Source organism: Hibiscus syriacus, unplaced genomic scaffold (genome assembly GCF_006381635.1).
Source record: "Hibiscus syriacus cultivar Baekdansim isolate YM2019G1 unplaced genomic scaffold, ASM638163v2 tig00112921_pilon, whole genome shotgun sequence".
Lineage (NCBI taxonomy): Eukaryota > Viridiplantae > Streptophyta > Magnoliopsida > Malvales > Malvaceae > Hibiscus > Hibiscus syriacus.
In genome coordinates, this window is record NW_024063419.1 from 167,582 (window position 1) to 239,670 (window position 72,089).

At 33.7% G+C, this 72,089-nt stretch overlaps 2 protein-coding genes and 2 pseudogenes across 2 annotated transcripts; 3 read left to right on the forward strand and 1 right to left on the reverse strand.

The window, feature by feature from the left end:
• Nucleotides 1-1,150: 1,150 nt before the first annotated feature.
• Nucleotides 1,151-2,943, forward strand: LOC120184508 (annotated as a pseudogene).
• An 8,540-nt stretch (nt 2,944-11,483) lies between these two features.
• On the forward strand, nt 11,484-13,275 carry LOC120184510 (annotated as a pseudogene).
• A 9,498-nt stretch (nt 13,276-22,773) lies between these two features.
• Nucleotides 22,774-27,924, forward strand: LOC120184511 (sugar carrier protein C-like; the record flags this gene model as incomplete). Its single annotated transcript, XM_039188949.1, has 5 exons — nt 22,774-22,906; nt 22,990-23,315; nt 23,397-24,026; nt 24,111-24,518; nt 27,871-27,924. Coding segments are annotated over exons 1-5 (1,551 nt in total), but the record flags the coding sequence as incomplete, so codon positions are not given.
• On the reverse strand, nt 27,391-28,444 carry LOC120184530. Its single transcript, XM_039188964.1, has 3 exons — nt 27,932-28,444; nt 27,543-27,667; nt 27,391-27,406 (listed from the first exon to the last, which is right to left on the reverse strand). Exon 1 carries the CDS (start codon nt 28,421-28,423, stop codon nt 27,932-27,934), a length of 492 nt encoding a protein of 163 aa, XP_039044895.1. The 5' UTR covers nt 28,424-28,444; the 3' UTR covers nt 27,391-27,406; nt 27,543-27,667.
• Nucleotides 28,445-72,089: the final 43,645 nt, after the last annotated feature.

Here is a 72,089-nt window from a genome sequence, read left to right on the forward strand (position 1 = left end):
GTGTCGGATAATACACAGTTTAGACACACTTTCGGTTCTAGTGTCTCATCACTAGGGATGGGCGTGGGACCCCGACGGGTTTCGACCCGACCCGATCTGGTCGGATTTTTTTAATAAAAATATGGGTTTGGGTTGTTTGAATTTTTTTAAAGGTTATATTCGAGACGGTTTAGGTTTGATTTTAAGGTGAAAAATATCCGACGCGAGAGAAACATATAATTTTACCTTTATATTCAGGGATAATTGAAATAACGCCCCTTTATATATTATTATTTTTCAATTAAATCCTTTTTTGTATTGAATAAAAATAATATTTTTAATAAATATATTATTCTGGTTCGGGTCGGATGGAGGGTGTATATTTTCGGGTCAGATCAGGTTCAGGTGGAGAATGTATAATTTTCGGATCGAGTCGGGTAAGGTTGACCAGAAATCCGATTCAACCCCTCATATGCTCGTCGCTACTCATCACATAATTTTATAACTTTAAAATTTTTTTTAATTGGTTCGAAAGTAAAATATTAAATCAATGCATCATGATTTGCTCCTACTAATAATGATCACATAAATTTAGAATAATTTATTATATTATTAAAGATTTTGTTATATAATAAACATACCAAACATGATAATAATAGTTAAATAATCAAAATACTATATCTATACGATAGGAAAAAAATTAATTTTATAACTTTAAAAAATCATTTAATTCTGATAAAGTGAAATATTAAATTAAATTAACAAATTATTATTGAATTAATGAAATTAAAATATTAAAAGAGAAAATTAATTAAACTTTACCTAAATTCTAAGACAGTAAGAATGTCTTCATCCTGCAATATTTTTAAATGAAATATATTATTGAGGGAAATAGTAATAATAATTAATATAGCTAACGTGAATAGTTGGAGTAAAATATAGGTACAAAGAAAATCAAAGTCCTAACGTCAATATAATCATGTTTTAGAAGTTAATATTGACATGAATGGATAGAGTTTTTGTTGTAGTATTATTAGGAGTAAGCGTTGAAATAGGATTACATATACGTTATATATACAGATTAAACAGAACCAAAGTTTTTATCATAATCTTTCTACTTACCTCACGCCTTTGGTGCCAGTGCGATTTCCTTTTCTTCTCAGCTATTAGAATGGCCGTCGGTGGAGGCATCTCTTCCGGTGCGGGAAAACGCTACGATGGAAATTTTACTTCAAAGGTCTTTTTCGCTTGCTCTGTTGCGGCTTCGGGTGGATTAATCTTTGGTTATGATCTTGGGATTTCTGGTAAACAAACATTCTCTCTTTGCTTTTTCTTTTATCATTAAAGATTGTTTGGAATATTAATGGCGAACTGATAAATTTTGCAGGTGGAGTTACATCCATGGATCCTTTTCTAGAAAAGTTCTTCCCGAATGTTTATAGGAAAGAAGTATCTGTCCAACCTTCGGACGATCAATACTGTAAGTTTGACAGCCAAATATTAACGTTGTTTACATCTTCGTTATATTTGGCTGCTCTTCTCTCATCCATGACAGCATCTCGGATAACCCGAGGACTTGGGAGGAAGAAGACGATGATGTTCGGAGGTTTACTTTTCACCATCGGCGCCATTCTCAACGGCTTTGCTAGAAACGTACCCATGCTTATTATTGGCCGTGTGTTGCTGGGTTTGGCATTGGATTTGCCAATCAGGTACTTATCACCATAGTTTTTGTTTTGTTTTGTTTCTGGGTATCGTATATGTTTTTGTTTATATCTGAATTTTACTTGCAGTCTGTTCCGATCTACTTATCTGAGATAGCTCCCTTCAAATACCGAGGAGCTTTGAACATTATGTTCCAATTGTCAATCACCATTGGTATATTAGTTGCCAACTTGTTGAACTACTTCACTGCTAAGATCGAAGGTGGATGGGGTTGGCGAGTAAGCTTGGGTGGAGCCGTCGTCCTGGTTTGATATTTTCCATTGGTTGTCTCTTCCTCTCGGACTCGCCCAACTCGTTGCTCGAACGCAACAAATTGGTGGAGGCTAAAGATCTTCTGAGAAAGATCCGTGGCATCGAAAATGTTGATGAAGAGTTCAAAGATTTGGCAAAGGCCAGTGAGGCAGCCAAGTTGGTTCAAAGCCCTTGGAGAGATATTGTAAGCAGAAAGTACAGGCCTCAGCTCACCTTTGCAATCTTGATTCCCTTGTTCCAACAATTAACCGGGATGAACGTGTTCGTGTTTTACGCTCCTGTTTTGTTCAAGAGCATGGGGTTTGGCAACAACGCTTCCCTTATGTCCGCACTCATCACTAGCATCGTTAACTTTTGTGCAACACTTGTTTCCATTGCCACCGTCGACAAGTACGGAAGGAGGACTCTTTTCCTCTCCGGTGGCCTTCAAATGTTTCTTTGCCAGGTAATAATCACTATTTCCATTCACCAACACTTAAGCATTTTGATTTTGCTTGCTAAATTCATTCTTTTCTCTTCTCTGCCTAGCTTGTGATGACTATTTCAATCGCTTCCAAATTCGGTACAAATGGGAATCCGGGTCAACTTCCACTTTGGTTCTCCGTTGTCGTTGTGGTAGCAATGTGTTTCTACATAGCTGGTTTTGCATATTCATGGGGTCCTTTGGGCTGGTTGGTTCCTAGTGAGATATTCCCACTTGAAATCCGTCCCGCTGCTCAAAGTATTACGGTGGCAGTCAACATGATCTTCACATTCGCCATTGCTCAAGTCTTTACGGCTATGCTTTGCAACTTGAAGTTCGGACTGTTTATATTCTTTGCATTCTGTGTGGTGGGTATGAGCATTTTCATCTATAAGTTATTGCCCGAGACAAAGGGAGTCCCCATTGAAGAAATGTTCATTGTTTGGAAGAACCACCCTTATTGGGGCAAGTATGTAGACGACGACAATGCTATCCCAAGCCATGAAATGGACGAAAAAGTTTGATCTTCGTTTAGAATACCTAGATTAGATTATTGATCAACTTCTTTCGGTTAATTGTTGCTTTTTATTTGATATTAGTTATAACAATTCCTTTTTTTCCCTTTCAATAAGATATTCTCATTAATCGTATTTATTACAAATAATGTATTTATATCTAACGCATTCAAAACTTAAGAGAAATTCAATAAAAATTTATAAAGAAATGTTAAAATATCTAGCACATTAATCTTGTAACTTGATTTAAAATCAATTAGTTACCACGTGCATCTTATCTTAAAATAGTTCAAACTCAATAGTATATCGTAACATATAATTACTATTATAATTATTAAATTTAATTATTCACAGTTTTATTTAGATAAATAAAATAAAATATAGTTACAATTCCAATAACAAATGAATAATTCATATGATAACAATTGAACTTTGGCAGGTCCAGGTGATTTGTTAAACCAAAATCAATCGACATCTGACTACGATAATCAAGTCTATTCATCTTACCAACCTACAAATAATCATCGTGTCTCTAGGTCTAACACTAGCATTGAGGGTCACTACAAATCTCTAGGCCAAAATTGAGAAAATGACCGAACACCCTAGCCTACACTCATTTCCCTTATGAATACAAAAGATGTTGATACCAACTAATTGTCGTTCAATCATCGATTGTAACTCTCCGCTCAAACTAAAAGGTGTGAACCATTAGCGGCCTACATAACCAAATTGTTCCCATCAAGAATTAGGATTAAATTAATTTAATGAGAATCTGAACCAAACCAAATTTTAGTTAATGAGCAAAACAATAAATTCTCACACTGCTGCATATAAGTTTCATCTGGAAGGAATTTAACACATTCAACTTTCAGACTTTTGAGTCAACCAAATAATCATATATGTATCTACCGATATATTATATTGATGATATCTACAGAAAAATCAAAATGTTATCCTAATAAATCACATCTATTATTCTAATGAAAGTTAACAATAATATATGTTTTAAGTTGTAATCGAGCTGAAACGAGCATATATAGTGATAAACTCGAATTTGAGCTTAATTCAAAACTCCATAAAGATGGTTATCCAATCCATAAATCAAGAAGGAGAAACATGATCTCAGCAACATCAAACAAATGTTTAGCCTCAACAGATCCGCACGCGCCAGCCTAGCGGATACATGAGCGTTCTTATAATCCGAAGCCTCCATCTTCGTCAATCCATCATAAGGCATTCTCGAGGCCAAAAACATCCTGTCTTTACACATCTTTGTGAATTTCATTAATCAAACGCTATGTTCATCGTTAAGGTCTCGAGTCGAGCTCGAATTCAAGTCGAATTAACCCAAATCGAGTATTCACTAAATCAAATTCGAACAACTCATAAAACTCATTAAAAACCCCATACGGTACTAGTGCCAACAATTGAGTCCAAGCTTTTTCTAGGCTTGGATTTAGTCTTCACATCGACATGGTTATCATAAGTGCCAACTTTGCTCACAAATGTTTCACCATGAGCAATATCATGTATGGCACGATCTCGATCATCAATGATAGTTATATCTTCAAATTCATTATGTTCACAAAATTGAACTTTTTTTCTGGTTCACATAACCGTTCTAACCATTATTATTTTGTTCAACAACATTATTTGACACGGTGAATGAAACACCCATTGTATTATCTAAAACTGTTGAACCCTATAGATCATAAAACTTGGCAGCCTTTCTCTGGCCTTTTAACAAAACAAGAGAGTCTATGCAAATTTTCATAGCTCCACCTTCACTGGAGAACTTGTAACCTTTTGAATCTAGAGAACCTAAAGAAATTAGATTTATACTCAAATCTGGAACATGTCTCACATTACCAAGTGTTCGAACAATCCTATCAATCATCTTAATATTGATTGTGCCAATACCTGCGACTTTACAAGAGACATTATTTCCCAAAAATATATCACCTGTAGATACAACTTTATACTTCAAAAACCAGTCATGATTAGGATACATATGAAAACTATTACTAGAGTCAAGTATCCTTTCATCACTTGTTATAAAGTTTTCGACAGCCGCAACTAGGAGTTCTCCATCATCGTACTTCTCTACTATACCGACCTCACCAGATTTCCCAGAGTTATGCTCTTCAGCTTCTCTTTTGATTTTACTTTGCAACTTGTAACAATCTGATTTAACATGACCTTTCTTTTTACAATAATGAAAAGTTTTACCTTGGTTGGAAAATTTTGATATTCCCCTTCCAATATGATCAGTAGAACGCTCGCTTTTTCTCCCACTGTCTGAGCTAGTCGATTCATGCATCACGAGACAATCTGCCCGAAGATCAAAACCATATACAAGATGTTTCTTCTTGTCAAACGAGTGCAAGTCATTGGAAACTTCTTCAAGAGAGAGTGTTTTGTGATTGTACAAGATTTTATCTCTAGAAGATTAGTAGGAAGAAGATATCGAACATAGGAAGATCAGTCCTAAGTCTTCTTGATCATACTTCACTTCTAAAGTCTCTATATCAAATATTGTTTCCTTAAAGGTGGCCGGTTACTCTTCAAGAGACGAATATTCCGCCAACTTAAGTAAATAAAGATGCTACTTTTGCATGCAAACCCAGACCGAATACTCATATGAGGTGTCACATTGACTTTTCACATCTTTGACACTTTGAAAATATAATTAAAATTTAACTTTTATTGGAAAATGAAAACATATTTACAAAATATATAAGAGCATCTACAATTTAAACATTTTTAGTACATGCCAATAACATTTCAAATACAAAACACATACAATTCAAAATCTCTCTGATCTGATAATCTTCTCAGTGATGTTGTCATGCCCTTACTTACTCGGGTTACTCATCGAATCTCTATATGCGAAAACAATCACACGCTAATTCTATGACTTAGCGAGGCATTATGAGTAAAATAAAACAATAAAACATTTATTTAAACATTTCAGATAAAAATACTTACTATGAAAATCAATTTATGTTTCGTATAAATACATTAGACTTTTATTCACTGTTCAACTTATAATCAATTTACATTTCATATAACTACATATACTCTTATACATTTTTCACTTCATATCAAGTTGTTTAATTTCTATCCATTTATTTAATTAGCCCAACGTATATCATTGAGAACTTAAGGTATGCGAGTACACTGAGTGCACTAATGCAGTCACCACTGCTCACATAATTTGTACCGAAGTGCCACGTAGAATATGTCCAGAAGGATAGCATAGATTTTGTCCCGAAAGACCACGTAGAATTGTTCTGAAGGACCATGTACCCTCAACTCTTGGCATGCCAAATATACCTCTAATTCTCATACATATACTTTGGGCTTTTTCCATATCGTTATTTAGAATATCATTATTTAAAATTGTCTTTTATTTACATAGATCACATTTGCGTAGAATAATTCCACATAGACTAAGGTCTCTTAATACATATTCACATAGAGCTTATTCTCATAGTATTTCATTTTACATAGCATTTATTCGCATCACACATATTCATATAATATATATATATATATATATAGTATACCCATATCATTATTTTAAACATTTATTTATTCATATAAACCAGATACTCATATAATGGTGTAATTCAAAATCATATAAAATAGTTGGGTAATTCATACCCAAAATCATTCAAAGAAATCATTTAACACAACAGTGAAAACATATATAATATAAAACAATTTCTTTCCAAATCATCCGAGGTTGACTATTCACAAGTCTTCCTCATTCTATACTTTAAAAGCATAAATAAGAATACACTCACCTTTTCCACACTTAAGTCCTAAGAACCTCTTTTTCACTTTAACTCCCCAACTTTATACTTCACTTTGTTCAACAGTTGCTTTCAATCGAATCTACACATTAACATGATCAATATAAATATCAGAACTCAAATAACATCTAACCAAATAACCTTTACTTAAGCGAAATGAAACGCCTAATTAACATTTTGACTGAATAGTATCGGTACTCCACCCATAGTACCGATACTTCTCTTCTATGATATCGATACCCACTTCAGTACCGATACCATTTTGACATTGTGAAAATCATATTTCAATTACAGTGTCGATACCTTACTCTTGGTATCGATACCTTCACATCAGTATCGATACTACTTCAATCAATATCGATAATGTTCATCGTATTCATATTCTTTCCTTAAATTTTAACCTTATAGTATTAGTATTGTTCTTCCAGTACCGATACCCTTACCTATAATTCATCTATTTCACTTTGAAAATTACCCAACTTCACTTAAATCTCCTACTTTAAACTCCATTCATGCCTTTAAACTCATTTACACTTATTACTATTAACTTATATCCATTAAAACCCCTTTAACACCTTAATTTCTCTATAAACCTCTTGAAACTAAAAATCTTACCAATTTTTAAAACATGTTCCGAAGCCTTTTTAACACTTCAAATTTCTTATTTACACCTATGAAAAATCAAATATTCCTTTAGAATCCAATTATTCATCATTTTCTAACAATTCCCTTAAAATCACATTTTACTAATTCACCATTAATTCATCCATCTCTTAGTTTCAACTCATCTTTAAGATTTATTAAGCTTCTATATTACCCAAAGAACAAAACCAAATCAAAAATAAAAGAATTAACCGACTTCAATTAACTTACCTTAGCCATGGAAGAATACGGTGGGAGAATAAGAGAAAGCCAAGTTTCAAGACTTTTCTTTTTCTTTTCCTCTATTTCCCCACATGTTATATATAACCCTTTTAAAATAAATTTTAAATTATTTTCTTGCTAAAAGACCATAATGACCTTCCAGCTTTCCATCTTTGATAATAAATCATAGACAATAATTTCCCAAATCAGTCCTTGAATTTTTCAATTTCTTCAAATTAAACCACCAAATTTTTAATCTTTACATTTCAGTCACTGACCCGAAGTTTGGGGTATTACAAAGTTGCTCCAATTTCACCCACCAAGATGCATCTTTTTTTTCAACACATCCTGAAAAATTTGATTTGACAATTGTAAACAAGCCTGAGAAAGAACTTTATGATCCTTACGCTTTTCCTCATTCATCCATTGGTTACCGGCTTCTCATCAAATCCTTCTATTGCATCATCGAGATCTAAATGTGCAATAACATCCCTAATCTTCACCTTCCATAGCAAGAACCTGATGTTTCGATCCAACAGCGGAATATCATACTTCATTGTTACAATAATCTTGAACTTGAAGCTCTAATACCATTTTTTTTATAATATTGGAATGATGATTATCGGCAACCAAATAAACACGATCGAAAAGGAAAAAAGAACACCAGGATTTACGTGAAAAACCCAAAATGGAAAAACCATGGGCAGAGGAGAAGAATTTTACTAATATGAAAGAAGAAAATAAGAGGATTTTGGTGAAAGAAAAGAACTTGATATCTAACCCTGACACTTAGTATCTATTTATAGGTATAAATACTTGATTACAAAGGAAAACTAAATAAAGTATAAATCCACTTTAATAAAGTTTTTTACTTTTAATCAAATTGGGTTTCTTATTTTCCCAATATTTATATATTAATTAATTTGTGCCACTTTAAATTCGAGTCAAACTCTAACATAGCTCAATCTCTTCAAGGGCCATAAAGATTCTCGATTTATGGGCCTTCTTTTAGAATTTTTTTTTGAATGAAGGCCTAGAGAAGAATAATCAAGGGAAGTTTTTTTTGTAACAAGAACGAATTTCAAGCTTTTTTCCCAGAATTTGTGCGGCTAACATAAGCTAAGAGGTACGAGTCTCTTCTAAAATTTCAAGATCATATTTTATCAGTTACAAGTAAAAGGAGAAGGGATTCAATCTCTCAAGAAATATAAGCAGAAGAAAGAAGATTTGGAGTCTATGGATCTTTTATGATGATCACTTTTCGATTTATATATAAAAAAAAGTGGTCAATGACATATAAAGAGGTTGAGATGACTCTATCCTTAGGAAAAAATTAAGGATTCAAATAATAGGTGATGAGTCAGAGGTAATGAAGGAATTAGCATTGTTGGATATGGTTTGCATTTGATCTTTAAAGTTTTGGTGTTAACATGCTTTAAAGAATAGTTTTGAAATTATATTCTATCTTGGATGGGCAGATGTAAAATCCTTAGGGTTTAGGATACTTTTGAAGAAACTTAAGGTTGAGAGGGTGTTGTTGCAAGTGTCAAAGAAGGAAGTTATAGATATTTTAGGATATTTACTACTTAATCTAAGAAAAATGATTTCTTCAATGTGGCTCTTAGTTAATTTCTAGATTTGAGGTTCATTCTATTTACGTGTTTTGAAGCTTTTTTTTTTGGCTTTGGAGATTTTGTTATTTTCATTGAATAGCCTCTAGCCATAGCGTTCAGGCCTTTAGCATTTGCAAATCTGGAATTGCAATCAATAACTTCTTTGGTGCAATTCTGATTAGGGTCAGATTTATTATGAGGAAGATGATGTTTTTCCAAGTTTTTCTATAAGTCTTATTGTTAGCATGTTGTGTTGCTTCGAGAGTCCAAAGAGTTGATTTGCTTTCTTGTTGTCCACTTAGTTCGTCCTCTAATTTGGTGGGTTGATCTGGGTACTGGATGGAGTTTTTGGATTAGCTAGTGGCATATTTTTTCCTATGGTTACAGAATGTATGGTTTGTGACATTTATGATTTGATTGGTAGGCTAATGATGGTATTTCGAGGCTTGATATTTTCAAGGCATGGTGGTAGTTTTGTTCGTTCTTGTTAGTCTCATTTCTTTTGTGTTGTTTTGTCTGGTTGTTTGCGTAATTTTATTCAAGGTCAAAGTTGTGCCCAATTGTTAGGCGTGTTTTATCCATCATTGGAAGTTTTTTGGTCCAGTTTTGGTCCCTTGGCTTCATGGACCCTTGGCTTCATGGACCATTTGTTGGAGTTTGTATGTTGTGGGCTGTGGCTACCTGTTTTGTTCTTTTGAGAATATGTCTGATTTGGTTGTTGAGTTCTTCTATCGAATGTAAACCACTTTTTTTTGTTGTTGGCGGTTTGATAGATCGTACTTAGGTAGTTGAGTAAAAGAGTTAGTAATTGGCTTAGTCGTAGTTTAATTTTCTTGTATTTGTGTTTGGCATTTCAGGAGTTCTTCTCGATTTGTTCTTTCTTTGGTCTGTGTTAGGTGATTGTTGTGTTGTTGGTGTAAGGGATTTTTGGTGTTTCCTTCTTTGCATGGTTATATGTACTATTTTCGTCTACTAGGGATTAGATAATTTTTTAACGAGGCATATAACCAAGTTCGTTGTATTTTGTTTTCTAATAAAATTGCTTTGCCAATAAAAAATACATGCAAAACATGATCGAATGTGTCATGTCTGAAACATTACTGGTATCGGATAATACACAGTTGAGACACACTTCCGGCTCTAGTGTCTCGTCACTAGGGATGAGCATGGGACCCCGACAGGTTCTGACCCGACCCGATCTGATCGGATTTTTTTAATAAAAATATGGGTTTGGGTTGGTTTGAATTTTTTAAAAGGTTATATTCGAGACGGTTTAGGTTTGAGTTTAGGGTGAAAAATATCCGACGCGAGAGAAACATATAATTTTACCTTTATATTTAGGGATAATTGAAATACGGCCCCTCTATATATTATTATTTTTCAATTAAATCCCTATTTGTATTGAATAAAAATAATATTTTTAATAAATATATTATTTCGGTTCGGGTCGAGTGGAGGGTGTATATTTTCGGGTCAGGTCAAATTCCGGTGGAGGATGTATAATTTTCAGATCGAGTCGGGACGGGTTGACCAGAAATCCGGTTCTACCCCTCCTATGCCCGTCGCTACTCATCACATAATTTTATAACTTTAAAAAATTATTTAATTGGTTCGAAAGTAAAATATTAAATTAATGCATCATGATTTTCTCCTACTAATAATGATCACATAAATTTAGAATAATTTATAATATTATTAAAGATTTTGTTATATAATAAACATACCAAACATGATAATAATAGTTAAATAATCAAAATACTATATCTATACGATAGGAAAAAAATTAATTTTATAACTTTAAAAAATCATTTAATTCTGATAAAGTGAAATATTAAATTAAATTAACAAATTATTATTGAATTAATGAAATTAAAATATTAAAAGAGAAAATTAATTAAACTTTACCTAAATTCTAAGACAGTAAGAATGTCTTCATCCTGCAATATTTTTAAATGAAATATATTATTGAGGGAAATAGTAATAATAATTAATATAGCTAACGTGAATAGTTGGAGTAAAATATAGGTACAAAGAAAATCAAAGTCCTAACGTCAATATAATCATGTTTTAGAAGTTAATATTGACATGAATGGATAGAGTTTTTGTTGTAGTATTATTAGGAGTAAGCGTTGAAATAGGATTACATATACGTTATATATACAGATTAAACAGAACCAAAGTTTTTATCATAATCTTTCTACTTACCTCACGCCTTTGGTGCCAGTGCGATTTCCTTTTCTTCTCAGCTATTAGAATGGCCGTCGGTGGAGGCATCTCTTCCGGTGCGGGAAAACGCTACGATGGAAATTTTACTTCAAAGGTCTTTTTCGCTTGCTCTGTTGCGGCTTCGGGTGGATTAATCTTTGGTTATGATCTTGGGATTTCTGGTAAACAAACATTCTCTCTTTGCTTTTTCTTTTATCATTAAAGATTGTTTGGAATATTAATGGCGAACTGATAAATTTTGCAGGTGGAGTTACATCCATGGATCCTTTTCTAGAAAAGTTCTTCCCGAATGTTTATAGGAAAGAAGTATCTGTCCAACCTTCGGACGATCAATACTGTAAGTTTGACAGCCAAATATTAACGTTGTTTACATCTTCGTTATATTTGGCTGCTCTTCTCTCATCCATGACAGCATCTCGGATAACCCGAGGACTTGGGAGGAAGAAGACGATGATGTTCGGAGGTTTACTTTTCACCATCGGCGCCATTCTCAACGGCTTTGCTAGAAACGTACCCATGCTTATTGGCCGTGTGTTGCTGGGTTTTGGCATTGGATTTGCCAATCAGGTACTTATCACCATAGTTTTTGTTTTGTTTTGTTTCTGGGTATCGTATATGTTTTTGTTTATATCTGAATTTTACTTGCAGTCTGTTCCGATCTACTTATCTGAGATAGCTCCCTTCAAATACCGAGGAGCTTTGAACATTATGTTCCAATTGTCAATCACCATTGGTATATTAGTTGCCAACTTGTTGAACTACTTCACTGCTAAGATCGAAGGTGGATGGGGTTGGCGAGTAAGCTTGGGTGGAGCCGTCGTCCCTGGTTTGATATTTTCCATTGGTTGTCTCTTCCTCTCGGACTCGCCCAACTCGTTGCTCGAACGCAACAAATTGGTGGAGGCTAAAGATCTTCTGAGAAAGATCCGTGGCATCGAAAATGTTGATGAAGAGTTCAAAGATTTGGCAAAGGCCAGTGAGGCAGCCAAGTTGGTTCAAAGCCCTTGGAGAGATATTGTAAGCAGAAAGTACAGGCCTCAGCTCACCTTTGCAATCTTGATTCCCTTGTTCCAACAATTAACCGGGATGAACGTGTTCGTGTTTTACGCTCCTGTTTTGTTCAAGAGCATGGGGTTTGGCAACAACGCTTCCCTTATGTCCGCACTCATCACTAGCATCGTTAACTTTTGTGCAACACTTGTTTCCATTGCCACCGTCGACAAGTACGGAAGGAGGACTCTTTCCTCTCCGGTGGCCTTCAAATGTTTCTTTGCCAGGTAATAATCACTATTTCCATTCACCAACACTTAAGCATTTTGATTTTGCTTGCTAAATTCATTCTTTTTCTCTTCTCTGCCTAGCTTGTGATGACTATTTCAATCGCTTCCAAATTCGGTACAAATGGGAATCCGGGTCAACTTCCACTTTCGTTCTCCGTTGTCGTTGTGGTAGCAATGTGTTTCTACATAGCCGGTTTTGCATATTCATGGGGTCCTTTGGGCTGGTTGGTTCCTAGTGAGATATTCCCACTTGAAATCCGTCCCGCTGCTCAAAGTATTACGGTGGCAGTCAACATGATCTTCACATTCGCCATTGCTCAAGTCTTTACGGCTATGCTTTGCAACTTGAAGTTCGGACTTTTTATATTCTTTGCATTCTGTGTGGTGGGTATGAGCATTTTCATCTATAAGTTATTGCCCGAGACAAAGGGAGTCCCCATTGAAGAAATGTTCATTGTTTGGAAGAACCACCCTTATTGGGGCAAGTATGTAGACGACGACAATGCTATCCCAAGCCATGAAATGAACGAAAAAGTTTGATCTTCGTTTAGAATACCTAGATTAGATTATTGATCAACTTCTTTCGGTTAATTGTTGCTTTTTATTTGATATTAGTTATAACAATTCCTTTTTTTTCCCTTTCAATAAGATATTCTCATAAATCGTATTTATTACAAATAATGTATTTATATCTAGCGCATTCAAAACTTAATAGAAACTCAATAAAAATTTATAAAGAAATGTTAAAATATCTAGCACATTAATCTTGTAACTTGATTTAAAATCAATTAGTTACCACGTGCATCTTATCTTAAAATAGTTCAAACTCAATAGTATATCGTAACATACAATTACTATTATAATTATTAAATTTGATTATTCACAGTTTTATTTAGATAAATAAAATAAAATATAGTTACAATTCCAATAACAAATGAATAATTCATATGATAACAATTGAACTTTGGCAGGTCCAGGTGATTTGTTAAACCCAAAATCAATCGACATCTGACTACAATAATCAAGTCTATTCATCTTACCAACCTACAAATAATCATCATGTCTCTAGGTCTAACACTAGCATTGAGGGTCATTACAAATCTCTAGGCCAAAATTGAGAAAATGACCGAACACCCTAGCCTACACTCATTTTCCTCATGAATACAAAAGATGTTGATACCAACCAATTGTCGTTCAATCATCGATTGTAGCTCTCCGCTCAAACTAAAAGGTGTGAACCATTAGCGGCCTACAAAACCAAATTGTTCCCATCAAGAATTAGGATTAAATTAATTTAATGAGAATCTGAACCAAACCAAATTTTAGTTAATGAGCAAAACAATAAATTCTCACACTGATGCATATAAGTTTCATTTGGAAGGAATTTAACATATTCGACTTTCAGACTTTTGAGTCAACCAAATAATCATATATGTATCTACCGATATATTATATTGATGATATCTACAGAAAAATCAAATGTTATCCCAATAAATCACATCTATTATTCTAATGAAAGTTAACAATAATATCTGTTTTAAGTTGTAATCGAGCTAAAACGAGTATATATAGTGATAAACTCGAATTTGAGCTTAATTCAAAACTCCATAAAGATGGTTATCCAATCCATAAATCAAGAAGGAGAAACATGATCTCAGCAACATCAAACAAACGTTTAGCCTCAATAGATCCGCACGCGCCAGCCTGGCGGATACATGAGCCTTCTTATAATCCGAAGCCTCCATCTTCGTCAATCCATCCTAAGGCATTCTCGAGGCCGAAAACATCCTGTCTTTACACATCTTTGTGATTTTCATTAATCAAACGCTATGTTCATCGTTAAGGTCTCGAGTCGAGCTCGAATTCAAGTCGAATTAACCCGAATCGAGTATTCACTGAATCAAATTCGAACAACTCATAAAACTCATTAAAAACCCCATACGATACTAGTGCCAACGACTAAGTCCAAGCTTTTTCTAGGCTTGGATTTAGTCTTCACATCGACATGGTTATCTTAAGTGCCAACTTTGCTCACAAATGTTTCACCACGAGCAATATCATATACGGCACAATCTCGGTCATCAATGATAGTTATATATTCAAATTCATTATGTTCACAAAATTGAACTTTTTTCTGGTTCACATAACCGTTCTAACCATTATTATTTTGTTCAACAACATTATTTGACACGGTGAATGAAACACCCATTGCATTATCTAAAACTATTGAACCCTATAGATCATAAAACTTGGCAGCCTTTCTCTGCTCTTTTAACAAAACAAGAGAGTCTATGCAAATTTTCATAGCTCCACCTTCAGTGGAGAACTTGTACCCTTTTGAATCTAGAGCACCCAAAGAAATTAGATTTCTAATCAAATCTAGAACATGTCTCATATTACCAAGTGTTCGAACAATCCTATCAATCATCTTAATATTGATTGTGCCAATACTTGTGACTTTACAAGAGACATTATTTCCAAAAAATATATCACCTGTAGATACAACTTTATACGTCAAAAACCAGTCACGATTAGGATACATATGAAAACTACTACTAGAGTCAAGTATCCTTTCATCACTGGTTATAAAGTTTTCGATAGCCGCAACTAGGAGTTCTCCGTCATCGTACTTCTCTACTATTCCGACCTCACCAGATTTCCCATAGTTATGCTCTTCAGCTTCTCTTTTGATTTTATTTTGCAACTTGTAACACTTTGATTTAACATGACCTTTCTTTTTACAATAATGAAAAGTTTTACCTTGGTTGGAAGATTTTGATATTCCCCTTCCAATATTATCAGTAGAAGGCTTGCTTTTTCTCCCACTGTCTGAGCTAGTCGATTCATGTATCACGAGACAATCTGTCCAAGGCTCAAAACCAGATACAAGATGTTTCTTCTTGTCAAACGAGTGCAAGCCATTGTAAACTTCTTCAAGAGATAGTGTTTTGTGATTGTACAAGATTTTATCTCTAGAAGAATAGTAGGAAGAAGATATCGAACATTGGAAGATCAGTCCTAAGTCTTCTTGATCATACTTCACTTCTAAAGTCTCTATATCAGATATTGTTTCCTTGAAGGTGGCCAGCTACTCTTCAAGAGACGAATATTCCGCCAACTTAAACGAATAAAGATGCTACTTTAGGTGCAACTTGTTGGTCAATGATTTGTGCATGCAAAGTTTGTAACACCCCAGACCGAATATTCATATGAGGTGTCACGTTGACTTTTCACCTCTTTGACTCTTTGAAAATCTAATTAAAATTTAACTTTTATTGGAAAATGAAAACATATTTACAAAACATATAAGAGCATCTACAATTTAAATATTTTTAGTACATGCCAATAACATTTCAAATACAAAACACATACAATTCAAAATCTCTCTTATCTGATAATCTTCTCAGTGATGTTATCTTGCCCTTACTTACTCGGGTTACTCATCGGATCTCTATGAACGTATATGTGAAAACAATCAAACGCTAATTCTATGACTTAGTGAGGCATTTTGAGCAAAATAAAATAATAAAACATTTATTTAAACATTTCAGATAAAAATACTTACTATGAAAATCAATTTATGTTTCGTATAAATACATTAGACTTTTATTCACTGTTCAACTTATAATCAATTTACATTTCATATAACTACATATACTCTTATACACTTTTCACTTCATATCAAGTTGTTTAATTTCTATCCATTTATTTAATTAGCTCAATGTATATCACTGAGAACTTAAGGTATGCGAGTAAATTGAGTGCACTAATGCAGTCACCACTGCTCACATAATTTGTACCGAAGTGCCACGTAGAATATGTCCCGAAGGACCGCGTAGAATTTGTCCCGAAGGACCACGTAGAATTGTCCTGAAGGACCGCATACCCTCAACTCTTGGCATGCCAAATATACCTCTAATTCTCATACATATACTTTGGGCTTTTTCCATATCGTTATTTAGCATATCATTATTTAAAATTGTCTTTTATTTACATAGATCACATTTGCGTAGAATAATTCCACATAGACTAAGGTCTCTTAATACATATTCACATAGAGCTTATTCTTATAGTATTTCATTTTACATAGCATTTATTCACATCACACATATTCATATAATATATATATAAATATATATATAGTATTCCCATATCATTATTTCAAACATTTTGTTAGGATTTTTGGAAGCTCGAATCGACAACCGGAACGGATTGCAAAGAGGGGTCAGAACAGTTTTGTGTTTAGGGAAAAAAGAGATTGAAAGATAGAGAATTGCACAGCGATTTATAGTGGTTCAACTTTCTCAACAAAGTCTACGTCCACTACCTTAGCTCCTCACCAAGAATTTTCCAACAAATTCACTCATTTGTTCTTTCTTTTGAGGATAAAGAGTAACCTTACAAACTCCCTAGTTTTTTTGGGCTAAACTAGAACCTTTCCCTAGATTTTACATGGGATTAGCTAGAACCTTTCCCCTTTACAAAAGGATAAGAAATGTAAACAAGAAAACCTCAAGAACAAAATATTTACAAGAGAAAGATGAAATAAGATTGAAAAACTCTTCTCTTGTGTTTGATTGCTTGGATAGTTGTTCTCTTACATCTTCAAGTGTCCTTAGGTTGTATTTATAGCTTGGAATGTGTTTGAAGTCGTATATAGCCGTTGGGGATGTTTTGGAGCCGTTTGGAGATGAGAAACAATTAATAAAATAGCTTGGAGCGTGGGGGGAATTGGTACCCCCTCATGGGGAATCGGTTCCCTAAGTGCAATTTGTTTTCGACCGTTAGACAGGGGGGAATCGGTACCCCCTGGGGGGGAATATGTACCCCCTAGACAATCTAATTTTTCTTGAAACCCTTTAAAAAGAAAATATTTTTGTCTTAATTAAGGCTCGAAATACTTTGTAAAATTGTTTTAAAATAGTTTAAGTATAAAACACAATTTTACACTTTAGTAAGGATTAAAATGAACTTTGAAAGACTTGGAGTAATATTTTGATATTCGAATAATTACATCGAATATACTTAGAAAATCTTTTGTAAAATCTTAAAATTCATTTAACTTAATTTGTTATATCAAAACATCAAAATGTTTTCAACACATTTATTTATTCATATAAACCAGATACTCATATAATGGTGTAATTGAAAATCATACCCAAAATCATTCAAAGAAATCATTTAACACAACAGTGAAAACATATATAATATAAAACTATTTTTAAAAAATTTATTTCCAAATCATCTGAGGTTGACTATTCACAAGTCTTCCTCATTCTATACTTTAAAAGCATAAATAAGAATACACTCACCTTTCCTCACTTAAGTCATAAGAACCTCTTTTTCACTTTAACCTCCCCAACTTTATACTTCACTTCGTTCAACAGTTGCTTTCAATCGAATCAACACATTAACATGATCAATATAAATATCAGAACTCAAATAACATCTAACCAAATAACCTTTACTTAAGCGAAATGAAATGCCTAATTAACATTTTGACTTAATAGTATCGGTCTCTACCCATAGTACCGATACTTCTCTTCTATGATACCGATACCCACTTCAGTACCGATACCATTTTGACATTCTGGAAATCATATTTCAATTACAGTGTCGATACCTTACTCTTGGTATCGATACCTTTAGATCAGTATCGATACTACTTCAATCAATATCGATAATGTTCATCGTATTCATATTCTTTCCTTAAATTTTAACCTTATAGTATCAGTATTGTTTTTCCAGTACCGATACCCTTACCTATAATTCATCTATTTCACTTCGAAAAATACCCGACTTCACTTAAATCTCCTACTTTAAACTTCATTCATGCCTTTAAACTCATTTACACTTATTACCATTAACTTATATCCATTAAAACCCCTTTAACACCTTAATTTCTCCATAAACCTCTTGAAACTAAAAATCATACCAATTTTTCAAACATGTTCTCAAGCCTTTTTAACACTTCAAATTTCTTATTTACACCTATGACAAATCAAATATTCCTTTAGAATCCAATTATTCATCATTTTCTAACAATTCCCTTAAAATCACATTTTACTAATTCACCATTAATTCATCCATCTCTTAGTTTCAACTCATCTTTAAGATTTATTAAGCTTCTATATTACCCAAAGAACAAAAACCAAATCAAAAATAAAAGAATTAACCGACTTCAATTAACTTACCTTAGCCATGGAAGAATACGGTGGGAGAATAAGAGAAAGCCAAGTTTCAAGACTTTTCTTTTTCTTTTCCTCTATTTCCCCACATCTTATATATAACCCTTTTAAAATGAATTTTAAATTATTTTCTTGCTAAAAGACCATAATGCCCTTCCAGCTTTCTATCTTTGATAATAAATCCTAGACAATAATTTCCCAAATCAGTCCTTGAATTTTTCTTTTTCTTCAAATTAAACCACCAAATTTTTAATCTTTACATTTTAGTCACTGACCTGAAGTTTGGGGTATTACAAAGTTGCTCCAATTTCACCCACCAAGATGCATCTTTTTTTTTCAACACATCTTGAAAATTTTGATTTGATAAGTGTAAACAAGCCTGAGAAAGAGCTTTATGATCCTTACGCTTTTCCTCATTCATCTATTGGTTACCGGCTTCTCATCAAATCCTTCTATTGTATCGTCGAGATCTAACTATGCAATAGCATCCCTAATCTTCACCTGCCATAGCAAGAATCTAGTGTTTCGATCCAACAGCGGAATATCATACTTCATTGTTGTAATAATCTTGAACTCGAAGCTCTAATACCAATTTTTATAATATTGGAATGATGATTATCGGCAACCAAATAAACACAATTGAAAAGGAAAAAAGAACACCAGGATTTACGTGGAAAACCCAAAATGGAAAAACCACGGGTAGAGGAGAAGAATTTTACTAATATGAAAGAAGAAAATATAAGAGGATTTTGGTGAAAGAAAAGAACTTGATATCTAACCCTGACACTTAGTATCTATTTTTAGGTATAGATACTTGATTACAAAGGAAAACTAAATAAATTATAAATCCACTTTAATAAAGTTTTATACTTTTAATCAAACTGGGTTTCTTATTTTCCCAATATTTATATATTAATTAATTTGTGCCACTTAAAATTCGAGTCAAACTCTAACATAGCTCAATCTCTTCAAGGGCCATAAAAGATTCTCGATTTATGGGCCTTCTTTTAGAACAAAATTGTTTTTTTAATGAAGGCCTAGAGAAGAATAATCAAGGGAAGTTTTTTTTTTGTAAGAGGAACGAGTTTCAAGCTTTTTTCCCAGAATTAGTGCGGCCAACATAAGGTAAGAGGTACGAGTCTCTTCTAAAATTTCAAGATCATATTTTATCGGTTACAAGTAAAAGGAGAAGGGATTTAATCTCTCAAGAAATATAAGCAGAAGAAAGAAGATTGGAAGTCTATGGAACTTTTAGGATGATCGCTTTCTGATTTATATATTAAAAAAAAGTGGTCGCCGACATATAAAGAGGTTGAGATGACTCTATCCTTAGGAAAAAATTAAGGATTCAAATAATAGGTGATGAGTCAGAGGTAATAAAGGAATTAGCATTGTTGGATATGGTTTGCATTTGATCTTTAAAGTTTTGGTATTAACATGCTTTAAAGAATATTTTTGAAATTTTATTTTTTCTTGGATGGGCAGATGTAAAATCCTTAGGGTTTAGGATACTTTTGAAGAAACTTAAGGTTGAGAGGGTGTTGTTACAAGTGTCAAAGAAGGAAGCTATAGATATTTTAGGATATTTACTACTTAATCTAAGAAAAATGATTTCTTCATTTGTGGCTTTTAGTTAATTTCTAGATTTGAGGTTTATTCCATTGGCGTGTTTTGAAGTTTTTTTGGGGTTTTGGAGATTTTGTTAGTTTCATTAAATAGCATCTAGCCGTAGCGTTCAGGCCTTTAGCATCTGCAAATCTGGAATTGGCAATCAATCTCTTCTTTGGTGCGATTCTGATTAGGGTCAGATTTTTTATGAGGAAGATTATGTTTTTCCAAGTTTTTCTATAAGTCTTATTGTTATCATGTTGTGTTGCTTCAAGAGTCCAAAGAGTTGATTTGCCTTCTTGTTGTCCACTTAGTTCGTCCTCTAATTTGGTGGGTTGATCTGGGTACTGAATGGAGTTTTGGATTAGCTAGTGGCATATTTTTTCCTATGGTTATAGAATGTGTGGTTTGCGACATTTATGATTTGATTGGTAGGCTAATGATGGTATTTCGAGGCTTGAAATTTTCAAGGCATGGTGGTAGTTTTGTTCGTTCTTGTTAGTCTCCTTTCTTTTGTGTTGGTTGTCTGGTTGTTTGCGTAATTTTATTCAAGGTCAAAGTTGTGTCCAATTGTTAGGCGTGTTTTATCCATCATTGGAAGTTGTTTGGTCTAGTTTGGTCCCTTGGCTTCATGGACCCTTTGTTGGAGTTTGTATGTTGTGGGTTGTGGCTACATGTTTTGTTCTTTTGAGGATATGTCTGATTTGGTTGTTGAGTGGGTCTATCGAATATAAACCACTTTTTTTTGTTGGTGGTTTGATAGATCGTACTTAGGTAGTTGAGTAAAAGAGTTAGTAATTGGCTTAGTCGTAGTTTCATTTTCTTGTATTTGTGTTTGGCATTTCAGGAGTTCTTCTCGATTGGTTCTTTCTTTGGTCTGTGTTAGGTGATTGTTGTGTTGTTGGTGTAAGGGATTTTTGGTGTTTCCTTCTTTGCATGGTTATATGTACTCTTTTCGTCTACTAGGGATTAGAGAATTTTTTAACGAGGCATATAACCAAGTTCGTTGTATTTTGTTTTCTAATAAAATTGCTTTGCCAATAAAAAATACATGCAAAACATGATCGAATGTGTCATGTCGGAAACATTACTAGTATCAGATAATACACAGTTGAGACACACTTCCGGCTCTAGTGTCTCGTCAGTAGGGATGAGCATGGGACCCCGACAGGTTCCGACCCAACCCGATCTGGTCGGATTTTTTTTAATAAAAATATGGGTTTGGGTTGGTTTGAATTTTTTTAAAGGTTATATTCGAGACGGTTTAGGTTCGAGTTTAGGGTAAAAATATCCGACGCGAGAGAAACATATAATTTTACCTTTATATTTAGGGATAATTGAAATACCGCCCCTCTATATATTATTATTTTTCATTTAAATCCCTATTTGTATTGAATAAAAATAATATTTTTAATAAATATATTATTTCGGTTCGGGTCGAGTGGAGGGTGTATATTTTCGGGTCAGGTCAAATTCCGGTGGAGGATGTATAATTTTCAGATCGAGTCGGGTCGGGTTGACCAGAAATCCGGTTCTACCCCTCCTATGCCCGTCGCTACTCATCACATAATTTTATAACTTTAAAAAATTATTTAATTGGTTCGAAAGTAAAATATTAAATTAATGCATCATGATTTTCTCCTACTAATAATGATCAAATAAATTTAGAATAATTTATAATATTATTAAAGATTTTATTATATAATAAACATACCAAACATGATAATAATAGTTAAATAATCAAAATACTATATCTATACGATAGGAAAAAAAATTAATTTTATAACTTTAAAAAATCATTTAATTCTGATAAAGTGAAATATTAAATTAAATTAACAAATTATTATTGAATTAATGAAATTAAAATATTAAAAGAGAAAATTAATTAAACTTTACCTAAATTCTAAGACAGTAAGAATGTCTTCATCCTGCAATATTTTTAAATGAAATATATTATTGAGGGAAATAGTAATAATAATTAATATAGCTAACGTGAATAGTTAGAGTAAAATATAGGTACAAAGAAAATCAAAGTCCTAACGTCAATATAATCATGTTTTAGAAGTTAATATTGACATGAATGGATAGAGTTTTGTTGTAGTATTATTAGGAGTAAGCGTTGAAATAGGATTACATATACGTTATATACAGATTAAACAGAACCAAAGTTTTTATCATAATCTTTCTACTTACCTCACGCCTTTGGTGCCAGTGCGATTTCCTTTTCTTCTCAGCTATTAGAATGGCCGTCGGTGGAGGCATCTCTTCCGGTGCGGGAAAACGCTACGATGGAAATTTTACTTCAAAGGTCTTTTTCGCTTGCTCTGTTGCGGCTTCGGGTGGATTAATCTTTGGTTATGATCTTGGGATTTCTGGTAAACAAACATTCTCTCTTTGCTTTTTCTTTTATCATTAAAGATTGTTTGGAATATTAATGGCGAACTGATAAATTTTGCAGGTGGAGTTACATCCATGGATCCTTTTCTAGAAAAGTTCTTCCCGAATGTTTATAGGAAAGAAGTATCTGTCCAACCTTCGGACGATCAATACTGTAAGTTTGACAGCCAAATATTAACGTTGTTTACATCTTCGTTATATTTGGCTGCTCTTCTCTCATCCATGACAGCATCTCGGATAACCCGAGGACTTGGGAGGAAGAAGACGATGATGTTCGGAGGTTTACTTTTCACCATCGGCGCCATTCTCAACGGCTTTGCTAGAAACGTACCCATGCTTATTATTGGCCGTGTGTTGCTGGGTTTTGGCATTGGATTTGCCAATCAGGTACTTATCACCATAGTTTTTGTTTTGTTTTGTTTCTGGGTATCGTATATGTTTTTGTTTATATCTGAATTTTACTTGCAGTCTGTTCCGATCTACTTATCTGAGATAGCTCCCTTCAAATACCGAGGAGCTTTGAACATTATGTTCCAATTGTCAATCACCATTGGTATATTAGTTGCCAACTTGTTGAACTACTTCACTGCTAAGATCGAAGGTGGATGGGGTTGGCGAGTAAGCTTGGGTGGAGCCGTCGTCCCTGGTTTGATATTTTCCATTGGTTGTCTCTTCCTCTCGGACTCGCCCAACTCGTTGCTCGAACGCAACAAATTGGTGGAGGCTAAAGATCTTCTGAGAAAGATCCGTGGCATCGAAAATGTTGACGAAGAGTTCAAAGATTTGGCAAAGGCCAGTGAGGCAGCCAAGTTGGTTCAAAGCCCTTGGAGAGATATTGTAAGCAGAAAGTACAGGCCTCAGCTCACCTTTGCAATCTTGATTCCCTTGTTCCAACAATTAACCGGGATGAACGTGTTCGTGTTTTACGCTCCTGTTTTGTTCAAGAGCATGGGGTTTGGCAACAACGCTTCCCTTATGTCCGCACTCATCACTAGCATCGTTAACTTTTGTGCAACACTTGTTTCCATTGCCACCGTCGACAAGTACGGAAGGAGGACTCTTTTCCTCTCCGGTGGCCTTCAAATGTTTCTTTGCCAGGTAATAATCACTATTTCCATTCACCAACACTTAAGCATTTTGATTTTGCTTGCTAAATTCATTCTTTTTCTCTTCTCTGCCTAGCTTGTGATGACTATTTCAATCGCTTCCAAATTCGGTACGAGTGGGAATCCGGGTCAACTTCCACTTTGGTTCTCCGTTGTCGTTGTGGTAGCAATGTGTTTCTACATAGCTGGTTTTGCATATTCATGGGGTCCTTTGGGCTGGTTGGTTCCTAGTGAGATATTCCCACTTGAAATCCGTCCCGCTGCTCAAAGTATTACGGTGGCAGTCAACATGATCTTCACATTCGCCATTGCTCAAGTCTTTACGGCTATGCTTTGCAACTTGAAGTTCGGACTGTTTATATTCTTTGCATTCTGTGTGGTGGGTATGAGCATTTTCATCTATAAGTTATTGCCCGAGACAAAGGGAGTCCCCATTGAAGAAATGTTCATTGTTTGGAAGAACCACCCTTATTGGGGCAAGTATGTAAACGACGACAATGCTATCCCAAGCCATGAAATGGACGAAAAAGTTTGATCTTCGTTTAGAATACCTAGATTAGATTATTGATCAACTTCTTTCGGTTAATTGTTGTTTTTTATTTGATATTAGTTATAACAATTCCTTTTTTTCCCCTTTCAATAAGATATTCTCATTAATCGTATTTATTACAAATAATGTATTTATATCTAGCGCATTCAAAACTTAATAGAAATATAATAAAAATTTATAAAGAAATGTTAAAATATCTAGCACATTAATCTTGTAACTTGATTTAAAATCAATTAGTTACCACGTGCATCTTATCTTAAAATAGTTCAAACTCAATAGTATATCGTAACATACAATTACTATTATAATTATTAAATTTGATTATTCACAGTTTTATTAAAATATAGTTACAATTCCAATAACAAATGAATAATTCATATGATAACAATTGAACTTTAGCAGGTCCAGGTGATTTGTTAAACCCAAAATCAATCGACATCTGACTACGATAATCAAGTCTATTCATCTTACCAACCTACAAATAATCATCATGTCTCTAGGTCTAACACTAGCATTGAGGGTCACTACAAATCTCTAGGCCAAAATTGAGAAAATGACCGAACACCCTAGCCTACACTCATTTCCCTCATGAATACAAAAGATGTTGATACCAACCATTTGTCGTTCAATCATCGATTGTAACTCTCCGCTCAAACTAAAAGGTGTGAACCATTAGCGGCCTACATAGCCAAATTGTTCCCATCAAGAATTAGGATTAAATTAATTTAATGAGAATCTGAACCAAACCAAATTTTAGTTAATGAGCAAAACAATAAATTCTCACACTGCTGCATATAAGTTTCATTTGGAAGGAATTTAACATATTCGACTTTCAGACTTTTGAGTCAACCAAATAATCATATATGTATCTACCGATATATTATATTGATGATATCTACAGAAAAATCAAATGTTATCCCAATAAATCACATCTATTATTCTAATGAAAGTTAACAATAATATCTGTTTTAAGTTGTAATCGAGCTGAAACGAGCATATATAGTGATAAACTCGAATTTGAGCTTAATTCAAAACTCCATAAAGATGGTTATCCAATCCATATATCAAGAAGGAGAAACATGATCTCAGCAACATCAAACAAACGTTTAGCCTCAATAGATCCGCACGCGCCAGCCTGGCGGATACATGAGCGTTCTTATAATCCAAAGCCTCCATCTTCGTCAATCAATCCTAAGGCATTCTCGAGGCCAAAAACATCCTGTCTTTACACATCTTTGTGAATTTCATTAATCAAACACTATGTTCATCGTTAAGGTCTCGAGTCGAGCTGGAATTCATGTCGAATTAACCCGAATCGAGTATTCACTAAATCAAATTCTAACAAATCATAAAATGTTCAACTCATTAAAAACCCCATACGGTCAATTATTCTCCTCCTATCTTATTGAAAAAATCAATGTCAACATACAAAGTGTGTGATCTCTCTTAGTCAAACCAACATTTTAAAATTCATTTGTTTCTTTAGGATTCTTTGGATATTAAAAAGGTTTCTGAAAATAATAATTAATAATTAATATATCTTGTGTTAAAATTCAAACATTTTTGTTGAAAATATGAATATCATTATCATGGCTCAAGAGCTGGAAAATATATAAATATATAGACAAATTAACATGTATATATAGGTTTTAAAATATGTTTAAATTTATTCAATTTGAATGGCTACCTATAAAGATAATCAACGTAAAAAATTAGGCATGCTAAATCTAATAATAATTATTCGAATTTTGAAAGTGATATTATTAAAGATAAAGTAACAACTATAAAATTTCAAAAAAATAGTCTACCATAATATTATTAACTTTTACATGTACAAATTTAAAGTATCTATTTTATGTTAAATTTTTTAAAGTTTAAATTCATCATGGTATTAACGGTAAAAGAGAATATTGTTCTCGCTAGAAGTTGTGGGTAAGGATGGATGCATTAAGCCCCTTAGGGGTCAAGTACATCCCATTATTTTAGAAAAATGATTAAATTTAGTTTAATTTGTTAAGAAAAAAGGAAAAAAAATAATTCGTATACCCGTTATTTTTAAGAAAATAATATTAAAATTTTAGACCATCATCCTTAAATTTTTTAATCCGCCAATAGTCATGTATTCGAACAACTATATATTATCTAATGTGTGTGTATATTATAAATTAATTAAAAAAAATTCTAAACATATAGTACCTTGTAATTAGGATGAATATTCTTCCATCCAATTTTTCAACATCTTCTCCCATCCAAGGAACATGAGATTTGAGATAATTTGGAAATATATAGTAAATAAAGAGAATGCATTAAGAAAATCAATATTCTTCTCAATGGTACAACAATTCCATGCCTAGAGTGATAATAAACATATTGCACAACAAAAAGGAGTGGAAATCCCCAAACTTCATACTTGGACTAAACCTCATGTATGACCTCCATTAATTCATGGAACCTGATTGCGGCTGAAGGAAGAAACTAAATCTTGTAATGATCCATAATCAGGAACTTGAAGCTGCTGCTGTTGCTGTTGGTGAGGAGAGAGCGTTTGACAGTGCATGGAGCTGGTGTTTCCTGCTGGATTATTGCTGGATGATGGGAGGAAATGGCTTAGGAATTCATGAGGTAAACCGGGAACCATCGAGGCCGACGATGACATAATCGAAGGAGAAAACATCCCGGCACCACCATGGCCTCGAAGAGTCGTCGGAATGTGGTGGTTGTGCTTTCCTTCATATGTTGTGATCACCACTGATGGGTCTTGAAACGATCTCTCGACTCGCTTCTTAACGCCACATTTTGGGCTTGTGCATCTGTAGTAACTTCTACAAGTTTTCACAATTATGTGATGAGATATTGCTTCAAGTCATTGAACAACAATGGAGAGCTATCCATGCTGAAATTTAACTGGTAAAAGGAAGATAAAATTAGGGTTTAGAGAGATATGTAGGAAGCATGAACCTTGGATAGGGGCTATTCTTGACGGCCTTCTGTCCGTACTTCCTCCACCTGTAACCATCTTCAAGATTATCAATCTCACTCTTTGTGAGGAATGCAAACCTCGGCTCCTTTTTCTCTTTCTCCTTCTTTGTTGCCTTGTTCCTGCATAATTACTGGTTTTGTCAATAAAAAATGTCTCTCGTGTATTAGGGTTTTAGTAGCTTGAGCTTTCCCCTTGAAATTGATGTTTATCATTTTTTTTTTAAAAAATCTACTGTTTGGTCAAGGAAACAAGCTCATTTATGTTGAAATTTCTTCCAATAATGAAAGAAATCGTTTACTGTTTAAGTTGAAGAAAGATTCCCACAAACCTTTCAGCCTTTACCAAGAAGTGAAAAAGGTGAAAAAACCTACACTTTCTTTGACCTGTCATCTCCATGATCTTCAGGCCCTTTTGGCTTCTTCTCTTTCTTACCATTGCTTGAATCTTCGTCTTCCTTAGAGGAACAAGACACTGAGTAATTGGGTGTTGATGGGTTTTCTTCAGAAATATTATGGTTCTGATTATGATTGTCATCCCCCACTGAATTCTCTGCAGAAACGCCAATTTTCTTGGTGTTAGTAGCAGTACTGTCATCCATGTGACTAACAACATCTGATGAAGAACAAGAGACGTCTACAACTCTCGAAAAGGAGTTGTAGTCGATGATGGAGCCGCCATTAAAGCAGTCGGTGAAGCTCATGTATGAAGGATCGAAGGCCTGTATCGCTGCTGGTGTTGGAGCTGCAGCTCGGTTGTAAATGGAAGGATAGTTTTCGTCAAAGAAGGGAAAAGTTGATCGGTTGAATCCCTGGAAAGGATCGTAGTCATGTTGTGGATTGTTTTTTTCATCTGACGACATGCAAACAGAAATGAAGAAAGAAAGAAAGAACAAAAATTAAAGAAGATGAGAAAGAAAATGGATTTTTGATTTAAGAAACTTTTTTTTTATAAATATATTTGTGTGTGGTGTTAGATTATTTAGCTACTTTTATTATTAAGTCAAATTATGGTTTTGACCATTGTACTATATTCATATTTAGTATTTAGTTTATGTATTTTAATTTGATATAATCTGGCCCTCTCTTTTTGTAATGTTTTAAAAAAGAAAAATCCCTCCTAACTTTATATGCTGGATTTTGTTGCGCAGGAAGGACTGTATAAGAAGAAATTTAAATAATTTATACAAAATAATTAACGGTATTAATTAGTTAGATTAACTAATGATATTATTGAAATAGATAATAAAATTAATTTAAATTAAAGTATTATATGGGCTAAATTCTAAATTTTGAGTATAATAGAAGGATCAAAACCATAACTTGACCTTATTATTTATTTTTATTTTATTATTTATTTGTGTTGTTGATTATGAGAGATGTGTAAAAGGAATGGGTAGGTTTGGCTATTTTCCACTCTCATTTAAATGTCCACTTAAAAAATCTAAATCTCATCGACCAAGGTTGGTTCAAGTGATAAGCAGTTTGATATCACTTAACTATGTCTCAAATTTTGTGTATAGAGAAAATTTTCGTTGAAATATTCACCCACCAAAATTAAGTGCACGATAAGGATTAATCATTAATCTAAATTTGCTAAAGCAAATCTCTAGAAAACCGAAAGAAAAAAAAAATCTCTAAATTTCACCTATCTTTTTCATGGATGATTATAGCTTCTCAAATCAAATAATTGAATATATATTCAGAATGTGTTTGTCAAAATTATCAACCCATCGAATATATACAGTTAATACATTATATTCTTTAAATAAGATATATAATTTAAATTAAGTTATTACGAATAAAATAATCTTTTATAATAAATTTTCTAATATCTAATCCAAATTAAGATATCAATAAATAAATAAATTATTAATAATTATAAAAATTATTTTTATACTCAAATAAATACTTTAATTTATAATTTTAATACCCTTAAACTTTCTAGCTTACTCCTAGAAAACCCTCTAATCCTGAAATCAGGAAAGAAAAGCTCTAACTTTTATACGTAAATAAATCTTAACCATTAACACAGTCCAATTTTACTTTGTGTTGATGAGAATAAATTTATTTTATCGGTTGTCAACGGTTATTTCTTTCATATTTAAATAGAAGTGCAATTTGTACGACTCAACCGTGAGCTAATAATTGATCCGTGTAAGGAGAGAAAAAGGAGGTAAAAGAATATGGCTAGTATAGGTGAGGAAATGGAAAAGGAATGACTCCTTCCCATCAAGTTTGTCTGATGAGATTTTATGTTATCCTTTAACGACTAGTGCCAGGCCTATGATCATCATGTCTCAGTAGACTATACAAATATAGCTGTCAACTATTTGATTTCCTTTGTCAAAGACTACGTCAAAGAATGATGAGTATGGACTCCGTAGAATAATCCTAACGGAGGATGGTTTAAGAGATAATGTGGTGCTTCTGAGTGAATTTTAAAGGTTCTATTCAGAGAACGGAGTCTACCGAGGATCTTTATTGACAGAGAGTTTATAGTTACTTAAAGATTTTCTTTGAAATTATAATAGTTTTATATGTCATTAACCTATTTATTTAATTATTTCAAATATCTAAACCGATAAAGTATTATCAATTGTTGTATTTAAATTTCTTATTCTAAATGTTTTCAAAATAAAAATATATATAACCCTATTTAGATAGGGACTTTAAGTGTAAACATGTAAGGCATTTTTTTATAAAATATTTTCATATTAATTCTTTTATTTGTTTATTTTTAGCTCACATATAAATTTGATACTTAAACTGTGTATTTCCTTTCAAATTGATACTTAAAAGAAATTTTACTCTAATATAAACATTTAAATTTTAATTTCATCTATTATTTTGATATTTTTGTTAATAATATTAATTTTCGATGATGTAATAATATAAAATTATATCATATTTTAATGATGATATCATCATATATATATATATATATATATATATATATATATATATAATTTTTTGAAAACTTTAAAATTAGAAAGATGCAGTTTTCGGTAAAAATAAGTTAAAAAAATATCGATACATAAAAACTTAAAATTTCATTCTTCACGTGAACCTTAAAACTCTAAAATATAGGTCTGGGTTTAAACTTATCTCATTAAAAAATGAAGAATATATTGAAACTTTAAATAAAAATAAATTAATTAATGAGTTATATTAATATATTAAAGAAAAATTGATAAGAACAATTGATAAATTTTTAATATATTTTTATTTTTATGTTGAATATTTATTGTTAACTTTAAAATTTTAATAGCTTTCAAATATTTTTTGAAATAGATGATGTCATGATTAACATATTACATAATTTTATATTATCACATTATTATAAATTAATATTGTTAATAATATCAAAATAATAAATGAGTTAAAGCTCTAATATTAATTTAGAAAAAATTATTTAAATATTAATTTAAGAAAAGATATATAATTCAACTACTCAATATGTAATTAATAACAAATGATTATTTTATAAATACACAACCAATATAAAGTTAAAATGGAAAAACAGGAGTCAGCAAAAGTTATGTGTGCAGTCACAATCAAGTTTTGGAGAAGAGGCTTACACGTATCAGAAATTGGGCACCGCCCTTTGACCGCCGCTAGCACGTGGGAGATATTTCTACTTGGTTGCTTTCCTTTTTTTAATTTTTTTTTTAATTTTGAGAAACGATATATTTAATTTAAAATCCTTTAAAAATAATTAAATTTAATAATCAACCTTTAAAATAGAGTCGAATTATTATTATTTAAACAAAAAATTATTTAGTAAAATATTAAATTTTGTATTAATCAAAGGTGATTACAAGATGATATATGTTTTAAGGATTATCAATCATTTGACAATGAAAATTTAAACACCCTTACAATTTCTAGTACTCGAACTTGATATCTCGAGAGATAATAATCTTTCTTTTAACCGTTATGGTATTGTGGTTCGTGTACTAGAACATTAAATATTAACGTTTTTAACGTAACATCTCATATGTCAATTTATGTATATTTCATGCAATTATTTACATTTTTAAATATTTTATTTTATGTTTTCTCATTTTTAAAATATTTTTAATTATTTCTTAACCTAATATATAAGATAATAATATTATGTAAGCATTAAGTACATATAAACTATCATGTGGACTACTAATTTAAAACCATTAAAGTTTAATTTTTTTAACAATTTCTATATAGGAGAGGAGGAAGGAGAGTTTTTACTCTAACGAGTATGAACTCACAACCTAAGGAGAATATTTAAAATATTATATCAAAAGAATATAAATTTAAGATCTTAAATTTGAATAAAACTAATCTTTTAAAATATAATTTAAAATGATATCATTGTCTCAAATTATTATTAAGAATCATAATCACAATTATTCTTATTCATTCTTAGTGCGCGACCTTATAGGTTTAGTTAACGTTGGCAGTACATAAAATCACATTTGATCCTACAAGTCATAAGTGTCATCTAACAAGATATTATGACTACCCAAGTTATATAAAAGCTCATGATCCGAGGCAACTTAACTCGGTTCATGTCATGATCATTTTATCTTACGATATCTTGATAGAATATAAGAAATGTAAAATGTCAACCTTATATTATCGCTCTATCTTCAAGTTACTCAATTATCAATTTGATAGAGAATCAAGTACATGATATTAACAAAGCATATCCCTTAATCTATTCCTATTGTTAGCTAATTATATCCCTCAATCTATTCCATTTATTTCTTGATCGTAACCATAATTAGGATAGTTATATTTTGTATAAATACCTATAATTTCTAATAATATTTTCAAGCTTTTCAATTACAAATTAAGTGATTATTCTATGTGGTTCCAGAGCAGTAATCCAATCTTTTTCTCTCCCTTCTTTCTTTTCTTACATCAATTTTTCAATGGCCACCAATGATCAATCCATTTTTCCCAACAATGTTGAACCTACCAAGTCTTTTATCATTGTCTCTCTTTCTCGCATTCTCGCATTCTCTCCCACTAATTACATCTCATGAAAAATTCAACTTGAAGCCACAATTATTGACTATGATCTTCATAAATTCATCGATGGTTCTAATCTTGCTCCTCCTAAAACCATTACCCAAAATGAAACTATCATTCCCAATCCCGCCTACAGCAGTTGGTTTCGTCAAGATAAACGCATTTTCAGAGCCCTTGGTGGTACCCTTCCCAACTCCATTGTCTCTCTCATTTCACAATGTTTTACCACTCATGATGCTTGGCAGACTCTTGCAAAAACTTATTCCAATCCCTCCAAAGGTCACCTTAAGTAAATCAAAGATCATCTTTGCAGTATTACCAAGAGTACTCATTTAATCTTTGACTACTTGCAAGAGACTAAACGTTGCACTGATCAACTAGCCTCTCTGGGTCATCCTCTTAATCCTGATGATATAGTTAATAAAATTCTTGGTCAACTCAATGATCCTGACTATGATAGCGTCATTGGTGTTGTTCAAAACCGTAAATCTCCTATCACATTTGAAAAGTTACATGAAAATCTCATCAACCGAGAACTTTCACTCAAACACGAATCTAACTAGTCCACAACCTTTCCTTCCATTATTAACTATGCAACCAAACACAAAAATTGTAACTACTACACGTCTTCCTACATCTCATGACCGCCTTCTCCCCACTCCAAATCAATCCCATTTTCATTCCTCTAGACCTACTCAACCTTTCAAAGCTAGATATCAATGGTGTCGAACTCGAGGCCATTATGTCTCGCAATGTCCCATTTTCTCCCATCAGTTTCCAAATGCCATACCACCTTTTCAATCTCACCCTGTCCTAAAAGGTTATCAACTCTCAATCACTCACGCGTATGCTAAAACTACAACCAATTTACCCTTAAATGGTCGGTTTCTTGATAGTGGTGCTACTCATCATGTTACTAATGATCTTGAAAATCTTACACTTCACTCCCCTTATGATGGTACTGAGGAACTTATTATTGGAGATGGCCTCGGGTCTAAACATCTCCAACACTGGTTTCACTTCTACTACTAAATTTAATCTTAATCATGTTCTTTATGTACCTTTTGTTGCTCGCCATATTATTTCTATTTCTATTTTTCTTTATGATAATAATACTTCTACCACATCCTTACCAAATTTTTATCATGTGAATGATCTTCAACGGGGGAACTACTTCATCAAGGACCAACTAAAAATGACATCTATGAATGGCATTCAACTCGCCCCACAGTTCACTCTGTCAATCTATCATCCACTAAAAATTGGCGTCATCGCTTAGGTTATCCATCTCATTCAATTATGCTTCATATTAGTAATGCTTTAATTTAACATTCCTAAATCTATCTCGTTTCACTGCAATTCATGTGACTGCAATAAAAGCCATAAACTACCATTTTATCAAAATACCATTCAATCTTATGGTCTTCTTAATGTTTTCTACAGTGATGTTTGGACCTCTCCAATTCTCTCTTATGATGGTTACAAATATTATCTTATTTTCATATATTATTATTCCAAATGTATATGGTTTTATCTTTTCAAACACAAAAATGATGCCACTACTGTTTTTACAAAATTCAAACTTAAGGTTGATTTTTTAAAAACGTCTCATAATTAAAATTTTAGTGACAATGGTGGAGAATATATTGGCTTAGACCCCACACTTGAATCTCACGACATAACTCATTTCACTTTCCCGCCTCATACTCCTGAACACAATAGTTATTCAGAACGTCATCACGGTCGTATTGTTAAAACCGACCATTCTCTTCTCACTCATTCCTCTATGCCATGAAAATATTGGTCATTGGTTGTTGTTATTGCTTGTTATTTAATTAATCGAATGCCTACTCATACACTTAAACTTCAATCTCCTTGCCCTAAACTTCCTGGCCATACACCAAATTATCTCAAACTTCGTAGTTTTGGGTGTCTTTTCTATCCATGGCTACGTCCTATACATCACAAACTTGACCATCGTTTATCTCCTTGTGTTTTTGTTGGTTATTCTGCTACCCAAAGTGCATATTATTCTCTCGATATAATCTCAAACAAAATATATGTTTCTCTCCATGTCAAATTCATTTAACACAATTTTCCTTCTTCATTCTTTTTCATATTTGTACCACCGAACACATCTTTTGATACGGATGAATAATGTTCAATCCATCTTCCCGTAGTTTTCGATAAATCTTATACACCACCACTCAACATACAAATCCAACAAGCTTCACTCTCTCCACTCTCTCCTCCTTCACAAGAATCTCTTACTTCATCTTCTTTTCTTATACCTCAACCTCCACTTTGGACAAACACTTGCTTACAAAATAACCCATTAATAAAACGAACCTTCATGTTTCCCTCTAACCTTCCTCCATTGAACCTACCATCATCACTCAAGCTCTCAAAAAATTCAATTTGACGCAATGACATGCAATCTGAATAAAATGCTTTGATTAAAAATAATACTTGGGATCTTGTTCCTCCCTCTCCCTATCAAAATCTCAAAATCTCATTGTTTATACAAAGGAATCATATTTCTATATTTAAAGAACAATAATTTTCAAAAGATAGCTACATCCGTTAAAATTTTAATATATCAAACATATGAACTACCTTTTTACACAAACCAAGCGACCTCGATTGTAAATGAATTATTATTATTCTTTGAGATTCCGGGTTCGAGCACCAAGAATGTCAGGGTGTGAGCATCCAATGTAAAAAGTTTGGGGATTAATTTAGAATAAGGTTCATAGTTTGAGGATGAATTTTGAATGGTCGAAAAGTTCAAGGACCAATTAGAATGAGAGTCATAGTTTAATGATGAAATTAAAATGTTCAAAAGTTTATGAACCAAATTAGAATAAGAGTCATAATTTAGGGATATATATTGCAATTAACTCCTCTATTTATATCGCTCAAAAATGATAAATTGTGAAATGAATTTAAAAGGAAAAAGTATAGAACCAACAATCATTTGGCCTAACGGGATAAAATATTATATTATTTAAGTAAGATTAAAGGTTTGAATTTTGATATTTGTGAATGAAACAAATTGAGTTGGAGGATCGCACTTATAATGAACCTCTATAAAACTCAATCTAAATTAATCCGTGATTAATTAGAGGGGAAAAAAAGAAAAAAAATCTAGAAACTTTACCCTAATAATTTTATTTGCTAAAACGTAGGAAAAGGAACAACTTTTGTTATAAAGTTGATTAAAGTTCCTAGCAAGCTTAGATTTTGATGGAAATAGTATTTATTAAATATTTTTAGTTTTGATTGTATTACATACCTAAAAATTATGATTTTTAATTCAAATTGGTACCTAAACTTTTAAATATTTTAATTTTATCCTCAACTTATAACTCCCATTTTAAATCAGTCCTCAAAATTTTGAATATTTTATTTTCATCCTCAAATTATGACTCTTATTTTTTAACTTAGTCCTCAAACTATTTAACATTTCATATTCATCCCCAAAATATAACCCTCATTCTAAATTAGTTCTCAAAACTTTTTAGCATTTCAATTTCATCCCAAACTATCGATATATGCTAATCACATCTCCCGTTAATAAAAAATTGCAATTTCAAATTATTATATGTTTTAAACAAATAAAATTTAGTTTAAAATTTGGTAAATTAATTATATATTTGGATGAATTTGAGGATGAAATTGGAAGAATCAAAGTTTAGGGACCCATTAAATGAGAGTTATAGTTTAGAGATAAATTTATAATATTAAATAATTTAAAGACTAATTTAGAATCATAATTATAATTTTAGGATGCGTATGTGAATGATTCTTTTATTTTATTATCATTTAACAATTACACTTACATGCTTATGCAGATGATGTATTTAAACCCTAAACTTTTAAACATAATTTTAGGATGAGTAATGTGAGTAACTCTTATTCTTATTAGAAAGGTATTTTGCTTTTGGGCATGATTGGTGTTATTGTCTTTCAAGGAATATCATGTTAAATCGACTCAATCACACTCCACCGTCGGCATCATTTAAGCGTGGAAATGAACATCCTCTTCCTCTACAAAAGTCAAGTCATCAACACTCACCATGCATACATTTTTATTTATATATTTATGTCTAAGGCCAAATAATCAATTTGTTTTGTATCATTAATAAGAATTGAGGACGTATTAAATATTGAAAAGATAAATTGGAATTATTTAATTAAATTATACTTTTAAATTAATTATATTTAATAAAAATTAAGAGTCGGATATTAATATTTATTTTTTAACTGAAATTGAAACTTCCTCTATTAAAGGAAATTTTATTTATATTCATTTTGGGACATGAAATGTGGTAAAAGGTGGGCGATTGGATGGAAAATGAATGATGTGAAAAGATTCTTGTTGAATGTGAAGTAGCTAGTCATGAGTTTGGCCGCTCACCCACGTAATGGATTATGACAATGTATATCACTAATCAATCCGCTTCAATAGTAAAAGAAAATATTAATCTTGTTAGAGGTTTCAAATTCAAATAGAAGCGTTCAAAGACAAAATTAGGATGAAATAATGGGAGGGGTCAAGTTGCTTATCTTGAAACTAATAAGGTTCTAAAAGGTAATTAAACCAAGAAAAATAGGGGATTGGGGCTTAATTTCACTAATATCAAAATTGACATGTCTTAAAAAGTAATTAAACCAAAAAATTAGAGGCAAAATTTAATTTCATTTAACTTTAAAACTGATAATGTCTTGAAAAATAATTAACCAGAAAATTTTAAGAGGGTCAAGACTTAATTGTAATGGCTCCAAAAATTTTAAGGTCTTAAAATACAATTAAACCATAAAAGTTGGGATGGGCCATGTCCTCCTTTCGCCCCCACGTGGTTCCGCCACTGGCAGTGTTTGCAGTATGTGTGTTGTCAATAGATTAAGAAAGTTTTGAATAGATATTATCTTGTAATCACCCTATAATTGCTTGCAAATCCAAGAAGAAAATTATATAACAATCGAATTCTTTTTTTATTTAACAATTCCTATCTAGAAGGAGGGGAAGAAGAATTTTACTCCTAAAAATTGAATTCTTAAACTAACTTCACTACCATAAATATGAATAAGAAATTTAAGTAAATCTAAAACTATCCATTTTACATATCTATATAACTTTTATATAAATTAATTGAGTAAACTTAATGCTAAAAGGGAATATTTTTTTAAAAGTTCTGATTTCGAGTAACTACGTATACAAGATGCTATACAAGATGTGTGTAACTATAATATTTAACCTTGTACCCTAAATTTACCCATATTCAATTACCGGAAAGTTTTTAAATTATTATTTATTCTACCCATTCTGGTACGTCAGTTGACCTATTGGTTCTTCTTCAGGATTTAGTCGGCAACCAAAAAAGTGGAATGGCAAGTTAATGTGCCCAAATGGAAAGTGTGAAAAAAGAGTCCTTGCATTGATATTACACCTTAAACATAACATAGTGGGTTTGGTTGATTATGTGTCATATTTTATTATGTGCGTGTAATTCAATGTGTGTTTTGTATGTTGTGTGTGAATATGTCAAAATTATTGTCTTGGTATTTAAATAATAAATGTTTGAATGTGTTAATCACTATGAGCTACCTTTTTAAATTATTGTCTGGTTCTATGTCTGGATAATTGAAAAGAAAGACAAAGAAAATGAGCTATAGGGTTCGTGTGTCTAAGTCAATTAGACATGAACATAAATTCACAAATATTACATTCAACAAAGCAAAGCAAACACATAGTAATCAGAGAGATTAATAGATGTAACTACCTACCATCTGAATATCATAACAATAGGTTCCTATAACCTTGCGTCTCCTTACAACCATATAAGATGGAGACCATCCTACAAAAAGGAACACGAGACCTCCAAAGAGGACTAAAAGGTAGGAAAACACAAAGGGAATTTATCCTCCAAAGAGGAACCCGAGTTAACCTCTGAAGAGTAACTCAAAACAGAAATAGGATAAAGGATTTACCTTTTAAGAGGAGTCTGAGTTATCCACCAAAAAGAAACTCAAAACAAAAAGTAAATGGAAAAACAGAAAGTACTCGCAATCAGAAATCATATAACATCAACATTACATTAGTCATCACCCACTCAAGGTGATCCATGAAAAACTAAATCGTATATAATCTTGAGTTAATCATAGAGTGTAGCACTAGCTAAGAAACAAGCATCTCATAGCTATCATTACCAACTAAACAATGCGCGTTCTACAATCGACAATACTAGGTCTTATGGTGATGAAAGCTACGATATATAAACTCTATAACTCTACATGAGCACTAAAAATACTTAAATGAAAGGAACCACTAATGTCACCCCTAAAGCCTAACTTAGAAATTACGATCAAGTCATAGAGATCAAATTGGTTACCAATATTTAAGTGTTTAGAACTTAATAATACATTAAGAAATAAATACATGTCCAGTTAAATATATTTTGAAAAATCTATATTTCATACTTTAGTTTGAAAATGAGACAACATCTCGATTACCCTATCGATCCTATGTCTAATCTAAAAAAGAAGACATGAAAGAAGTAAGCTGTAAGCTTAGTCTGTCCTCTAAATGCAATCAGACATCACATAAAATCATAAATATTGCGATCAATAAATCATTTCAAACAACATAGTAATCAAGTAAATTAATAGACCTAACTACCTATCATCCAACATCATAACAAGAGAATCTCATAACCCTCGTGTCTCCTTATAAGTATACATGATGGAGACCTTTTCCCTCCAAAGAGGAACTTGGGGACCTCTAACTATGGATCAACATAAGAAAATAGGATGAGGACCTTAATCCAAAGAAGAACCTGAGTTATCCTCCAAGGAGAACTCAAACAGAAAATATGATAAGGATCTTACTCTTCGAAAAGGAATCTGAGACCTTAGAAATAGTCTCAAATAAGAATCTTCCATCATATCATCCCAAACCGCAAGTAATTGGAAAGAATTAAACATGATTGCATAACGAAATGGAAATAGAACATACTCTCAATAAAAAATGTACAATATCAACATTACATACATATATCACGCGCATTCAAGGCGATCCATGAAAAATAAATCATATATAATCTTACAATAAACATAGAGTGTAACACTAATCGAGAAACACACCTCTAGAACTATCATTACCAGTTAAACAATATGTTTTCATGATTGACAAAATCAGTGGATGATGGCTGATGGCGTGGATGGTGATGGTCCCTGCGATTATGTGGCTTGCTACGGTAGTGACGATGACTAATGCTAGGTCTATGATTCCAGTTTAGGAATTATGGTAGGCGAGTTGTTGGGCCTTATCAGATTGGATTTGGGTCAGCAAAGGGTTAGGCCGATTAGGGTAATGGGTCATGTAGTGTAATTGGGTATGGGTAAATGATTTTCGGCTTGCTGTAATTGAACTTTTACAACAAGAGTAATATATTATCTTGTGATGGCTGATGGCGTGGATGGTGATGGTCCCTGCGATTATGTGGCTTGCTACGGTAGTGACGATGACTAATGCTAGGTCTATGATTCCAGTTTAGGAATTATGGTAGGCGAGTTGTTGGGCCTTATCAGATTGGATTTGGGTCAAGCAAAGGGTTTAGGCCGATTAGGGTAATGGGTCATGTAGTGTAATTGGGTTATGGGTAAATGATTTTCGGCTTGCTGTAATTGAACTTTTACAACAAGAGTAAATATATTATCTTGAAAAATCACAATCATTTTTTCGATGATATTCATCAATGGATTAAAATATATTCCTACAAATTTAGTATTTTATTATTTGATAATTTGTCATGAATAGATCCTAAATAGATTTTATATTTGTTATGATTTGGTTATAATAACATCAAGGTGCAAACTACTGAAATATAGCTTTTGGTTGGTCGAGACTGATTGCATCAAATGTTCAAAAGTTGTTCTACACCATAGAAAACAAAGCTACTAAAGAAGTGCTTTTGCTTTTGGTTATACTCATTAAATAGTCTCGTATATACATCATAGTATAAAAATATATATTGTATTTTATTTTATATATAAAACATCATTCACTTGTGAAAATTTCCTATTTTAATAGAATCAAAACACCGTCTAAATAATTGTATCTTATATATTTAAAAATAATTATAATAATATCCCTCTCTATATTATATTTTTTTCAATTAGATCTCTATTTTATTAATAATTAATTATATATATGTGTCGGTTAGGTCATTAGGTGCAGATTTTATCTCAAATGTCGGATTGAGTTTTAGGTTGGGTGTAGAGACCCTAAATATGAGTCAAATCAAATTTTAGGTGGAAGGTATATTTTTATCGGATCGAATAAATTAGGTGGAGTTTTTATCTCAAATGAAGGATTGGAGATCGAATGATGGTTCCTAATCTATCGCTTCTTTACGAGTCTGAGTTTTTAGCATACCTAGTTCTATGAAATTTAAATTTTTGCATGATTTGCATTTATTTTATATATGTTTAAACTTAATGGTTTTTTACTTGTTTTCGACATTCGATTTCTTCTCGCTATTATTATACTATTATTATTATTATTATTATTATTATTATTATTATTATTATTATTATTATTATTATTATTATTATTATTATTATTATTATTATTACTACTACTACTACTACTACACTTTTTTATGTATGCAAGCCAATTACAACAGCCTAAAATTGGGCCCCAATTACATCATACCCAACCCGAAGCCTAAGAGGAAACCCACATGTGAGTGCCCGAGCCACCTAGGGTTTTTCTAAACTCTTCTTTTGGTATTCGCACAGCCGCCTCCCAGTTGAATCTGATTTTAGATCTAACAGTCCAAATATTACAAATTAGAGTTTTCACCCTAAGTTTCCACCACCACCACCGCCGCCAGTCAGTGTGGGTCGTCGGATCTAGACCCATCCAACATCTAGATCGAGGAGATGCTGCCGCCCGTTTCACCCACTCCCCACCCCCTCTACCACCAATCTAAAGCCTTGCCATGTCAGAAACAAATCAACAAGCTCCACACGCAAACCCCTACTTTTGTAATGATTTCATAGCAAAAAAAAAAGCAAAAAATATATAAATAGGGTTTATATAACCTTGAATATCAATGTAAAAGGGGTTTTATCCCCTTAGTTTTCGACAAACAATATCAGAACATTCAAGGTAGTTTTTTTCTTTGTTATTTTTTGGTGTTCAAAATAAAGAGGGATTTAAAAAAAACGAAGCCTTTTTTTTAAAACATAAACTTTTAAGATTTATTTTAATGTGTGTTTTTCATTTTCGAAAACAAAAAATAGCCAAACACTTTCGAAGCCTTGCATGTAATCGAATCTAAGTTGAAGGGCTAGATATATTACCTTAGTAGAGGATCGAATCGGGCCAATTCATCGTCGTCAAGCTCGTGGGAGCCGAAAGGTGGCCTTTTTAAGGTTGTTTAGGAGTTTTTTTGGGTAATTAAACCCTAGATCTAGGCTTAGGAGAGTTAGACGAGCATTTTGGGTTATTTTGGCTCGATTTAGGAATTCTACCACTATTTGCGACAGCCCGAACAACGGAGGGACGAGTTGTGGTGACCGATAGTGGGCGACCCAGAAAAAAAGAGAGAGAAATAGAGCTTTTTAGGGTTTTTTTAGAAAACTCGTTAAATGAAAAAAAAATATAAGTTGTATATATAGACAAAATTAGGGAAAATTGCGCTTAGGTCCCCTTAACTTACGCGTGTTTTTTGCAAAATAATCGTGTATGGACTGTTTTTCATAATTTATCCATTTATGTTTATGCTTTGTAATTTTTGGTTTAATTGTTGTTTAGTCCCCCTAGTTTAGCCGTTTTTACATGTTAGTCACATGTAGGGACTGTTTTTATAATTTACCCACTTTTATGCATGTTAAATATTTTTAGGGTTATTTTTATTTAGTCCCTATATGATTAGCGTGTTTTTACATTTTGGTCATGTATAGTGACATTTTTAGTTTTTTTTAAATAAGGATTGTTTAGTAATTTACCTTTTTTATTCGAATGTATATTTGAGGCTTGAAAAAATGGAATATTTAGTAAATAACCCATGTAGTTTATGCATGTTTATATTTCAAACCAATCTATTTTTTATTTATTTAATTTATCCATGCAATTTTAATTTAATTAATTTAGTCCCCATGTTTTATTTATTTTTATTCTTTGTAATTTTAGCACTTAATATTTAAAATACTTATTTTAGTCACTTGTATACTTTATTTTATTTAATTTTGGCATGATGGTTTGATTGTTTGTGTTTTAGTCCCATTTTTATTTTATTTTAATTTTTGTATGTTGTTTGCATGTTAGTCCATTTAGTCCTAATTAATTTTGCATGATACCTCATAAGCATTACTGACTCAAATCGAAATAAATTAACTAAGGGAATATTCATTCATTTTAATATTGTCGTAAGTGATTGTCTTAATATATAGAAAGTTACTTTCGGTAATTTTAAAATGAAAGTCTATCTCATTTAGTGACACGAAATAAATTGAATTCATTTTTAAATACGGGGATTGGGAAAAAGATCATGTTTTTTAATTAAATTCATCGAGAAAAGACTGTTAGATCGAATCTAATGTCTCTTCTCAGTATTTTTAAATAATTGAACATCCTTATTCTCATTAAATATTGGTGAAATAAATAATTAATTACTTGCTTGATATGATTTTAATTTGCTTTATTTTTCATGTGCTTTCAATGGTTTTCAAATAACATTTGAATCGATATTAGAATAGTAATATCTTTTCATTTCGGTTGAAGTAATAAATTACTATTTTAAGGCATGAAAGGTCTTTTATTCTCAATTGGAAATAATTAGATATTATCATTTTTTTCTCTTAAAATTATTTTGGGTGTTGTTATTTTGAATTAATAATGAACTTTAGAATGGAATTTTAATATTCTTTATTTCGATTGGAGTAGAATCGATTGCTTTAAGGCATGAGAGATCATTCTTCTCGATATGAAATAATTAAAGAATATCATGTTTCGTCCAAAAATTCAAAGAATATTATTTGTAGGGGATCTTAATTAAATTAGACTCGAACTTGTAAATTTCATTGCAAAGACAACTAATTAATTGTCAAGGTACCGATTTAAGGCATTGTGGGGTTAATTCTTCCCCATACGTAACCGACTCCCGAACTCAATTTTGGTAACGCATACCACAAGTTTGTTGTTTTAATTGAAATTAATATTTTATTAAAATGGCAAATACATTTTTGGGTACCCAACCACACTCTAATAAAATATTGGTGGTGACTCATTACCACATTTTTTCACTAATCGGTCATCAAAAATTATTTCGAAACAAGAACCCCTTTTATCCCTTTCTGGAAAAAAACTGTTTCGACAGCTTGGCGACTCCGCTGGGGACTTTTTTTTAGAGAGTCCCATTAGTCAACTAATTAATTGTCTCACAAATTAAAATTACAAGTTCTCTCTAATTGATTTTTTGATCCCTTGTGTGGTTTGAATAAATTTTTTACTCTAATTTAATTAACCACTAAATAGTTGTAATGATTTGTTTGTTAGTGTTTTCAGAGAAAATAATTGTTCAAGATTTTGAGTTCTCTGTTTGATGTTGTTTGATTTATTTTTGCTTTTCCTCACACATTGCACAGCTGCATTTGCATACATGAGCTAAAACTCCGCTCCGTCTTGTTAAGTAGGAGTGAGAAACTACTCTCTCATGTGGTTTTCACCTTCGTATGGGATAGTGAATCACTCTGGGGCTCACGCCTTATAGTCCTCATGATGGTTTTCACCTTCGTATGGACATAAAGAGGGTCCCCTCGAATTGAACTCGATCCGAAAGCTTGTGATGGGCCAGGATTGAGGTTAGGATTTCTTATGATCTAGGTAAGGCTATATATGGGTTCTAAGTACATGCTGGGTTCGGTTCTAAAGTAAGTGGTCCTTGAATTGTCCTGGTCGATATCTCCTTGGGTTGCCGAACCTCAATCCTGATTAGGATTTCTAGATGACATGAGGTTAGGATTTTCTATAAACAAAGCATGTGGGTAGAAATCCTGTTTTAGTAGGATCTACTAAAGCATGTGGGGTAAGTTTTATCGATAAATTATATTATATCTGATTCATTCATTTATAATTACTGGCTAATTTTCTCTTATCTTTATTTTTTATTTTGTTCTCATTTTGTATTGTACTATTCATCCCATTGGTGTTGATCCATGACCGATGTCCATATAGAAGGCTAGTAATATGGAACGAAGGATTCAAAATGAGGTAGAATACAATGCAAACGTCTTGAGATGGTCTGAGCAGTCCCAACTATTGAATGGAGATAGTTTATAGCCTAGATATATGTCAGATCTAATTGGGTACACACACATCAATGTCTGTCAAAAGAACCTAAGCAAGTTGAAAGAGATTTGGGGAAAGTGGCAAGCATCAGATAAGTAGTTGTTTTATCAACTCTATGGTGACATCTCGCATCTCTTAGTCATTCTGATTGACCGAAATCTGTTTAGAGCTCTGGCCCAGTTCTAGAACCTCACCTATAGGTTTTTAACTTTTGGCCGAGTCGACTTGACACCTACCATAAAGGAGTACCACGCCTTGATTCGTTGTTCGAGATTCCAAGCATACAGGTGTGCACTAAGCTCCCAAATACTCATTCCTTCAAGAAGAAACTACTACTGATGATCGGCATGAGTGAAGAGTGGGTCATAAGAGGCATCAAAAAGAAAGGAGATAGCGAGTACATTAACTGGACCGCTATGAGCGAAGTGATTGACCATTATCCTGACCGAAGAAAGAATATTTACATGTTTACTCTGGGTATTTATGGGCTAGTCATATTCCTGAAGATTTTGGGGCACGTTGATTTATTAGTGGTATAATTATTTGAGAGACTGGATAGACATGTAGATCCCGTTCTAGCTATCTTAGCAAAAACCTTCCGTTCCCTGAACTATTACAGACGAGAAGAAGGACGCTTCATAGGGTGTGCACCATTGTTGTTAGTATGGATCCTCAGTCACTTCAAACACATCGAGAGGGCACCCGATCGAGTCTTCTTTGAAGGATTTTCGCTTCTAAAAGATCTCTTTTCCTGAGAATGGCCAGTGGGTTTCACTGAGGAGAAGTGGATGGTCATTTTCAAAGATATTTGAGACAGTGATATTTTGCAGCATGCTTCATAGAACGTTTTCTCAGACATACTGTATATGTGTGGAGAAAGAGATTGGGTTTCATTGCCATGCATATAGGGTTATGTAGGGTATGCTCCGTTATTGGTTTCCAGGCAGTATGAGTCGAGGTAATTTATTTCGGCAACTTGGGATTTATCCATGTCTAAGTTTGCATTCAGATGAGAGTAGTACAAGAATAAATTCAAAAGGGTTGTTGATGCATGGAGGCACACTTGTAGAGTAAACCACTTTACCTTTAACTTCAGACTGTCACAAGAGTACGATGAGTGGATAAGCAATAGAGTTAATGATAATATCTCAATGGTCAATCCTGAAAATACTCAGCTTATGGAAGAACATCTCAGATTGGTATTATCTACGCTAGAATAAGCCAGGCTTGATTTCGAGGCCAAGAGGAAATAGGGGAATAGAAATAACAAGGATTAGAGGATAAGACGTACCAAAAAAATTTGGAAATCTATATCCAAAAAGGTCGGGTGACCGAATCGAAAAAATAGAGAAGCAACTTAAATTGGACTTTGAAGATCTCCAGTTATTTTACTAGCGAATGGTCAAGGCTTAGATGGCCACTAGGTCAAGTAAGTCTCCTGCTGAATAGAGACAAGAAGTGGTAGGTTTAAAAAGAGGAGTCAGAGAAAGCAGGGAATAACTTAAGCATAGTAGACATCGGGCGAAGCTACTTTCAAGAGAAAAAAGTGCACTAGAGTAATAGTTGCAAGAGAGTCAATCCCAGAACGAGAAATTAAAAGATAGAATATTGAGTTTAGAGACAGTTTTGCAATGATACCAAAGTTGAGAAAACAGTTCAAACCGTGCGAAATTCTAAAACTTGAAGAAATGTGTGAATGAACTCGAGGCCATGGTTCAAGATATTCACAGGAGAGCAAGTGAACTACCATTAGTCCCCTATGAAGGAGTTATAAAATGGTGCAATTATTGGGAACAGACTCAGTGGAGAGTTAAGTAGAGGGATGACCTCATCGCGAGCTACTTGCAGTATGCTCAAGGAGTGGCTTAGTACTTGGTTGACTTATCACATGAAGATGATGTTGTAAGCGAATGATTGGAGCCTGAGACTGAATAATCTCAGAGGATTTTAGATTTACTAGAGCACATCCAACAATTAGGAGAGATACCTCAGATCTATATGTGATATGTTTAAGCCTTGTAATCAAACTTTGTTTCAAATATAAAAAGTTGTTATAAGGAATCAACCCAGAATCAACACCATGCATTGCATTTACGTTGCATCTACATTGCATTTACTTTTCACATTGCATTTTATTCATTAATGGTCATATTTTTTTTACCTTTATTAGTAAAATATTAATAAAAAATATAGTGGTAGAATTTCTGAGAGCCAATTGAAGTTACCCGAGATATGTTTCTAGAAAGATCAAAAATGATGAATGAAATATTAACACATGTTAGTAGAATCGAGAGAATCCAGGGGCAACTCGTAAAGACCCAACAAGATATGATCGATCAAGTAAAAAGGTTCCAGAGTGAATCAAGAGAACAAATGTCCAAATTAATGGAGATGATAAATGTTGTGATCCATGGAGAGAAGCTACTAGAGGATCTCGTTGTAAAGACTTTGAATAGGATTTTGAATATTAGTGGTTGAGCCAAAATGATAATGACAGGTGATTGGGGACCTATTAAGGACCAGGATATCTCTAGCGAGCTTCGAAAATCAGATGCGGTCTTAGAAGGCCCCACTGAATCAACAACGAATGAAGAAGTGATGAAAGATAAAGGTTCCCTTGTGAGAAATAAGCTTTACTCAAAGAGGAGGGGTATAAAAGAGGACTGAATGCTGATCAAGAAACCTAAGAAGGATCAATCTCTCTTGATTCAATGTTCTAACCCTTCACAATCATTTAGCCAAGACAACCAAGCTTTATCTCTAAAGCCATCACTAAGTAGCCTCTAGTCAAGGGGATTAGATGAGAATAAAAAGAAATCGTAGGATTTTCAGTTCCATCCCTTCCATTTTTCATGTGAAAAATTGCATTCGGAAATGCTCACAACAGGCTTGATTACACCATGATATGACTAGCCACAGTGGCCTTCGAACGAGAAGTGGACCTATAAGGAGCTTCCTTTGCTAAACTAGACTGGAACCCCATATTGTTCAGATAAAGTTCTTAATAACCTTGTGGGAAAATTCTAGGATCCTTTAGAGTAAGAAATTCTTAGGTCCAAGGTAGAAAAGAAAAGAGTTAAGATTCAGTGCCCGAAAATCTTTGCCCCAACAGTTATTAATATAGTCAAATCATGTGAATGACACATAGAGCAAGAGGATGAGAAAGGAAATCCAAGAAAAAGGACTCAAATGGATCTAATCTGAGACTGGCCCATAGGTTTAAGAACGAATTGGGAAGATGCAACCTTAAAGAATCCTCAAACACCTATATCAGATTTCCCGATGACAAGTGGGGCTTTGGACAGTTTAGAGAGTTGGATGAATACTCCACCAATTACAGCAGCAATGAATGCTAATAGCCGGACCAAAACTATCATCACCAATGAGAATCGTTTTGGATCTAAATTTGGGCCCAATTTCCAACCAGGGAAGAAAAGGCTGAAGAGGCAAGAAGAAGAGAAAGAGGCCAACCTGAAAGAAGAATGTATTCTTTTGGAGTATCTGAAGAATACTTTCCAGTTTGGGGAGGTTAATACCGAACCATAATTAATGGATGTAATTGAGGAAGAAGATCTGATAGAGGATACAGAACTGCACATCAGCAAGATGCCTGAAGATAACGGTAATGAAAATATGTGATTGGTATATGACCACGTTTCCCATGAAAAAGAATCGAACAATCAGACTACATATGATCTTCTTGTAGTTTTTAGATGAAGTTTAGAGTAATATTCAAAATTAATTGATAACTCCGTAAAAAGACTCAATTTCCAGTCTCTTCACTTAAGTTATTGCTCGTCTAAACAATGTATGCACATCATTTTAGTTGCATATAGGTTATGTTAGCGTGTGGTGGATAAGTTTTGCTTAGGCAATATTTATTTGGTTTGACTGATAATGCTAAAGAGAAAGGGTGGTTTGGATTGCGTTTGTGCAGGAAACTTACAGAGGAAGAACATTTCAGTCATGACAACGTAAATTTGCAAAGGCCAACGGAACATATGAGAACGTGAGGAGCAGATTTATCTCTCGAAGCAGGTGTGATGAAACCACCTATGTAACACGCCAATTGGATGACCTACTTCACGTGCAAGCAAGCCTTAATTATTCTGACAGTCGCCAACCACCTTTCCTTTTTAAGTCTGAACCTTTAATAACAGTTATTTAAGGAAACTCCAAAAGCATGCACAACCCTAGGAGATCTTTCCTTATAAATAACCAACAGTAGCCGCTAAAGGGAAGACAATGAAGAGGATAGAAGAGCTTTATCCAAGGCGTGAGTGAGCAACATCAGTGCTTCTTCACCACTTACCCATCGACCTTCCTTGGTGTTCTTCATAGCTAGACTTTAGCAGAGCGGTGATCTGGTCTCGAGAGAGGCTGATCACCAAGGTAGGCGCAGTGCTGATCAGAATCATCGCGACAGAGCCCCCGGTTTTGGGAGTCATTTTTCCTTTGTTTTTAACTCTTTATCTATTTGGAGTTGTATTAAACGTTGAATCTTGGATGATTTTTGATAGCATCAAGATTGTCTTACTTGATGTTAAACTTGTTTTACCTGAACAATATTTTTATATTTTATGAATGATGAATTATGTTTGTTATTAATTATTTTGCTCATCGTTTAAATATTTTACCTTACGCTGTAAGAGTATTGAGAAATCGCCTGGGGTTTTGGTAAAACATGTCTTGGTAATATAAGAGCATCGAGAGATAGCCTTTTGTATAGATAGTGATTCTTAAATTAGAGAGAATTAAGATAGATCCACGTGAGCAATGGAATGAATCCGGGATGGTGAAGTTCTAACTTGTTACCTTAGAGATAAGGAGTGAGTTTCAAACGACTAAAATGTATAGATGCTAGAGTAGGATAGAAAACACCTATAGTTTACGCTGAGAGGTATTGCTACAACAACAGTTTGACACACCAAGGGTTACAGTTAAGCTGAGGAGTATTGTCATAGAAACCGTCTAAGAATACCTAGTAATCCTGTTGGGCAGCTTTAGCAAGTCATAATAATTCATTCTAAACTCAGAATAATTGTTTTCAAAGCAAAAGTTTAGCATAAGTGCTTTGTGATACGTCTGAATATGTGGGGTTGATTACATTATATTTAGATCAACACTTGTCTTGTTTTATTTTTGCATTTTGTATACTTATTTTGCCTCGGCCAAACTTTCCTGCAATCGTTAAATCACTTATTGTTTTATTAATATTAGTTCTTAAGCTGACACTTAGTAGGACTTAGTTTGGGGACACTAGTTTTAGTTGTGGTGAAAATATATTTCTCGATCAATCTCTGTGGATACGATACTCATTTACCCTATATTACTTGAATTGATTATGTATACTTGCACAGATTTTCTTGTCTTAACATATAAATTTACAAGCAATCAAGTTTTTGGCACCTTTTCCGGGGATTGGCACCTGACGAAATTTTTAGCCATAACAAGTTCTTTTTTTTGTCACCTTATATTTATTTAATCTAACATAGTTTATTATTTTCTTTTGTAGGTTCTTATTATTGAATGACCTTGAGATCTGCTGGTAAGCCTTTGGAACTATTCAACCTTGAAATTGAGCAATCACTCAAACAAAGGTTGTGTGCCTAAAGAACCAGAGAACAATTAAACCAAATCCAAATGCAAAACAACATGGGAGATTTAAGACATGATGCAGCTATCAATCTTCAAGTTGCAAGGCCAAGAGCAATACGAGATCATTTGAACCCGATTCTCGATGACCTCAATACAGGCATAGTGGCACCTGAAATACAAGCCACTCATTTTGAACTTAAACTGGTGATGTTTAACATGCTAAACTCTATTGGACAATTTGGTGGTTCACTCAATGAGGATGCTAGGCAGCATGTTCGTGCTTTCCTTGAAGTATGCGACTCGTTTCGACAACAAGGAGTACATGAAGACGTGCTAAAACTGAAACTTTTCCCTTGCTCCCTACGCGATAGAGTAAGAGCCTGGCTCAGCGGTGTTCCTTCTGGGGTCAATGGAGATATGGGCAGATTTATGCAAAAGTTTCCTACTCCGATACAATCCACCCAATATAAATACACACCTTCGCAATGACATTGATAGTTCTCGACAAGGAGATGATGAATCAATGTACGAATGTTGGGATAGGTACAAAAGCCTACTTTGTAAATGTGTTAACCATGGTTTTCATGATTGGATGCAAGTGGTGATGTTTTACAATGGTGTCAATGCACCAACTTGAATGATGCTAGATGCCTCAGCAAATGGCACCTTACTGAACAAATCACCCGAGAAAGCTTTTGACATCCTCGAAAGGATAGCAAATAATTATTATCAATTTCTAAATACAAGATTGGGGACCGTAGAAAAACATATGGAGCTTATGAATTAGAGGGTAAGGATTCGGTAGAAGCTCAACTTTCTGCCATAACCAATATGTTGAAAAATTTGCAACGTCCTAATGAGGTAAGAGAAGTCAAAGTGACCAATAACGCATGTTATTTTGTCAAGACAACCATCATGAGAGTGAATGCCCGGAAAACCATGAGTCAGCCAATTTCGTGGGCAACTATAATCGGAGAAACAATAATCCCTATTAAAACACGTACAATCCTGGTTGGAGATAGCACCCAAATTTTTCATAGAGTAATCAAGGAAATAACAACAATCAAACAACAAATTACAGGCCACAACAAAATAATTCTGACTATCAACATTTTCAGAATCAGTATCATCAACAACCCTGGCAAAACAATAAAGGTATAACTTCTTCCTCTAATAGAAATTCCAATATTAATTCTTTGGAGCTGTCATTGCAGGAATTTATGGCCTCGACGAAAGATTTCATGGCCTCCATAAAGACCTTGATGCATGAACATTCTGCAATAATTAAAAATCAAGGAAACTTGTTACAAAGCCAAGCAACAATTTTGCAAAGCCATAGTTCATCCATAAGAGCATTGGAGAATCAAGTAGGAAAAATTGCTAAAGCACTACATTCTCGCCCACAAGGAAATCTCCCTAGTGATACGAAGATCACTAAACATCATGGGAAGGAACAATGCAATGTTCTTACACTAAGGAGTGGAAAATAGGTCAACCAAGATGATAAGTTTGGGGGAGAACACCTGAACAGTCCTCGCCATGGGATAACACAACCAGAAGATTGAGCTAAAAATGTTGAACGAGAGGAAGCTCTTGAAGAGAATGAAAGAACTGAAGGCTCAGAAAGGCATCGTATAAACAATGAGAAATTCATGGTCAAGGCCAAATATTTTTCAGGAACAGCAGAAGACAATGTGAGACATTCACCACCATTCCCTCAACGGTTGAAGAAGTATGATGATGACATCTAGTTCAAGAAATTCGTTGATGTTCTCGACCAGTTGTGTATCAATGTACCCTTGCTAGATGCCATCGAGCAAATGTCTTCCTATACCAAGTTTCTTAAAGGCATTATTACAAAGAAACGAAAGGTAGAACGTGTTGCCACGGCAACAGAAATCTGTTCAGCAGTGAGCAAACTCCCACCAAAGCAAAAAGACCCTGACAACTTTATAATACCATGCTCAACTGTTTAATGACTTCATAGGACGAGCTCTTGTTGATTTGGGATCAAGTGTGAGCTTAATACCAAAGTCCATAATTATGCAACTAGACGGGTATCACGCCTGTCCAACCTCAGTCATCTTACAACTAGCCGATCGGTCATATATGCGGCCAGAAGGCATAATAGAAGATGTCATAGTAAAGGTGGATAAATTCATATTTCCAGTTGATTTCCTCATCCTGGATTGCGAAGCCGATGAAAATGCCCCGATCATTCTGGGACAACCCTTTTTAGCCACTAGGAGAATCCTAATAGATTGTGAAAGGGAGACTTCACAATGCGAGTAGGAGAGCAAAGCGTCACCATCAATGTATTCAACTCCATGAAATATGTGGACGATTCAGAAGAGTGCCAATGCATTAGAGAAGTAGAGGAGAAGACAATCCTTGGACGAGGTGAATCTATAAGACTCGATGAATACAGCGCTCTGTACCAAGACCCTACAGACGAAATACACGAACAAGACATATTTGGCCCAAGTGAATTATTTTCAGAAGACGATCCAGAAAATCATGATCTTGACAAAGAAATCTAAATAATGAATTCCCTGAAAACGATACCAATGCACGATACGGAGAAAAGAAAAAGAATCAATCGAGACTTCTTCATAGTAGATCAGGTATGAAATTCGAACCCTTAGATTATGATGAAGTTAAGTCCCAAGAGTCATCCTTGCAACATACATCGAAACTGGAACTTAAAACTTTGCCATCACACTTGAAGTATGCTTATCTAGGAGTTGATGAAACTCTACCAGTGATAATTTCTGCCAACCTAACCTCCGAACAGGAGAATAGTTTGTTGAATGTTTTGTCATAACAAAAGAAAATCTCTCGGATGGACAATGACAGACTTGAAGGGAATCAGTCCGACCATATGCATGCACAAAATGAATCTCGAAGATAGCCATATCACTTCGGTGGAACCCCAAAGAAGGCTCAATCCAATCATGAAGAAGGTAGTCATGAAGGAAATTATAAAATGGTTGGACGCAGGAATAATATATCCTATATTCGATAGTTCATGGGTTAGCCCGGTATAGTGTGTGCCAAAAAAGGGTGGTGTGACCATGATTAGAAGCAAACATGACGAACTCGTCACCTCAAGAACAGTAACAGGCTAGCGCATATACATGGATTACATGAAGCTCAACAAATCCATAAAGAATGACCATTTCCCCCTTCATTTCATCGACCAAATGCTTGATAGGTTAGCGGGAAAAGCTTTTTACTACTTCCTCGATTGATACTCAGGGTATAACCAAATAGCCATAGCATCGGAGGATCAAAAGAAAACCACTTTCACATGCCCGTATGGTACCTATGCATTTAGACGAATGTCGTTTGGACCGTGTAATGCTCCAGCTACATTTCAAAGATGCATGATGGTAATTTTTTCAGATATGGTGGAAGAATGTATGGAAATATTCATGGACGACTTCTCTGTCTCGGGTGATGATTTTGACCGATGTCCCAGCAATCTATCCAAGGTACTGAAACGATGTGAAGAAGCCAACCTAGTGTTGAATTGGGAGAAATGTTATTTTATGGTAACATAGGGAATAGTGCTGGTCATAAATTTCATGTCAAGGCATCGAAGTCGATAAAGCCAAGCTGGACGTGATGGCAAACCTTCCCCCACCCACCAATGTGTAAGGTGTATACAGTTTCCTTGGACATGTATACTTCTATAGGCGGTTCATAAAAGATTTTTCTCAAATCTCTAAACCCTTATGTCTTTTGCTTCAACAAAATCATCTATTTGAATTTACTAATGACTGTTTGAATGCCTTCACAGATTTGAAGAATAAGCTTTTGACAGCACCAATTGTTATCCCACCATACTAAAACGAACCTTTCAAGCTCATGTGCGACGCAAGTGACTATGCAATCGGAGCAGTGCTAGGACAACGAAAAAGTAAAATCTTTCATGTCATATACTATGCGAGTCATACTCTTAATAATGCACAAGTAAACTATACCACCACTAAAAAAGAACTCTTAGCAGTAGTATTTGCATTCGATAAGTTTAGGCCATACTTAATAGGCACTACGGTAATTGTGCATACAGATCACTCTGCCATTAAATATCTTATTAATAAAAAAGATGCAAATCCTAGACTAATTCGATGGATATTATTACTACAAGAGTTCAATTTAGAGATTAAGGATAGAAAAGGTATAGAGAATCAAGTGGCAGACTATTTGTCTAGGCTAGATAACAAATATGATTGTCCTGACATAACAGAAATTGAAGAGGATTTCCATGATGAGAAAAATATTATTTGTCACGGCTACGCCGTGGTATGCGGACATAGTTAACTTTCTTGTTAGTGGTATTGTTCCTCCTGATTTATCTAGCCAGGGCAGAAAGAAGTTTCGACATGATGTGAGACATTACTACTGGGGTGAACCGTTCCTATTCAAGAAATGCGGAGATCAAATAATCTAAAGATGCATTCCAGAAGAAGAACATAAAGATATTCCACACCAATGCCACTCGTCACCATATGAAGGGCATTTTGGTGGAATGAGAACAACAACGAAAGTGCTTCAGTCCGAATTTTATTGGCCAACCTTGTTCAAAGATGCACATGAATTCTATAAGTCATGTAATAGATGCCAACGAACAAGAAACATATAAAAAAGGCATGAGATGCCATGGAAAAATATTCTGGAAATTGAAATCTTCGACGTACGGGGAATAGACTTCATGGGACCTTTTCCCACATCTTTTGGAGATTTGTACATTCTCTTGGCAGTGGATTATGTATCAAAGTGGGTTGAGGCCATCGCAACACCTAAGAATGATTCCAAGATGGTGTTAATATTTTTGTATAAAAATATATTCACCAGATTTGGAATACCACGAGCTATCATTAGCGATGAAGGCACACATTTTAACAACAAATTGGTTGCTAAGGCACTAAAGCGATATGGAGTACGACATAGGATTGCTATGACGTATCACCCTCAAACGAATGGACAAGACAAAGTGTCTAATCGAGAAATTAAATAGATTCTAGAGAAAATGGTCAATCCGAGTCGAAAGGACTGGTCACCGAAGCTAGATGAAACACTATGGGCCTATCGCAAAGCATTAAAAAAACCATTAGGAATGTCACCGTTCAAACTAGTCTATGGAAAATAATGTCATCTGCCTGTTGAACTTGAACATAGAGAATATTGGGCCATCAAAAAGCTAAACATGGATGCTCAGCTTGCTAGAGAAAGAAGACTCTTGAAATTGAACGAAATGGATGAATTCAGAGCACACGCATACGAGAATGCCCGCCTATACAAGGAGAAAACAAAACGATGGCATGACAGAAAAATATTGCCGAGGCAATTCAATTCTAGACAACAAGTTCTACTCTACAATTCACGTCTTAAGTTATTCCCAGGCAAGTTAAAATCACGATGGTCAGGACCATTTATAGTACACCAAGTCCATAACAATGGAGTAATTGAAATCTAGAACTAAAACGATGATTTCATCTTCAAGGTGAACGGGCAGAGACTCAAGGAGCCCCAATCATGCGCGACAAACCGGCATTATTGGCACATGATGCCAAAGAGTTTTCTTTATTTACTTAAACAAAATTCATTACCTAGGCAACAAAATTTTGAATTATGTACATAAAAAATTAAGTTATTTTCTGCTTTCATTATCCGTTTTATTTTATTTTCTTTATTTATTGCATGCATACACATCAAACGTGGCAGTATGGGGAGTTGGAGCATGCATGAAAAGAAAAATAAACCCTAGGGTGCATGGTTTTGGCAGCAGAATAAAGAGGGAAAGATACCTTTTCCACCACTTTGTCCAATCATATATTTCTCATTAAATACAAAAATCTTTTCCCTCCGTGGAAGGACAAAACTACCCCGAAACCACCCATTACTTTCCAAAGAAATAAACTGCCCAAATTCTTCATCTTCAACATGCCTCATTCTCTCACTACCAAACAAGAAAAACTTTCTTTCTCTCAACGAATTCCTCCCCATCGCCACCACTAATTGCAACCAAGTACAATGGTAAGATCAAGGAAAGTCTCAGCCTCAACACAAAGTTTCGAACGTTTCCAAACAACCGAAGCAGAAGCATGCTTTAAAATCATTCTGAAATGCCATGTATATTTGGAAGATGGGTTTGTCTCTCCATCCGAGGATGAAGAACCGTTTGGACCAGAGGTGATGGACGTGATAAAGAAACACAACTGGGAGAAGTTTGCTCGCCATCCCAAAGCCGTAGCAGCGGCGATGGTAAGAGAATTCTACGTCTATCTCGAAGAACTGTCCAACCACACAGTGTACTTTCGAGGGAAGCTCATTCGATTTTCCCCTTCAGCACTCAACAGATACTTTAAGTTGGGGAAAGTGGAGGAGCAACACAAGTGATTCGTGGCTAAGGTAGATCAAGAAACGTACAGCGGAGTGCTACAGGATTTATTCTACGAGAGGGCCAAGTTCGAAGGGAATGCCCCAACGAGGAAAAAAATAGATCACCGAGCCCTAAAACTAAACATGGAGTTATGGAACCATTTTCTAAAGGGCAAGCTGATGCCAACATCTCACAACACCACTGTCCTTGTGAAGAGATTGATGCTCTTGCACTCGATCATATATGAGAGGAAGATCAACGTTGGAGAACTCATCTTCAAGCAAATCCATGAATGTGCCAAAAGGAACTGGGGTAACTTACTGTTTCCCATCTTGATAACGGCACTATGCAAGAGGAAGAAGGTTCCTGAGGAACCCTTCGAGGATTTTATTAAATCTAACAAGTGTATCACCAAGAAGAAAGTACCCGGTTGATGAATTTTGATGACGACGCCATGCATGCAGGTTTGGAGCGGGGAGTGAAATTAGTTACCGCGACTAGAATGGTTTTTGTAGTCATGCACACTTGAGAAACGCGAGAAAAGATAGGACGCCTGGAGGACCACATAGAAATTTACTTCGAGTATGTCAAGGCTAGGGACATGCAACTCAACGTCTTCTTCAAGTAGTTGCTCCCGAACTCTAAAACCAGACTGTTGACCTTCCCCAATTTCATCCTCAAATACAATGCGGGCAGCAGCACATTCTATGCCTCGACATCGCATGTCCCTCCAGAAGCCTCCCAGGAGTGCCCACTGATATGCCACCACTGGCAACCTATGTCACACCCGTACCAGAGGAAGGCCAAGGTTACACAGAAGAGTTCCTCAGCTCCTCCTCCTTTTCCACCTCCTAGAGCAATCAAGATAGCCCACCCAACTTCTTCCCCGATGAAGAAGCATCAAAGCAACCTGAGCATGATCCTATACAGTCCCCTATCAGTCAAGCAATACCGGTCCCAGCAGTATATCCTAGTCCAGCACCAGTTCCAGTACAACTAACTCCTACTACTGAGCAGTCAACTCCAGTACGTGCCTTGACCAGCAAGAAGTACTACAAAAGAACAGCAGGCCGTATACTTCAGCAATCTCCCTCGATGATAGAAGCAGTAGACTCGGGATCAGAGAGTCCCTCTCATCCTAAACGACACCGAACAAGGGCGTCCAGTCAAGCTACCCTACCATAGTGAGTTTTCATTTTAGTTTTCATTTTTTTTTTGTATATGAATATAACATCATGTAGTTTTAGTTTTCATGCATTGAGGAGAATGCATCTCTCCAGTTTGGGGGAGGTATTGTACCATATTCTGCCATATTTTGTTAAAAATTGGCTTATGATAATTGGTTGAAAATTTTGGTTGTCATGACATAAGCAGATTAAGATTATTATTAGGAATGAATTAGGGGTGCCCGATGATGAATGCATAATTTGATTGCCTATGCCAGAGTTATTGTTAAGACTGTCTAAAGAAGAGAACCAACCCTAGGCCTGATTCTTTGAAATTTATAAACATGGTTGTAGGTTGTATTTACTTCAGGGTATCTGTAAAAATTTTGGAAAAGAACTTTCTGCTTGTAAGACTTCAAAAATATTTTAAGGGTAAAGTAAAAACTCCCTAGTGTTTAAAAACTTTAAAAAAAAGGGACACTCCTCTATGAAAAGGCATAAACAGAAAAACTCCATAAGAAATTAAGAGTAGCCAAGGCATATGAGTGAATGAAAGTAGTCACAGGATGACTCTGCCTGACTAGCTTAGGGGTGGAAAGTATGCTCCCTTTCACATAGAGTGTGGAACGGTAGGTGTGATGAGCTGACTCCCCTATAAAAATAGAAAGTTGATAAATAACTATAGAAAAGAAGCCTGACTAGGGAAGGGACTTGACTGATATGACTGTTGAACATGTTGAGGCCAAACATTTTTGCTGAGGGCTGAAATCTCAAACCATATGATTTTCTTAATACTGCTTTTCCATGACAATTTTGATTTTCTCCTAGCTATTGTACATTGCTTGAGGACAAGCAATGGCTTAAGTTTGGGGGGTGTGATAACTCCGTAAAAAGACTCAATTTCCAGTTTTTTCACTTAAGTTATTGCTTTTCTAAACAAAGTATGCACATCATTTTAGTTGCATTTAGTTGCATATAGGTTATGTTAGCCTGTGGTGGATAAGTTTTGCTTAGGAAAGATTTATTTGGTTTGACTGATGCTGCTGAGGAGAAAGGGTTATTTGGATTGTGTTTGTGCAAGAAACTTATAGAGGAATAACATTTCAGTCGTGACAACTTAAATTTGCAAAGGCCAATGGAACAGATGAGAACGTGAGGAGAAGATTTATCTCGCCGAGGAAAAGTTTATCTGAAGAAGTCTGAAGCAGGTGTGACGAAACTGCCTATATCACACGCCAGCTGGATGACCTACTCTACGTGCAAGCAAGCCTTAATTATTCTGACTGCCGCCAACCACCTTTCCTTTTTAGGTTTGGACATTTAATAACGGTTATTTAAGGAAACTCCAAAAGCATGCACAACCCTAGGAGATCTTTCCTTATATATAACCAACAGTAGCCGCTAAAGGGAAGGCAAGGAAGAGGTGAGAAGAGCTTTATCCAAGGTGTGAGCGAGCAACAGCAGTGCTTCTTCACCGCTTACCCACCGACCTTCCTTGGTGTCCTCCATAGCCAGACTTTAGCAGAGCGGTGGTCATGTCTCGAGAGAGGTTGATCACTAAGGCAGGCGCAGTGCTGATCAGAATTATCGCGACAGAGCCCCCGATTTTGGGAGTCGTTCTTTCTTTGTTTTTAACTCTTTATCTATTTGGGGTTGTATTAAACGTTGAATCTTGGATGATTTTTGATAGCATCATGACTGTCTTACTTGATGTTAAACTTGTTTTGCTTGAACAATATTTTTATGTTTTATGAATGATGAATTATGTTTGCTATTACTATTTTGCTCATCGTTTAAATATTTTACCTTATGTTATAAGAGCATTTAGAGATCGCCTGGGGTTTTGGTAAAACATGTATTGGTAATATAAGAGATTGAGAGATAGCCTTTTGTCTAGATAGTGATCTATGTGAGCAATGGAATGAATCCGGGATGGTGAAGTTCTAACTTGTTGCCTTAGAGATAAGGACTGAGTTTCAAATGACTAAAAGGGATAGATGATATAGTAGGATAAACAACTCCTATAGTTTACGCTGAGAGGTATTGCTACAACAACAGTTTGACACACTAAGGGTTGTAGTTAAGCTGAGGAGTATTGCCATAGAAACCATCTAAGAATACCTAGTAATCCTATCAGGCAGCTTTAGCAAGTCATAATAATTCATTCTATACTCAGAATAATTGTTGTCAAAGCAAACGTTTAGCATAAGTGCTCTGTGATAGGTCTGAATATGTGGGGTTGTTTGCATTATATTTAGATCAACACTTGTCTTGTTTTATTTTAGCATTCTACATACTTATTTTACCTCGATCAAACTTTCCTACAATCGTTAATTCACTTCTTGTTTGATTAATATTAGTTCTTAAGCTGACACTTAGTAGGGCTTAGTTTGGGGACATTAGTTCTAGTTGTGGTGAAAATATATTTCTCGACCAATCTCTGTGGAGACGAACTCACTTACCCTATATTACTTGAATCGATTATGTATACTTGCACAGATTTTCTTGCCTTAACATATACATTTAAAAGCGATCATTAACCTTTATGCTTTTGCCCGTGAGCATTAAGGAATATATTTGGAGGGATGCTATGTTAATTGTACTTTTATGCAATTAAAGATGCTTTCTTTCATTTCTCGAGTGGCAATCATTTTATACATTTTCACATTCTCTGTCATTCTTTACATTTTTTATCATTTTTGACACTTATATGATTATTAGTATTCTTTCGTTCATCTCATACTAATGTCTATTACTTTTCTGAATGTATATATTCCAAATTTTCTTTGTAGGTGTCTCAATCGTTAATAGCATGAATGTTTCTGAATTCTAATCGTGAGATAAATTTCAAGCGGCATGTGTTTAGTAAAAACCTATGAGAGCAAAAATGAGGTAGAATATGTGGTTTCTATCAAATTATTGAGGCTGATGGTAAAGAAAGATAATTAGGACTTATCTCATGGACAAGAATTCGAGATTCTGAGTCTGAGAACGAATAAGAAATGAGATAGTTAAAGATTTGCAATACTTTGTTAAGAATTAGCTGAACTGCTTCAAGTTCTTGATAGATTATTAATCCTCTATTTTTCAGCCTTCAAAAATTCATTGAGATGTGCATTGGGGGCAATATAACAAGTCCGAGAAGAAGTGGAGACTCATCCAGTTCTAGGGCAAGAAGCTCGTCAATTACGAGACCCGATAACCATTGATCCAGAAGTCATGATGTGCTTTGGTATGGAATACTCGAAGGCTCAGACAGTACATGTTTCCATACTACTTGGTTAATATCCAAACTTGTTCCCCTAAAGCGCTTGATGGAGTCACCAGCTTTGACAGGCAAATTGACAATGACAAATATTGTTTGACACCATACATGTGAGCCTGAAAAGTAATAAAAAAAAGTGCCAAAGAAGATTTTCTGACTAGTAGTGCGTCTGATGAGTATGAGTCCCTGAGTTCCTATTGTGCATATCCATTATGGAAGAAATTGAATCAGATGACAAATCATGAGAGCTTTATTCTGATGAGGCGTCCAATGATTTAGGACGAGGAATTGAGACAATGCTAATTTCTCCAAGAAAATGTTTATTATCCTCTTACTAGTAATTGGAGTTCTTTAGCATTGATAGTGTGATAAAATTCGAGGTTTACGTTATAGGGATAAGAGCGGCCAGATAAAGGAAAATGGTTGAAATTATGTGGAGAAGATATTGGGAATCGTTATAAGAAATTGTCATTCATCATGTATGCAGGTTAAACGTTAATATGTACTCGGATGAGGAGCAACGTTGTTTTTTATTTGGTTTTTAGCCTTACTCCTTGTGGTTGAGATTTCATTACTTCAAGTTTTGACAAAGATAGAGATAAGACCAAGCTGAATGTGCTCAAGCTCAACACGATCATTTTGACCTTATTGACAAAAAAAGGTCAGAAGGTACCTTTCATGGATAGATGTGTTAGAAGAAAATAAAGTGAGCTTTAAAATTTTAAGATGGTGATCTGGTGATTGAAAATATCTTGCCAATTCATAAGGATTTCCATGAGAAATAGGTGTCGAAGGGAGAAAATACCATATGTTGTCAATAAAGCCTTTTCTATAAAAGTGTTACTTTTTATAGAGATCGATGAAGTTGAATTGAGTGGCCCAGTAATTTTGATTCTTGTTAAAAATAGGGCACTCGAAAAAAGAAAAAAAAGAAAAAAAAAGAAAAAGAAAGAAAGAAAGAAAAAGAAAGAAAGAAAGAAAAGATAGATAAGAAAGAGAATAAGGAAAATTGAAAAGGGGCACAAGACGAGAATCCACAAAGATCGTTTTAAAACCAAAGAAATGATTTTTAGCTGAAAATCAGAAAGAGCGGCTCAAATACATTTTGATAGGCACCGGGCAAGTAAAACACCCACAAGAGTCCGATATTTTTAGAGGAGCTTCACTTCTACAGATATTTTGGCAACATTTGCGTTTTTCTAGATAGAAGCTTACCTCAGTGCTCCAAATTATATCAAGTTGATTGGTTTGGGAACATTCATGTTGGTGATGCTTTAGGCATTTGACTTTATTTCTCAATTTTTATCCTTTCCATGATTGTCATGACTTTGTAAAAATTCAAAATTCCTCATTTCAATCCCCAATTTTGTTCATTTACAATCGTCTTATAAGTAGGTTAGCATGGTTCAAAGGAAAACGAAAGATTTCTTGGCATTACTTTAAAATGATCTTTTAAAGTGCATAGAATCCGAAGTAGTCCAAAACCTTGACACTCATGTTAATTCGCTAAAGAGTGTATGCCAATGAGTGATATGTGAGTTAAATTCATGTACATAACTACGTGGGGATAGTTATTTGATCCATATCAAAGATGTTTCTCCAAGATGTTTCTCCGAGATTTTTGGATCTGGGCAAATAAACAAGTTGATTTCTTGAGAATGATAGAGATCTTAGAATCTGTTGAGGCTTATTCTACATGTTAGAAGTTGTTGAGGCTTATTCTACCTCAAGTAAGAGTAATATAGGAGTAAGGGAGATTCTCCAACTCTTGGAACAGAAAAATCCTGACATATTAGAAAACTCAATAACAGAACTTCTCATACTTTGTTGTGACATCATCAATATCAGTAATAGATCATGAAGTAGATAGTCGCCTCGATAGGAAAGGCTTGTGGTTTTTGATAAGAAATGCAAGAGTGTGACCAGTCAAGGATGAATTTGGCACCCAAATAGGGACGAGTCACGAAAGTACCCACTTTGGGACATGACCATAAACTCAAATCATGTTGAGGTAACAAGGTTCAGACCAAGAAGACATTGAGAATGAGTCTCATAACTTGAAGTGTAAGTGGCAGACCCTGAATACAAGTAGAGCTTACCTTGTAAAGCAAATCAGTCGAGCATCAACTAACGGTAGAATACCGGAAAAATAACTCTGATAGCGGAATTGAGTCAAAGTCAGAAAAGGGCATCAGGGTCATATTTCTGACCATAGAAAGAATTCAAGAAATAAAACATTTATTCTGAGATTTTAATACATATGAGAGGCAAAGAAGACACAAAGAAATAAGAGGATCAGATGGCTCTTCTAAATTGCAAGTTGCTATACTGATATTCGACAAAACCCTAGAGAAGATTGATTAAGAGGAAGAAGACATGGTTGTCCACTTTGGAGTCAATAGAAAATTGAATCAACATTTGTGCATGCATGAGAACATCATTTACATAAAAGAAAATGCATTATATTGCATTCGTATTTCACACATAAACGTATGGTTTTTACAGATCTTTCAATGAAAATAGAATATTCATGGTATTAAAATCCCAATAAGTGGAAGATAGAATTCAAACCTTAAATGCAGGGAATCATGTTTATAGAGGTAGAACCTAAATAATAGGGTAGGCCATATCCACATAGGAAGCAATACTTGAAAGTGGGCATGTCGCCCAACCATTAAGTTGTTTTATAAGTTAAAAAATGAGAAAAGTTTCTCATTTAAATCTGAAAATGGAAATTGTTAAAAAGTAAGGAAAGTTTCTTACATATTAAACTATTTTCAAAATTGGTAAATCCCTCGGGCCATCAGTAAGTCTTTCGAGCATGATCCTTAAATCCTTCGGGTTGTCTGTAAGTCTTTCGAGCAAGATGATAAGTCCTCCGGGATGACAATAAGACCTTTGGGTTGGATGTTTTCACATGTATGTCGAAAAATGAGAAAGGTTTCTTATTTAAATCTGAAATTTGAAATTTTTGAAAAGTAAGAAAAGTTTCTTACCTAGTAAACTATTTCCAAAGTTGGTAAGTCCTTTGGATCATCAGTAAGTCTTTCGAGCATGATGTTTAAATCCTTCGGGTCATCTGTAAGTCTTTCAAGCAAGATGATAAGTCCTTCGGGCCTTGCATAAGACCTTCGGGCAAGTTTTTTCACATGTCTCTCGAAAAATGAGAATGGTTTCTCATTTAAATCTGAAAATTGAAATTTTTTAAAAGTAAGAAAATTTCCTTACCTAGTAAACTATTTCCAAAGTTGGTAAGTCCCTTGGGGCCATCAGTAAGTCTTTCGAACATGATGCATAAATCCTTCGGGTCATCTGCAAGTCTTTCGAGCAAGATGATAAGTCCTTTGGGACATCCATAAGACCTTCAGGCAGGATGTTTTCATGTGTCTGTTGAAAAATGAGAAAGGTTTCTCATTTAAATCTGAAAATTGAAATTTTAGAAAAGTAAGAAAAATTTCTTACCTATAAACTATTTCCAAAATTGGTAAGTCCTTCGGGTCATCAGTAAGTCTTTCGAGCAAGATGCTTAAATCCTTCGGGTCATCTGTAAGTTTTTCGAGCAACATAATAAGTCATTCAAGCCATCCATAAGACCTCCGGCTAGGATGTTTTCACATGCCTCTTTAAAATAGAGAAAAGTTTCTTATTTAAATCTGAAAATTGAAATTTTTGAAAAGTAAGAAATGTTTTTTACCTAGTAAACCATTTCCAAAATTGGTAAGTCCTTTATACCATCCATAAGTCCTTCAAGAAAGATGTTTTTACATGATTTTTTTAAAAGTAAAAAATCAATTTCGAAAGTCTCATTTAGTTCTTTTCTGAAAAATTTAATTTTTGAAAAAGTAACCAATTCAAAGTCCCAAAAGGGAGAGGTTCAACTGACACTCAAGTTGAGGTAGATTCCCATATTTGGTGGTTGCAAGACAAGTATCCACAAGAAAATTTGATTTTCAAAGATTATCTTGAAATCCCAAGACTTTCAAGTATGACGTTTTCGAATCCTCAAACACATACTAACAAGGGTTAATGTTTAATTTTCATATTTGATATTCTTGAAGACAAGATAAGCAAATCAAACTTGATTCAATCTTCCCTAAGTGACAGCGGAATGAATCAACGTCCCCATATCTGATTTTCCCTCAAGAAAAAGCAGAACAGATCCCTCTCTTCCAAGATTTGATATTTCCTGAGTAACATTAGAATAAATCTGCCTCAATTCAATCTTCCCTGAGTAATATTAGAATGAATCAACATCCCCAGTCTGATTTTCCCTCAAGAAAAAGCGGAACAAATCACTCTCTTCCGAGATTTGATATTCCCTTAATAACAGTGGAACAAGTCTGCCTTGATTCAATCTTCCCTGGGTGACAGTGGAATTAATCAACATCCCCATATCTGATTTTCCCTCAAGAAGAAGCGGAACAGATCCCTCTCTTTCAAGATTCAATCTTCCCTAAGTGATAGTGGAATGAGTCAATGTTCCATATCTGATTTTCCCTCAAAACGAAGCGGAACAGATCCCTCACTATATTTCAAAACATGAAGTTAACCGGACGAAAACTCATTGTCTCTTTGTCTTTGCCCTATTTTTATTGACACAAGAATGGGCAAAGAGGGGCAGCTATCGACACTTGATTTTGTCCCGCTATTATTATGCTATTTTATTATTATTATTATTATTATTTATATTTGTAGGCCAATTACAATAACCCAAAATTGGGCCCCAATTACATCATACCCAACCCGAAGCCCAAGAGGAAACCCACATATGAGAGCCCCAACCACCTAGGGTTTTCTGAACCCTTCTTTTGGTCTTCGCGTAGTCGCCTCCCAGCCGATGGATATGATTTTAGATCCAACTATCTAGTTATTACAAAATTACTCTAAGTTTCCACCCGCCGTCGCCACCACTCAACATGGGCCGTCGGATATGAAACCCATCCAACGGTCCAGATTGAGCAGTTGTTGCAACTCGTTTCACCCACTCCTAGGCCAACGTCACTGCCACCAATCTGAAGCCCTGCTATGTCAGAAACAAATCAGCAAGCAACCCCAACAAGCACCACACATAAACCCTTACTTTTGTAATGATTTCATTACAAAACAATATGTAAATTGGGTTTATATAAACCCCAAATACTAATGTAAAAGGGGTTCATCCCCTTGGTTTTCGAAAAGCAATAAAATCATAACATTCAAGGCATTTTTTTTCTTTTATTTATTTTCGGTGTTCAAAATAAAAGAACGATTTTTTAAAAAATAAAAAAATAAAGCCTTTTTTTTAAAAAACAAAAACTTTTAAGGTTTTTTTTTCTTGTGTGTTTTTTCTATTTTTGAAAAAAAACACCAAACACTTTCGAAACATTGCATGTAATCGAATCTATTACCTTAGTAGGGGGTCAAATCGGGGTCAGTTCATCATTTTCGGAGCTCGTACGAGCTGAAAGGATAGGGTTTTTTGGGGTTCTTTAGGGAGTTTTAGGTCATAAAACCCTATATCCAAGCTTAGGAGTATGAGACGAGAATTTTGGGTTATTTTGGCTCGATTTGGGAATTTTGACCACCATGTGCGGCGGCTGGACGACGGTCGGGGATGAGTTATGGTGGTCGATTGTGGGTCGGCTGAGAAGAAAATAAGAAAGAGAATAAATCTTTTTTGGTTTTTTAGAAAACTCGGTTAAATGAAAAAAAAACTAATATGTTGTATATATAGAACAAGTTAGGGGAAATTGTGCTTTGGTCGCCATAACTTGCACGTGTTCTTGTAGAATGGTCATGTGTAGGGACCATTTTCATAATTTATCCATTTCTATTTATGCTTTGTAATTTTTGGTTTAATTATTGTTTAGTCCCCCTAGTTTAGCCGTGTTTTTGCATGTTAGTCACTTGTAGGGACTACTTTTGTAATTGACCCACTTTTATGCATGTTAAATATTTTTAGGGTTATTTTCTATTTAGTCTCTATATGTTTAGCGTACTTTTATATTTTGGTCTTGTGTAGTGATATTTTTAATTTTTTTTAAATACTTAGGGATTGATTTAGTAATTTTACCCATTTTTACTCGAATGTATATTTGAGGCTTGAAAAAATGGAATATTTAGTAAATAGCCCCTATTTTTATTTTATTTTAATTTTTGTATGTTGCTTGAATGTTAGTTCATTTTAGTTCTAATTAATTTTGCATGATACCCTCATAAACATCACTTGAATCGAATCGAAATAAATTGACTAAGGGCAATATTCGTTCATTTTAATATTGTCGTAAAGTGACTGTCTTAACGTATAAGAAAGTTACTTTCGATAATTTTAAAATGAAAGTATATCTCATTTAGTGACACGAATTAAATCAAATTCATTTTAAAATTAAGGAATTGGAAAAAAGATCATGTTCTTTTAATTAAATTCATCGAGAAAGATTGTTAGATCGAATCTAAGGTCTCGTCTCGAGATATTTAAATAATTAAACATCCTTATTCTCATTAAATATTGGTGAAATAAATAATTAATTATTTGCTTGATATGCTTTTAATTTGCTTTATTTTTGCATGCGCTTTCCAATGGGTTTTCAAAATAATAACATATGAATCGATATTGAGAATAGTAATATCTTTTTATTTCGGTTGGAGTAATAAATGATTATATTAAGGCATGAAAGGTTGTTTATTCTCGATTGAAAATAATTAGATATTATCATTTTTTTCTCTTAAAATTATTTTGGGTGTTGTTATTTTGAATTTATAATGAACTTTAGAATGGAATTTTAATATTTCTTTATTTCAATTGGAGTAGGAATCAATTTCTTTAAAGTATGAGAGATCGATTCTTCTCGATAGGAAATAATTAAATATTATCATGTTTCATCCAAAAATTCAGAGAATATTATTTGTAGAGGATCTTAAATTAAATTAGACATGAACTCGTAAATTTCATTGCAAAGCCAACTAATTAATCGACTAGGTACCGAATTAGGGCGTTGTGGGGGTGCTAATACTTCCCCACACGTAACCAACTCCCGAACTCGAATTTTGGTAACACATACCGCAACTTTGTTGTTTTAATTAAAATTAAAATTTTATTAAAATGACAAATACATTTTTGGGTGCCCAATCACACTCTAATCAAAGATTGGTGGCGACTTTTCGAACCACGTTTTTCATTAACCGGTCATCAAAAATTATTTTAAAACAAGAACCTCTTTTTCCCCTTTCGAAAAAAAATCGTTTCGACAATTTATACGGACTCTTCACTTTTCCATCATCACAATTGAACATATGAAGTAGATACGGAGATAAAATGGATAAGCCATTATATATATTATGCAACTTATCTAATTTTTATGCAAAATTTAGGTGAAAACTATGCTAGTATATGCGGAAGAAAATTAAGGAAAAAACTCAGGTATGAGTCTCTGAACTTCCCAAAATTCACATAATAGTTTCTGAACTTTAAAAAGTTGCGATTTTAGTCCCTAATTTTGAGACTAAATTGATGAAACTCAGGTATGCATCAGTCAGCCGTATAATAATTCTGATTCCTGTCATCTAAAGGTCTTTGTTTTGAATGGTTTTTATGCATTTGTGGTGTCTGTAAACCAGCGTCGGGTCATTTTTCTTTTCGGGTTCTGCTCTAAAATTTTCTATCATTGTAATATGGTATCTCGAGATAAGATCCGTCTATACAATATAAAATTAAATTTAAAATTAAAATTTTAAAATTTTAAAAAATAACCAAATCTATTTTTATGAAAATATCTAAAACATTAACCTTTAAAAGGTTTTCACGTAGCACCTCACATGATATTCATGTATACTTTAGTCTTTATGTTAATATAACACTCCTCTTCTTATGTCATGCCAATAAAATTATTTGTAATTATAATTTTTTTTAAAAAAGAGTTCAAACAAATTATTAAAAATAATATAAAATACACATGAATTATCATACAATATATCATATCAACACCGTTTATAAAATTTATTTCTTTTATTTATAACCTATATTCTTAAAGAAATCATATTCTTAACCACTAAATTAACATTCCAGTGAATTAAGCCTTATGAGTTGTTCAAAGTTAAGCCATAAATAACTACTTGTGGTGGTATAAGTCCATTGTCAAAGTGATGAAATCAATAAACAGATGGAATACCAACTAAATATAAGCTATGTATGACTTAGTTAATTGATTAAGTTTAAATTTAAGTTTTAGTGAAATATATATATATATATATATATGACTTAGTTTAAGAAGTCTCGGATTTTCTCTTCTTCTCACCTAGGAATAGATGGAATACCAAATATATAGTTTATCCTATACTTTCGTATAATATAAAAAATTCAAATTGATCTTTGTAGACACACGTTTAGTCAGGGTTTTTATTTTTATTATTGTTATTTATTTTATTTCTATTTTATTTTATTATTTTTGCAGGCCTTACAAACCCAAATCAAACCCAATTATAAGGGGCCAATCGGCCCAAACCCTAACCCAACACAAACTAAACTAAGCCCAACTTTTAGAGTTTGTTTGAAACCATAGGGTTTCCAATCGCCGTTCGCCCCAACCGTGCTGAGAATGCAACTATTTCAACTACTCCACCATCATCATCTACAACAAAACAAATCAACATCATCATCCATAGTAGAAAATCCAGCAAATCCCTTTTAAATTCAAAAAAATACCGAAAACCCAGGAGACATCATGTCTCGGTTCTAGACTTACCAAACACTACCAAATCCAAAAAAATGGCAAATAGATGATATTAAAAGGGAGGAGATTTTGAAGAAAAAAGGGATGAGAAAGAAAATAAGTTTGAAAAGGGGTTTTTAGAGAAAAAACAGAGGAAGTTTGAACGAAAAAAGGAGGGGAGAGATACAAAAAAAATAGCATATTTAAAGGGGGTCGGAAAAAAAAGAGGCATTTTATATATTTATAGATATGTAGTATTAAATATGTAATATATTTATACATGTATTTTGAGAAAATTTATATGAGTAATATGTTTTTAAATTTCCATAAATTACGTGTATATAATAAAATCTATATTTATGTTTTGTAATTATTATTTTATGTACATGATATACTAAGGTAAAGTATGAATTAATTTTTATTACATATTTTTATGTATCGTTTTACTGTTAAGTATTATATTTTTTTTATATTTATGTGGTGCATGTGCATATAGGTTTAGGGTTTGATTTGAATTAATTTTCATGTTATCCTCATAAACACTACCTATCTCGAATCAAAATAATTTGACTAAGGGTAATATTCGTTCATTTTAAGATTGTTGCGAAGTGATTGTCTTAACGTATAAGAAAATTGTTTTCGATAATTTTTAAAATGAAAGTGTATCTCATTAAGTGAAACCTTAAAAATTTACTATACGTAAAAATTGGAAATGAGAGAAAAAAATGTCCATCTATTTAAATTTATCGAGAAAAGATCGTTAGAACTTATAAAAGGTCCGATATCGATGTCTTTAAATAATCGAACATCATTCTTCCTTCTAAAAGGATTGGTAATTCATATTTAATTAATTTTTTTATCATCATTTATGCATTCGAATTAATAATGGATTTTAGAAGGAAATAGTACTATTTCTCTATTTCGATTGGAGTAAGAAATGATTGCTCTAAGACATGAGAGGTTTTTTCTTCTCGATAGAAAATAATTAAATATTATCATTTTTCGTACTAAAATTCAAGGAATGTGTTTAAAAAGAAGGCTTAAATTTAATTTAATTTGTTTTATTTTATTTTATTGTTATTTATGTATTGAAATTTGGAATTAATAATGAATTTTAGAATGAAATTGTAATATTTCTTTATTTCGATTGGAATAGGTATTGACTGCTTTAAGGCATGAGAGGTCAATTCCTCTCGATAGAATGAAATCGGCCTTAGGGCGTATAAATCTATAATTTTAGGTAATTTTGTGTTTTCGATGATTGACGCCTGAACGTGGCTGCCGACCGGTGAATGAAGTCCCTCCGGTGAGGGATTTTACAGAGAGTTGAGAGCTTTTCTCTCTATAAGAAAGAAACCAGATGAAGAAATGAGGAGGGAATGGCCCTTTGGGCCGGTCTTGGGGTTTAAATACCCTCCCCGAATGGCGTCGTTTTGGGGAAGGGCTTCTGGTAATTAGTACATGACACTTGTGGTCCCTGTATTTTGTAAACTTTGCAAGTTGGTCACTGAAATTAGGTTTTTACATATTTTAATTAGGTTCTTGCATTTTATTTTTTTTTATTTTAGTCCCTGTCTATGTTTATATATATATATATGGTAAAATTACATGTTTAATCCCTATTATCTTATTAATTTATATTTTAATCTGTATAATAATTTAGGATAAATTACATTATTAGGACATAATTTTTGTAATATTTAAAATTATGTCCATTAATTTTAATATATTATAATTTAATCCCTTTAATTTTAAAAATTTAATATTATTTTAGGATATTTATAACTTAGTACCTAAAATATGTAACCTTTGCACTAGTAACCTGGTATTTTGATATTCTCATATTGATTGTATTATTTTATACAATAGATCATTAAATATCTTCTTAATTAATTAGGAGGTATTTTAAAATGGTTATTGGAGTGAAATGATATTCCTATTGTTTTGAGATTATAAATTCAAATTAAATACAAATTTATTAGTTTATTGCAAAGAAAAAATTAATTAATAAACAACGGTACAAATTTTGGGCGTTGTGGGGGTGTTAA

What these genes read in the sequence shown, in the direction of transcription:
- LOC120184530 (XM_039188964.1), bottom strand. Translation starts at nt 28,423, where the DNA reads ATGTCGTCAGATGAAAAAAACAATCCACAACATGACTACGATCCTTTC.